Here is a 72,089-nt window from a genome sequence, read left to right on the forward strand (position 1 = left end):
TATTTCATCCTAAGTATAGGTATAAACAAGCAACTTGATGTATGTTCGCATGCAAGCTCCACGTCTTTAAGGGTGTAAGAACGTTTTGTATTTAACACAGTTAGAAATCTGTAGCAGGACGATCAATAAAGCAATTTACTTTACTTATTATAATCACTTTATCATTTACTTTTAGCTTAAATAAATACTGTTTTACTAAGTTTGACTTGGTATAGTACAGTGCATTACTATAGTCAGTTAGTGTACTTGGTTGCATTTAGTAGGTTGACCAAAACATTTTATTTGTTTAACTTAATGTGCAGTGTGAAGCTAATCAGCAAATCTTACTTTGAAGAAGTAAACTTAATTTTCAAGCGAGCGATGAATAACGATAATGTGGACTGATATTGCCATCTATTGACAAAACCAAAGTATTGCATCTCTGTAAGATTACATTTGACCGTCCCGGGGCTTTTATGCAGAAACTATAAAAAAAAAAAAAAACTGTAGCATTAGTTTAACTGTATGTTGTGCTTGTTTACCTGTCTGTCTAACAGAACAATTTATAATATAATATAAACATATACATTTTAGATAAATATATGAAATAAATATTTATGTACAGACAGTTTCATACAGATAAACGTCTTTACAGATATCTTTTTGTGACAAAAATGCATACAAGATGCAAGATCTCTTTCTATCTCTATTTTCCGTTTAAATATGTTTGGTTTAAACTTATTAAATAGAATTATTTTAATAAACTTATTTTAGTAAAATGGATATAATATCCATAAAAAAGTCCAAACTATTTTAAGTGTCTGCAATAATAAAAAGTGTCAAATAAAAAGTGTGCTACAACTTAAGACGTTCCACGTCCAATATGCTCTGTCACTGCAATTACAAGCAATCAAACAAACAAACAAATAAAAAAGTGGGTAAGATATTAATTATTATTAGCCGGAAAATAACTAAATCGTAAGATATACTTAGGAAAAGGTGACATTTCTCAAAAATACATCAACATACTGTTCAAATGGTGTGGGTCCGCTAAAGCGTGGGCCTACTTACTTAATCATAGATGGAAGCCTAGGTTACACAAATGCCTGTGTAAAACGTACACGTGCGAAAAAAGGCTAATACATATACGTGGTTTAGGTGTGTAATATTTGACAAGCCTAACGATACAGTGACGATGCCGGTTGGTTTTTGATTTTGTAGTATGATTTTGTAGTATTCTTAGTAAACCTTAGAAATGCTATTTTAGTTTTTAGTTTTATTTAACAATTTATATTTAAAGATTAATTTAACAGAAAATATGTAAAAAGTTTTTATATACAAAGTCACATAAAATGTGAACATAAGTCGATTAATTTGTATACAGTTTTAATTGTATGCATCAAAATAGTAGGTCAGTAATGCTTAAACGAAAATGTGGTCTATGGTTTTCCGAATGACTAAATCTCTTAGTAACATATTACTCAAGGTCAACCTAGTTATTTGCATGTCACGTGGAGAGTATTAACCAATCATGTTTCAGGTTGTCAGTGTCCTGTAATTAGTCGGGAAAAATATAAAAAGCCTTGCTGTCAATTGACTTATTTTTAATGCTTTGCCATACTTTACAAGACTCAACTGGATTAACACACGAGAATGGTTTTAATTACTGTCAGGTTAATTGTGCTGATTGTCATATAAATATGGACCGACAAGATCTAGGCGGGGAGAAAGCCAGTAGAAGTTTTTACACGTCTGCCTTCGGAGCCCACTCGAGTCGATCTTCGTCTTATTTGCTGTCGGATACGCCGAGCTCTGTAAGCCCCGAGCCTCTCTCTTACGTATCTTTTCCCAACGCAGCGTCTTGTACAAGCTCGCAAGTTACTTTTGGGTGCCACTTCGCTAATAGTTTCTACAGTTCCAAAGCTCCTACAAGTGCAGTGTTTCAGCAACGAGTCATGAACCACCACAGTCTTAGTGGGAAAGTATATGGACACATGGCTGATAATCAAGGTGTGGTGGATTTCGGCAGAGGCGCAATACACTGCAATGAAGGTCCGACCCGGGTTCGGGACGTTGGTGTGTATCAGGGTTATGCAGGACCATATAGGATCCCTGGATATATTGATGTCCCTGTAGTTCAGTGCGCCAGAACCAGAGACCACAAACATGAAAGCCCTTTTGTAATGGAGGACTACGAGCCTTGGAACTGGTCGACCAGTTGGAGCAACCAAATTTATTGTCCGAAAGAGCAAACGTCCAGCCCGCATATCTGGAAATCGTCACTAACAGGTAAATGTATACTGTAGTAATATTTTCGAAGACTTCCAATCTTTACATTTGCGTTTCCAGTTACACATAGCGATTATAAATATCTCTATTGTACGTGTATAACTATACATTAAACATGTATGCATTATACTAGCCATAATAATGTTATATAGATCTTTACTCACTCACTCACTCACTCATCGTCTATACCGCTTTACCCTGTTTATAGATTTTTACATAATAAAATGTGTTTAAATTATTGTTATGTCATTAGTAGTAGGCTACTATATTGTTTTAGTATTTCTTTGCAGAAGACGCAGCGCCTGACACCGGGTCTTTTCTTCGTCGTGGGAGGAAGAAACGGGTTCCATACACCAAATTGCAGCTGAAGGAACTCGAGCACGAATACACCATTACTAAGTTTATTACCAAAGAGAGGCGACGACGGGTAGCTTCCTCCACTAACCTGTCAGAAAGACAAGTCACTATATGGTTTCAGAATCGCCGTGTCAAGGACAAGAAAATAATTTCAAAAATATGTAAAGACTATGAATCGTTTTAACGAATTACATCATAAACCTATTATTCAACGCCGTTCATTGTCTAAAACTCCTTATTTATAAAACTGCCCTTATTTGTTGTAAGTTTTATACTTTGTATTCATTTAACTGCTTTAAATACTTTATTGAGTTTTTTATTATTCTAAAACACACACGTTGTATTTCAGGCACATTATTTTAAGGGTTTGGGCTACTGGGAACGCATTATGTTATACACTATATAGTAGTCCTGATAATAGTTATTGTTCTATAATAAGGCCAGTCCGGTTACGTTATATGCACTTTGGTTTTGTTTATAAAAATGCTGACAATTATTTGTTTCAATGTTTTCCTAATAATCGTCTTTGCATCAATCGTGAATAATTGTGATTGTATTTGGGATATAAACAAGAAGAAACGCATTTGAAGATCGTAAAGAAATCCCTTAAGGCATATTATACGGAAATATAATGTTATTTATTCAAGAAATAAACGTATATTTCAATAGCATATAATATACGCCCTATATACAACAGTGTATTCAAATGAAGTGTTTTGTATCTGTCTTTGTATTGTATAAACAAAAATCAATAATTTACATATCAGCATATTATTTGGAAATTCACTGTGCAATACACAGCGTTCTAAGGTAATTGTTTAACATACTTTCAGGTTTCATTGATCCGGGCACACAAGGTCTAAGTAACGGAGGGCTTGACTACGACTAATGAGTTGTAGCAAGTGTGTTCTGAGTAGGGAACAAAAATTAAGCCACCAAAGGTGGAGGAATTTTTTTTAAATTTTCTCTTAACCTTACACATGCATGTAATCTATCGTAGTTTTAAATTTGCTGCTGTCTTAGGAAAGACAAAAGAACTGCTTCGAAGGATTTTTTTTTAAACATTTTCCACGCAAATAACGAGTCTTGTGTTTACCTTTGACCTTGACACGCATTCTCAGCGGCGACCTTGACTGAAATGTCTGAGTGCAATAACCACCTATAACTCCTCAATTTGTGGATGTTTGTTTCCATCTACTGGCTATGTAATGTAACTACAGCTTAGCGGTGGTTCAACAAAAATGCCTTTTAAAAGATTAATTAAATAAATTGGCCAACGGGTGATGTATTAATGAAATAAGAGGCACTGCTTACTTTAAAAAAATGTCAATGACTGTATTTGCATAAAAATTAAATTTAATAACGGCCTTGGTAAACTTTTTAAATTTATATTACAAATTATTGCCTAAAATTTCACGTCTTCACTAATAAACACCGGGATTGTCAGCAAAAGCAACAAATCTTAGTCCCTTGTGTAATTATTTTATTTCCTATTAAGTAACTTGGACTGTAGCTACAAAACAGCATTGCTATAAAATGCACTTGGACTTAGCTAAATATATATTTGTACTTTGACCTTAAACTAAGTTTTTTCATTGAATCTGACTAGTTTTCCATTAAATAATTGCGATAATGTGTGCGACCCTTTGGAATGAATATAATTTTAAATTATTTTTTATGTAGGTGCTGGACTCGTAAAGTCTGGGAGGCTAACCGTCTCATCTTTTTTGCCGACGCGTTTAGATTCATTCATTCATTCTGCTGTTGATAGATAGTAATTTGTAGCGATTAAAAAAATACCAGATGTAAGGTAAAATCTTTTTAAATATTTTATTCCCATCCTTACAATTAAGCATGATTAATAGCCAGTTTAACGCTTAATGACAATCTACGCTGTACAAGTAATAATCTCACGCGGCCTTTCACATTTTGGTATTTGAAATAATAGAACTCGAAATTGTTATTTTGTGATGTTTTTGTCACCATAATAGCCTAAATAAGCTTCCTTGTGTCAAATACTTAAAAAAATAAATTAGGCAGTTGTCTATCGTGACTTTGGAAAACAAAATTTTTACACCGTGTAGCCATGAAAATAATTTTGTCGTAGTAGGATCATTATTGTATTACCTTTTGTAAGTAATTCCAATATTAGACATTCGTTGTAATTGGATTTTAGATTCAATAATGTTATTGAATATTTAGTTATAGTTTTTAAATATTTACTAATATTTACAAAAAAACGTATTTGACAGCCTACCGCATGAATATTGTAGCAATATTTTGAAAAGAAATCTGTGTTTAAAAAACTGCTAACTGAAACCTGTTTTACTAATACTTAAAGGATATAATGAGGGAAATAATGATAGTGCCAGAAATGCAAAGTTATCAATGTGAATGAAAAGACAATAATAATAATAATAATAATAATAATAATAAAGATACTAATGATAATGATGATGAAAATGAAGAAAAAGAAAACGAAGAACATTTTGTGAAGTATTATTTTATTTGGTTTCTTGTCAGTTCAACTTTAATAATTTTCTGGAACGTAAACTGAACATTAAAATGTGATACCATGATGCAGAATTACAAAACAAAAACGTATTATAAGTTTTTGCAGATTTCCTATGCATTATGACAAGTGTAAAACAAATTCTCGTTGTAATTTTATAGTAATATTAAACTTAATGTTAGGAAATTTAACAAATGGTTGCAAGAAGACTGCTATCAATTATGTTGTGTTGTATTATCGTTTGCAACAAATAACTTTGTTAATGACGAGTTGTAACTAAACCTTTTTATATCGTTAGACCTTACTAGAATTTAGGTACTAAGCTTCAATTTAGGTACGATAAAGAGAATGTATATAGACAAGAAACGGCTGTAATTTTTTTTTCTATATAAAAAGACATAGCTTGGGTATTATTTTGTGTAGCGAGCTGGGGCAAGGGCGGGGTCGGACGCTGTCGGTTTGCATATCACGTGACTGAGAATTAACAAATCAACAATTACTGACTTTTATTATTTTAGGGGTAAAATAAAATCGCTTGTAAGATTTGAGTGTGTGAGCTCCTCAGAAATGTGCGAGCACAATTTTCTTGGTTCTGGCTATGTTAGTCCAATGTTTAATTATCCAACTGCGGATTCGTTGCCTTTCTCCAACTGGCCCAATGGCGCCCATCCGTCCGGACTCGCGCAGATCTACGGCAGAAGAGAGGTGTGTTCACTCCCGTGGACATCACCAAGTTCGTGTACAAACCCGCCACAGATTCTTGCCTTTAGTGGCTATTCTAAGCCGCTTATTACTAATTCTGTAGCGGTGAATGTCCACAACAAAGGAGACGCATGTAAATACTACGGTGAAGATTCAACTCCCAAAGCAGAATTGCCGGACAAACACACTACAGCATTTACCGGTGAGCATGGGATATCAGCAACTGCCAGTTTTAGCAAATGTGACTTTTCAGACTTGGACAAACGGTTGCAGAACACCGTAGCACAGACTGGGTTGAATTCCAACAGCCATGGGATAATCGATAGCACTGAACAGCTTGAACCTTCCACTGTCCCGGTACAGTCCACATCGAGTTCTCAGAACACCAGTGCAGCTTTTACGGACGGTACGCAACTACTTGTTTAACTGTAATGGAAAATACGGTTTGTCTTTATCCAATTGTTTATTTACTTGTATGGCACATGCACCAATATGCCTGTTCAACAGACCCTTTTGTTCTAAATATGACATTTAATTACTTTTTTATAACATTGTTTTATTGTTATATTTAACATCTGACATTAAATATTTGCACAACAGTTGATTGCATATATAAACATTTTACTGAAATAAAATTATTGTAACTTATTTAGGATTACATTTGTTAATTAACAGTAAAACAGTTTATAATATATGATAACACAAAAAATAGTGATGTCTTTTTTTTCTAGGACTCCCATGGTGTCCTGCTCAAATGAGAGCCAGAAAGAAGAGGAAACCTTACACAAAGCCACAGCTGGCTGAACTTGAGAATGAATTTATGATCAGCGAATTCATAAACCGTCAAAAACGAAAAGAGCTGTCTGATAGACTGGACTTAAGTGATCAACAAGTAAAAATCTGGTTTCAAAATCGAAGAATGAAAAAGAAACGTTTATTAATGCGCGAGCATGCTTTCTCCGTGCAATGAAGATAAATCAGTGTTTCTCTTTTTTGGTACAAATTACCAAATGATTTAGGGAATTTAATACAACTGTATTTTTATGACAACATTCTAAGTATATGAACGAATCGACAGAATTAGCAATATTTATTTCCGCGAATAATGGTCTAGCTGATGTAAAAATGTATTTTTTTTCCAATGTAACGCTTTTTGTAACATAAGAGGCAATTATACACCAGTTATTAAATGAAAATGCAACATTGGCTGTTGTGTAATGTAAACTTGTTTGTGTGTGTGTGTTTTTTCTGTATCCAAATAATGGTTATTTAAAATTGCAATGTGTGTGTGTGTGTGTGTGTGTGTGTGTGTGTGTGTGTGTGTGTGTGCGTGTGTGTGAGAGAGATAAACTTTTGTTTACTAATGAAATCCCTGAATTGGACAGAGATTGGCGAGTTAAAAACTTTTTTGCAAGCAAGAAGTCAGATGAATTTGATGTCTGGCCAACGCAGTCTTACCTTTGACTTGAAGACTAGAAATAAACTGCACATGCATGTGTGTGTGTGTGTGTGTGTGCGTGTGTGTGTGCGTGTGTGTGTGTGTGTGTGTGTGTGTGTGTGTGTGTGTGGGTAGGTATTATGTTATATGAGGATATTTGTATATATATTTGTAGTTAGAATATACCAAATAAACGTTCGTTATGTTAGAATTGGCCATATAAACGTTTGGTTATATTTTAGCTAATCTACTCTCATTTTATTCTATACATAATATACATAACCCACTACAATGGACCATCACTTTAAGAATATAGTGCGAAAATGTTCTATTTTCACCTTAATATTAATATTAATACTTGTCTTATATAAATATCATACATAAACAAAAGTATTAAAGAGAATCTTGGGTAAGACAAAAAGTTTTAAAGATACAACTGGAATATAATTTGTATTCCTTAAGATAGAGAAGCGAGTTAACTTTGCTGACGGCTGCCAAATATGGAGACGCCATAACAAAGTTAAGGTCAAGTTAGTCTTCAGCATTGGGCCAAAAACACACAAATATGTTATTTAATTTAATTGTTTTAAAATAATAGGCTACATTTAAGCGGATTAGTTTAAAATTGTATTTCATACATTCCTATTTGTATATTATTATTATTATTATTATTATTATTGTTGTTGTTGTTGTTCTTCTTCTTATTATTAGTTTTCAGTAGTAGTAGTAGTCGTAGTAGTGCTACATTCATTTAAAGATCACCTATGTGACTGTGATGTGAATTTTATTATTGACTTAGTTTACCTATTATTTATATGGTTTTTTTGTATTTATTTGTAAAAACACTTACATTATGTTAACATTTGGTTCTTTATAGCAAATATGTGATTCATTTAATTTGACGTATTTTTATATAATTTGCGTCAATCTGTGTGTGTCAATTCTCATGCTAATGACTTATTTTGATTCTTTGGTAGCCGCATCTTACTCGCAATCTCCCTCTTTTTTCACACTTTTTCAAATGCTAAATTAGGATTATATATGCAATATATTTGCTTTTGTTAGGAGCGTATTTTGGTTAGCTTGGAAATACCAAGCAGGCTAAATCAGAAATAAAGCTGGTCAGTTTTAGACCATTTCGACCTGAGGTCAATTAAATAACACGTCTACAATTTAATAGCCTATGTTGGTTTCAGTAAAACCTACCAAAAATATTTTTTTGCAATTAAACACTTTCACTTAATATCTGTACTTTAATATTAGCAATTGTTTTGCTTTCTTGGCTCTAATATAGTATACAAATTCTTCCACGCAACTCACAAGAAATACAGGGCTCATCCTTTTGTCTGAGCAATAAAATGATTTAAGTGCTGACGGTTATTGTAGATTGTCGGCTGCCTTTCAGGCCTCAGACGTTCAAAGCCAGGAGAGTTGTTTTGGACTTGGCAGTGTGAATCCAGGACAGATTCTGTTTCAGTATTTTTTTTTTCTTTTGTTGAATTGTAGCAGTGTTTAACTGCGATTCAACATTCGGCAAAATAATTCAACAGACGGAGCTTGGGTTTGCTACTGAACTGTAAAGTAAGTGTAACTCAGATGCCGTATTTCAATAACCACATTTCCCTATTATATTAGTAGTAGTAGTAGTAGTGTGGTTTCAATAACCACATTTCTCTATTATATTAGTAGTAGTAGTAGTAGTAGTAGTAGTAGTACTAATAGTAGTTGTTGTGGTAGTAGTTGTTGTGGTGGTGATGGGGTATGGGAAATTCTTTAGCGATGCAGACTATATGTACTAATTATTATTATTATTATTATTATTATTATTATTATTATTATTTGTGTATTTATTTTGCTAATTGGTGGGATAAGCCTATTTTGTCGTGTGAGTAAAATGCATCTGTTATCGCATTAGGGGCTTTAAAAAACATACATTTAATAGCGATTAACATTTAAGCAAATATTTTTGCTGTTGGGTCTTAAAAATTTGAAGAGCTTCCTTAAAACTGTTCCCTAAAGCCAAAGTGATAAAATAATGTTTATGGACTTCTGTTTAAGCCAATGCCCGATGCGAAAAAGAGATGAAGGACAATATACATAGATTACTTTTATAATTGAGAAAGGAAGAAATAATTACACTTTGATGAAACATTTTGATCAAATCGAACGTAAGTCTGTATGTTGATTCGAATACACGTGGAATTCAACATATTATCCTGTTTCTAAAAGTTTCTCGTCAAGTGTAAGGCGTGGATGCCTGGGAAAAATAAAGCTAGATATTTATAAAATCCACATAACTGAGCTTTATTGAATTTCGTCGAACACAATAAGTTGACTGAATGTTATAAACGATACGTGTTTTTTATTTTTTTGTAAATTGTAATGCTTATTTCTGAATCAAAATGTCGCTGGTATCCTAGCACTTCGGCGGTTGTTTAGCTTACTAATGCCTTGTTTGTTCACATGGGGAGTTTCAGAAGATGCAGGCAACCAATAATTTGCCTTGTGCTTTGCCTATGAGCTGCTCGAGACAGTTCCTAATGACTGATATTGATATATGGTAATTTCTTTACCGGATCACATGACACAATTACCTCAAGAATCGATCAAGATGAATTGCACGTCAGCCTACGTTTCCGATTTTTTTCTCCCTCACGACTCCTGTCCACACGCCTATGGTGCAATAGATGTACAAAGTTTAACACAGTCGAGTTGCCTGTTCGTGCTCTCTAACGCCAAGCCGAGATATGACGGACTACGATGATCGCGGTAACTGCGCGTCCAATATGTATTTACCGAACTGCACATACTATGTGTCGGCGCCTGATTTCTCGACCGTGTCGTCGTTTTTACCGCAGTCCACGTCGTGTCAAGTTAATTTTCCATACTCTTCCAATATATCTCAAGTCCAACCTGTTCGAGAAGTGGCTTTCAGAGACTATGGACTGGATCACCCGAGCAAATGGCATTACAGGGGCAATTACGCTTCCTACTATTCAACGGACGAGATAATGCACCGAGATCTACTTCAGTCATCAAACAGAGCGGAAATGATATTTAAAAATGAGTCTGTGTACAGTCACCACGGCGCCACGAACTCCGCTTGCAATTTTTTCACCAACGTCGGCCGTAACGGAGTACTTCCTCAAGGCTTTGACCAGTTTTTCGAAACTGTTAACGCTGGAAAGCCCAACCCTGAGTCCTCAAGACAAAAGACTGAGACTACTGTCCCCGGAGATGCCGCATGTAATAAAGTGTCCTCAGATAGCGCTGATCAGTCGAAAAGAGACGCTGAAACCACAGAGGAAGAATCTCCATCGGCATACGAACAAGAGGGGAAGAACAACGGCTCAAGTAGGTACATACATAGATGGTACTTAAAGCTGCTAGACCCCTTTGTCGATTCGGTTTTATGTGCAGCTTTATAAGCATGCAAAGATTTTTACATAGCAAATACGACTGCCTTGCGCTTGTAAAACAATTTTTATGATGGGAAAGAAATCCTAAAAGCATATGGCAATGGTGAGGGTGAGCTGTAGATTTCTAAAATTAATTACATACTGATATTCATATATAAATAAAAAAAGTTACTTAGTTACTTGTCTTGTACCCTATCGGACCACTGAAGTGAATTACAGTTTTTACTAAACCTATGGCCATTTCTAGACTTCCGTGTTTCACGAGTTTAAGACTAAGGTAATGTGGTATAATAGAATGCTGGACTATTTTAACAGATTTTTTGCCCTATAGACATAGCTTGTTGAGACTCTTTCGTGTGCTTCCTGAGTTTTCATTTGTGTATCGGTTTCTAAGGTTGTTACCTTACTGTGTGCGTGTGTGCCAATCTGGACTGACGATAAAGGGGGAAAACGTGTATGTTTATATAGAAGAGTTTTTGAGTTCTCTGAGAAATTTGCAGAAAACATTAAGTTTATGTTATTTTAATTAAATGAATGTCAGTCATTTAAGTTGTTAGGAACATTTAATTGTATTGTTAACTAACATACAATTTCTTGTTGTAGGTACAAAGTCCAGAAAAAAGAGATGCCCATATTCAAAATATCAGATCCGAGAACTTGAACGAGAATTCTTTTTCAATGTGTACATAAATAAAGAGAAGCGCCTCCAGTTGTCAAGAATGCTAAACCTTACAGACCGACAAGTGAAGATCTGGTTCCAGAACAGAAGGATGAAAGAAAAAAAGCTCAACCGAGATCGTCTCCAGTACTTCACTGGAAACCCTTTATTCTAAAATCCTGTTTTGTTTTGTTTTTTTAACATAACACGTAAGGCTTTTTACCGAGTCATGATTATATATGTTATTAGGCCATTATGCATTCAACCGAAACAGATACGCAAAATAAACTGTAAGGTCTGATGTATACTTTTAACTATGCAAATTTTTTGGTAGTCTATTAAAACAATGAACTCTGACCTCTGTAAAAAATATATCCACAATAAGCAAACGTTCTATAAATGGTACCGAACGGTCGACAATCTTTTTATTTTCTGTTGTTTAATTGTGATCGCTGCAAAAATGTATTCGTGTTGTATCTTTTTATTTATTTATGAAAAATTCATGGTACAAGGCTACATAAGGCACTACAATTGCAGTAAGCAAAACAGTTTTTGATTACAATAATCAACGCATTTCCATCAGTGTAGAATTGTATATGCATTTCTTTCAGTAGCATGCAGTGTGTATTGGTGTAGTAAATAAATATAAATATTCCAGAATTCTTTGAATTTCTTTTAAGTAACCGCTTGTATTTTGTGTAAGAGAATGTGCTTGCTGTTATTTTTTTATTAAATATATTTTCTTTTAAAACGTTTCAGACATATTAAATGTGCATGTACATTACTAAATACATTCTTAAATAAACTTCTTTACACTCCTTCGTTCGTTTTAATGGTATGCCAGTTTAGTTCGTGGACGCTTTAAGGGTGCAGAAACAAAATGATCACGCAAACGAAACGAGTAAAACCTAAATAGGCCTAACTAAAAATAAACGAAAAAGAAAAGCTTTGAGTTTTTGTTCCTTTACACTAAGGGTGTTTACCAAACCTTGAACCGCGTCTAGACAGTTCAATAAAGTCGAGCTGTAAAGGTTTAAATTGGGGGCTATATTGTACCCTTCGGCCAGTCCAAACGCGACGTTGGCCCTAAACCCTGCACATTGTACGGATGTTCTTTTTAAGAATTTGATGGATGCACACAAGACCTAAAGATTTTGACAGAAGATAGCATTGTTAAAATGAATCTGTAACGCAGATGAAAACTGCAAATTCATTTTGGTAACATTTATAACACACCACCGTTACAGTAGTGATACTGTGTCAAAGGTAAGACTTAAATACTGACATCACTGGCTTCTTGTATGTTTTTTTATGGATAAATATGGAAAACGTGATTACAAATAAGAAAATCGGGTTTGAACTTCCGTAATGTCAAGGTCGCCACCCTTAACCCGTTTGTAAAATATAGGCGCCTTTTCGTTGTTCTCGTTGAGAAACTACGCCCTCCGAGAAATAAAAGACTGCAGCATGAGCAAACATGGCCGCGACGCACTACGTTTCCTTCCATTCATGAGCAGCATTCCGCAGCTTGCTAGAAATTAGAGCAAGTGTAAAATTGTAGTTTATTTGAAAACATAATTTTACCATGAAAATAAAACTACATATTAAGACCAATTCTTTACACTTTAATTAGATAAAATATCAGTAAAAAAAATAAATAAAGTAAAATTAAGTAAAATATCAGTTGTTTCGAAGACATGCTTACACTGAAAACGTAAAACAAACAAAAAAAAAAACTTAAAATTCATCGTTAGGCTAACAAACACACAGAATTTATAAATACATATAAATATATAATATATACATATTTTATTTTATATGGACTGTTCAAGACGTGACATAGAAAGATATTATAGTGATCACTACAATGGTTACACGTGCAAACTATGCTCACAAATCATCTTGAAATATAGACAAACTGCGTAGCTTTTAATATTCTGTGGATTTCTTATTTAAGCCAAATTTGTAAAAATATATTTTATTGTCTCTTACAGTCAGTGACCACATGGGGGCACACTTACAACAGTTTTAGAGCAGATATTGAACATTTCAATTGTTCAGTATGTAACAATGACTGTGATCTTGAGAGAGTCATTTATGTCTGAAGTATCTAAGTATCTGAAATTTCGTACAATGTGCTTTTCAAAATAGCGTTACCATACTTCGGGTGTTTTGGGGAAAGTAATGTATAGTTATACTGCATAACGTACAAATCATCATGGGTAGTTTAATTTAGGACGTATTAGTTCATCGTTCCTATAAAAACGGTTGTGTAATTTTAATTTCTATTGTCTCGTCGGTAAATATATTACGTATTTAATCAAATAACAAGGTAACAAGTAATTGAAGTTGTTTGTGCTGATGTTTCAGGGGTGTCTGTATATATATATTGTGTGCACTATTTGAAGTACAGTTTGATTAAAGTTTAATACAAAAAAAATCTGACAGTAAATTCACAATACATACTAAAATTCTGGCGTAATATAATATAATATAATATAATATAATATAATATAATATAATATAATATTGCTCAGAAGATCATTAAAAATGAGAGTAGCACACTTATGTTTAATAGACATTTAGTCAAAATAATTCTTATGATTATGATGATTATTATTATAAAGTCTAATATTCTGATAAATTTACAGATACAAACACATAAGTGCGCGATGTCGAAATTTTTTTTTGTATGTGCAAGTAAATATATATATTTTAAAAATAGAGGTCATAATTAAGAAAACAGTGGGATCGAACCTTTCCGATTTTTTTTGCCAAAAAACAAAAGATAGAGAAGTGATTATAGTGTGTGTGTGTGTGTGTACTTACGCTGTTGTATTAATACTGATATATAATCATATGCAAACACGGTACAAAAGGCCGTTTTTTAAATATTTTTTTTAATAGGACACCTGTAAAATGTTATTTTTACTCCACACCATTTCAACTGGTAACTGTTAAATAAACACATTACAGCGATACATAAATAACACCAACGCATTTGTCGTTCGTGTGCTTAAAAACTGTTATAATGTAAAGCGACACTGTAAATAAAATATGCCGGACAAATAACCATCATGCAATCGTATATATATATATATATATATATATATATATATATCTTACAAGAGCATCGTTTGATTTTGTATATATATATATTACCACTATCTCTCTCTCTCTCTCTCTCTCTCTCTCTTACAAGAGCATCGTTTGATTTTTTTGCCGCTTCTGTGGTTGTTCTTCTTGTTTTGTTGTTTTCGAAGTGATAAGGATGCTGATTGCGCTATGAAATTAGTAAGTGGTTTAGTTGTGGAAAGGAGTCATTTATCAAGTCATATAGTTCCACATAAGACGTCCAAAAGAAAGACATGGGTGTTAGCGGTTGCGTGTGGATTTTTTACAAATGTATACAACTGAAGAACGCAATACAATGTAACAAAATTTAATATACATAAACAAGTACAATATTTGCTTATTTTATTAATGAAGACAGTGTATGTTACAGTTATTTAAATATTGCAATAATAATAATAATAATAATAATAATAATAATAATAAATAATATAATAAATAAATAAAAGTATTGATTAACAAAATATTTCACATCCATTCTCTAAAACGTACATAAAGGTATAGTCAACCAGCAAATTGTATGTTTTTAATTTGTACAAATTCCAAACAAAATGTTTACGATCCAATTCCACTTAGTACAACTTACTACAAATGCGAATCGGCACACCAAGTTTTTGCGTTTTCTTTATTATACATAAAAAAAAACAAATAGAATTTATTAAAACAGCCTTCGTCTTTGTCCGTTTTGAAACCAATTTCAAGTCCGTGTTCTAGGTGTCGCTGTTGACCACGTCTGAAGCTCCAAATCATGTGTCGGCGCGCACACGTGACAGAGAAGAGCCTGCGTCTCAAGGCCATTTTCAAATTTCATTGGTGAGATTGTCATGTGGTTGCAGAGAGACCCTCCGGGTTACGCGGGATTGTTTTGCTAGATATGTCAGCTTACAAAGGACATCTCCCTCTTCTTTAAAATCTCTCCAAAATGTCCTATCCCAACAGCTCTCCCACTGCTAATACGTTTTTGGTAGATTCTTTAATTGGGGCCTGTAGAACAGACAATTTCTATTCCAGCAGCAACATGTATATGCCATCTAGTGCAGAATTGGGGAGTTATGGAATGCAAACCTGTGGACTCTTGCCGTCTCTTGGCAAACGAGGGGAAGTAAACCACCAAAATATAGGCATGAACGTGCACTCGTACATACCTCAGCTTGAAAACTGGGTAGATCCGAGCAGACCTTGTCGAATAGAGCAAGCGTCTAATCAGATGCCCACTTGCACATTTTCCCAGAATATAAAAGAAGAAAGCAACTGCTGCATGTACTCCGACAAGAGAGCAAAGGTCAGTTCGTCCGAGATGCCTGCGTACTCCAATCTGATCTCCGAGGCGTGTACGGTGGACGGTCCAGAAATTCCAGTCCCCGGTTATTTCAGGCTGAGCCAAACGTACACGACGCCTAAAAGTCAGGACTATAGCCACGAGACTGGCCCTCCGAACTCGTTGATGCAGCTGAACCGGCTGACTCCTAAGCAGCACTCCGCGTCTTTTGCCGAAGCGGAAAAAAAAGTGCCGGAGACTGAGGAAGAGGAGCCGCGCTGTCCGAGTCCGGACAACACAGCGAGCTCTCAGGACGAGAAGAGTAACACTGCGGAGGCGCCTGTCTCCAGCCCGGAATTGCCACACAAGGAAGCGAAAGGTGGGTACAATAAAAAGATTTAATCGCGTCGCGCTGTAATACGAACGCTCCAGCATCATAAAACCCAATATAAAACACAAACAACCCCGAAAGTCGTAATGTTTAATGAGAGGCTTACTCGGGTTGCAGTAAAAGACTTTACAGGAAACGGTGCCGCGCACTAACATTAAATAGCATACCTTTTGTTGCGGTCCCTTTAAAGGTTTTCTTTCTTTCTGTCTTTCTTTCTTTTCTCTGCAATTGTCGCCATATTTTTTTTGCTAATATACACACTAATATATATATATATATATATATATATATATATATATATATATATATATATATATATATATATATGTGTGTGTATGTGTGTGTGTGTGTGTGTGTGTGTGAATTTTAAGATGTACATTTTTCAGGCTTTACAAATAACTGCCAACATGAAACTTAATTTTCATGTTTTCAGGTCGTGATTTAAAGTTTACCTTAATTTAATAAAACAACTTTCTATATTTAAATAAATACCACATAAAAAAGAATGTCTTTTTGATATTTATAGGCTAATCTTCGCAAAAATCCACATACAGAATAGAATATTTTGTACACTTACTCGTTATGCAAACGACTAGCTGATTAGACGAAATAAAGGGTATTTCCTTTGTATTTGTTCTAAATTTCTTTAGATGATAATACCCACAGGTAATGCATAATGCTTATTTACTGATGATATTGGAAAATATTTGGAGGCATTTGCAATGAGAAAGAGGTCGCAAATATTGACTGCTTATTTATTTATTTTCTTTATTTGTTTTCTAGAATGCAAAACGGATACACCGACAAGCAACTGGCTAACTGCAAAAAGTGGTAGGAAAAAGAGATGTCCATATACAAAGCATCAAACCTTGGAATTAGAAAAAGAGTTTTTATTCAACATGTACCTGACTCGAGAGCGCCGTCTAGAGATCAGTAAAAGCGTAAACCTCACCGACAGACAAGTGAAGATTTGGTTCCAAAACCGCAGGATGAAGCTGAAGAAGATGAGCAGAGAAAATCGAATCCGGGAACTCAATTCAAATCTTACCTTTTCGTGAACATGCAAACCGGTGCATGCCCTAAAACAAATGCCCTGTCTGCCTCCCTATATCTATTCATGATGGGTTATGCTACGACATGAAGCTGTTGGACATTGGACGTTTTTACTTTCTTTTCTCGTTCAGATACTGTGATTGTTGCTATACGTAAAAATAGTTTTTTTATTGTAGTAACTTGATGGTATTCAAGTATTATTATAAAAAAGTATGGATTGTGTATAGCTATTATGTTTCACAGGGTATGAAGTGGTCTTAAATTATGATACGTGCCAAACGCAAATTCGTTGTGTTTTTTTTTTTCTTTGGAGATAATATAGTGTGGCACAGGATGGCACTGAAACTCCTTGAAAACATGATTTTGGACCTTAAAGCACAGTTATCCTTTTTAAGCAAAGAGTAGGCTCCCCATCCTCTTCGAAAAAAACTTGTACATTTATGTGAAATCTTATCATTCAAATTGTTCTGTATAGTAAATGTGATATGTAATATTAAAATCTGTACATCTAGTGCATGTTTGTGGCATGTAAAATGTAATAAATTGTTTGTCAATGTAACAGTCTGTGTGCAAAAAGTGTTTCATGAACCGCACTATAGTAAACAAAACACAACAAAACACAACAAAAACACTTAATAACCTAAAACACCCTCTCAAAAATCCATGCATGCGATGAAAATATGCAACGAATATATTGTCTTCTTACTTTTTTGTCTATGTAAATTCATAGGAATATATATTTTCTATTAATGTTATAATTACATTTAAAATATGATACAGATGCCAGTATCAAAAATGACGACTATTATTAAAAATTATATAGGCCTACTTCAAAAATCAGTAGATTTTTTAATGGATTAGAATAGTACGATAAGCTCAACACAAAAAATAAAATGAAATGTCCGCTAAAGTCAAAACAATAGCACAAATTTATATGTGGTTATATAATAGTAGCCGGTATAATAAAGTAATAAACATTTTTTAACTGATTACGTAAGAAGTAGTATTAAATTAAAACAGCGCTGTAAAAAAAAAACATTTACCATCTTAAACTATAACATGTAGTGTACCATCTTAAACTATAACATGTGTAAAAAAAAAAAACTGTCACTCTATCTCTCGTTCCCCCTCTCTCAATCTTCCCCATGTCTTAGCTCCGTCTACTTATTATCTTTAAATAAGACGATTGCAACAGTTATTTAAAGTCACAAATCACATTTATGTTTTGATATTTGTGTTATTATCTGTATTGGCTTAACTTCTTTCTAATGTGGAAATCTCTTCAGAAAATATCAGATATGCCTACTTAATATATTACAAAACAATAAAAACTACAATAATAAAAGTCATTATTGGCAAATAAAGTGTTGACAGATTAATTATCAGTGAACCAACAGGATAAACCTCACCCCCACCTTATCTTGCGAAAATTTTGAATAGTAATCAAAACGCATAACATAAGCGAGTTGATGATATTCCAAAGTTTTATTATTCGACTTCCATTCAATACAGTCAAAGACACATATTTTACTTTGTAATGCGAAGCGTCCGTTTTATTAAAGGCACATTAATGCATATCCAAATGCACCTCATAAAGATTTTTATTGATAGACATAAACACATTATGACTTTCTTCTTAATAAATATAATCGACATATACAGATACTAGGTTCTGTGTGGAACGGTTTTTAGAAATATAAGTTTTTAACTTAAAAGAAACATAGTAAGTAAAATATGAGAATCTGGCAGGAAACGTCCGATGTTGTTTTACAGCATGTTATTGCATTTATTTTACGAGGGCTTAAAACTCAGTACACTATTAAATAACCTGCTTTACAAGACTGGAGTACAGGATATATCTCATGACGAGATCTTGTAAGATTTTACACTCAGCTGGTGTAATTTGGCATGCAGGCATAAACGCTGGGAAGAGATCGTGAATTTAATGTGCTTTTTCATCTGGCTAGGTTAAAAAAATAGTCCGGGGCCTCCTCCATTTTAGCAATGCATCAAAGCAATAAAGATATTGTACAACAAAATGCACAACTTTATCAATTATGAGGGAAATCTACATGTAGGCTATAGGTCTTTTTTATGTTTATTCAAAGGACAAAATTAACCATACCGTTATCAGCGGATTGATTTACTCTCTGTATTGGTAAATATGATCACGTGATTCATGTAACCAATCACTGAAGATGAAGCCAGCAAAAATACTATGATTGTTCGGAGGCAAGGTTTCCGTAACAGTGTAACCTTTTATATGACTACGAGGGGATCCAAAAATGTCGACCGGTTCAACTCTGAGCAACTATTATGTGGACTCTATAATGGGACACGAGACAGAAGATGTGTACGGAGCGCGTTATGTCCAGAGTTCGCACTCGGCGGCTGCTAGGCCGTCAGGTGTAGGGGAAAATGCGGATTTTTCCTCCTGTAGCTTTGCTCCCAAGTCAGCCGTTTTCCCCACGTCCTGGTCCTCGGTTCATCCTCCGTCCACAGGTACGGTGTCCGGAATTTACCATCCGTATGTGCACCAGTCCCACATTGCATGTGCAGATAACAGATACGTGCGTTCATGGGTAGATCCGATCTCGAACCACATCTCCTTTTCCGGCTTCCATTCGAGCAGTCGTCAGTGCGGGGCAAAGGCGGAAACTATACCGCCTAAAAGGACCGAAAGCTCGTCGTTCGGCCCTGACACTCCGGCGGCCCCAGACTACAGCTGTGGCGCCCTGGCAGAATGTGTACAGAAAGCCAGCAAAGATACCGCTGACAACGATAATTCCAACCAAAACGAGTCAAAAGACGAAAAACATCATCAACAACAACTTGACCCAAGTAAGTAAAAGAAATTGCCCCGTGATTTACAACTGTCAGAACTGTACGAGCAGGGTGTGTAAAGCTGGAGGTTTTACTAACCAATAAAAGTGTCTGAACTCTTACCGCAGGTCCAAAGTAATGCTCGCAGCCGTAAACCTAGTATTTAAAACAGAATTTACTAATAATAGTTTCGCCGCCATTAATTATTGCTATAGTAAATTCATTATTAATATCAAGGACATTTTATTTCATAGAGTATCTATTTTTGTTTATGTAGTTTGTCCAGTTTTTATTGCTTTTGTAACCCTGGATTTTTTTGGGGTTATGCGTTCTTTTACAGGCAACCCAGCAGCAAACTGGATTCATGCACGTTCAACGAGGAAGAAACGCTGTCCATATACAAAATACCAAACACTGGAACTGGAAAAGGAATTTCTTTATAACATGTATTTGACGAGAGATCGCCGTTACGAAGTTGCACGGATTCTGAATTTGACCGAGAGGCAGGTGAAGATCTGGTTCCAGAACAGAAGAATGAAAATGAAGAAGATAAACAGAGAAAGGGGTAGTCAGGAGCCTCAGTGAACATTACTGAGTCGCAAAGTGTCCTCTATGTATATGAGTAATATGTTACGTTTAGATCGAGGTTGTTGGAGCCTCATGTTGGAGCCTCATTGGTTTATTTTGTTTATGTTGTTATGCTTTGTGGTCAAATTATTTTATAGACAAAAACACACGCTTACATTCTGATTGTTTTGAATTGAATATATAGAGTCTTAAAATAATTAGGATTTGTTCATTACTGAAGCAAATTACTGAACAATTACAAAGTTGCAAAAAAAATTATTGAACAAATGTTAAAACAGTTGTGCCCGCTGGTAATATGCAAACACTATGTTCAATTAAATTTTAATTGTGTTTATTCGTGTACACTTAACTGAATCTTAATAGTGTACAGCACATTGACTGAGGAATAGTATTCATGGAGCAGGTAAAGCCCACGCTACTCTCCCTATTACAAATATAATTAACATGCAGTATTCGTTATGCAGCAATGTTTGGGTCTAAATCTAAATATGAAGAAAATTTTAGAGACTTTACACTTTCTTTCAGGATTCATTTTGTATAAAAAATGTTAAGCATTAGGTTGAGATTCTGAATGTATTCCTTGTTCTAGTGTCTAAAATGCATAAATATTTGTCAATATAATGACATTTTAAAAGTCTAAATTAAAAAAATATTTAATAAAAATGGTCTACATTTAAGGGCCCATGCATAGGGTATCATATAGAGTCTGATTAACAAATTCTGGGTTCAAGGATCGCTTTTCGTGGCTCCGTGGAGTGGTGTCCGAGATTCTAAAATTTAAGTCCTCGTAATTTTTACCTGTGTTGGCACGTGAAGGCTGTGGTGCACCAATAAAAGATGTTTCATTAAAGGCATAGCATCAGATTTGTTAAAGCGAGTTCCTCGTCAGTGGGAGAAACAACTCCATGTGTTTGTGTACAAAGAACAATTATGTGGAATATGATTTGTAAAAAACTAAATTACAATTTGCAAAACAAGGTAAATTTCCCCTATGTATGGAGACTTTGTATGGACACCCTGTATATTAGCAATGTGGAACAGCGTGAAAACCTAAAGTTTTTTTTTTTTTTTTACATTTTACTTAGGTTGAGAAAATTTGCCACAAGAAATAAACACGGTGCTTGGACAGCACACTTTCCATGTTGCTCTTGTGCTTAAAAGTTCAGTGCTAGAGAATATCGGTAGGCCTAATAAACCTTGTTGTAGATAACCCCAATTTATTTTCAAACCTTACTTTACAATTGCTTTAGAGCAGGAAGAGACTGGGTCCAATAAAGCGATAGAAGACTAGACGTCTGGTCTAAATGACTTTATGGTCGAAGACAGTAATTGCACTTTGCTTTGAAATCGTTCTAGTTGGGTGTTTGCGTCTGTTGCTGACAACGAAAAATGCAGACACTTTTCTACGGGGTGTCTGGTCGATAAATTGTCTGTCGGTGAGACTGAAAGAAATCGACCCAAACACATGGACAGTCATGTTTATTTACTAAATGCATTTCCACTTATGGGCTGCAACACTTAACGTTGACTGTTGCCTAAAAATCAAGTTTTAATTAATCAATTTACGCATTATTCTATTAGTTAAGGCGTCGGTTTTGTGAACGTTTACTCAGTGCTAAAAAGAAATACAAATGCTGTAAAATATTTATTAACAGGACTATTGCATTGTTGGCTTAGTTTATTTAATATTTAACTGATACGCATATTATTAATATTGTATTCAAAAGGCAAAAACGTCAGCAAGAATAGTTAATATTTACAGAGAATCTTTGAGGCTTAATGTTTCTCGATGTCCGGTGTAAAAATCTTAATGACTGCCGCTAGAGGGCAATATAGTTCTTTGAAACATTGCGTGCAAGGATGCTGATTTAAAACGTTATTTTGGTAGAGGCATGCGCAGACAAATACAAAACACGTGCTTATTTTTTATTTAAAAAAAATACGTCAGAAAAAAAAGGCTGCTACGCAAAATAAAACACAAACCGACAATGTATTTACGAGGAAATTTCTCGTCGATTCGAAGTTATGATTCAAAGAAATCATCACACCAGTGTTTCACGACGATTCCAGAACAAACCATAAAAGAACTAATATTTATATGGACATAGACAGTTGTGCTTTTATGTTTTTTCTTCATTGAATTAATAGATTAGTATTAATAGTAATTACTGAAGAGTTAAATTAAATTATATAAAACATAACGACTTTATTGGTTACATATTATAAAAGCTGTTTTGGAATTTAAACATTTCTTTAATAAATAAATAACTCACTTCGTATTTTATCCGATTATTTAAAATCTTAAGGGCTAATATACAGATAGACACGCATGTTGGAGAATGCGTCATGAATTATATCCAACACCCTTTAGATCTCACCCATTAAAAGTACGCAAGACGTATAATTGTTCATACTGTCATAAATGTTCTAATTTACCAGAAAGAGCACAAGCTCATGATAAAACTAATCGGAAAAAAATAGACACTACAGCAGCAAAACCTATGCCGCCATGGCCGTATTTTGAGGTGTTCATGAGCATTATTAGTTGCCTGAATTGCTCTGAATAGCGGCCTAGATCGCGCAAATAAGCCCTTTCTTTTGTCATATTTAACTCCCCTGACAATTTATAAATAACAATGATATTGTGCGATAGAGTAAACTTTGCCAGATGCTTCCCGCATATACTGAACCAGATAAGACATTTTCTCTTTTTGTACAAGGTATAGTTATAGTCGTTTTTGTTGGCCGATAGAATGTGGAGAGCTGCAAGTTATCATTCAAAATCTGGTGAAATTATATTTCATGGCCAACTATCTAAATTTTACTTTTTACTGATTTCACGGAGACTATGAAAGACAGGATATTCTTTTCGACACCGCGAGAGGCCGGGTTGCTACGACAGTCCAACAGTGATAAGGCGGCTAGCGCGCTCACACGTTTTCTTGCTTAAAAACCTCAACTTTGGCTGTCATTAAACCCCTTCCCAAACACTTTAGGCATCCAATTATCCAAATATATAATATATTTCTTCCTGCTTCAAAAAAAATTAAATAATAATAAATAAATGAATATACAGTGGTGTGAAAAACTATTTGCCCCCTTCCTGATTTCTTATTCTTTTGCATGTTTGTCACACTTAAATGTTTCTGCTCATCAAAAACCGTTAACTATTAGTCAAAGATAACATAATTGAACACAAAATGCAGTTTTTAAATGAAGATTATGTTATTAAGGGAGAAAAAAAACTCCAAATCTACATGGCCCTGTGTGAAAAAGTAATTGCCCCCCCTTGTTAAAAAATAACTTAACTGTGGTTTATCACAGTTAAAAGTTCAATTTCTGTAGTCACCCCCAGGCCTGATTACTGCCACACCTGTTTCAATCAAAAAATCACTTAAATAGGAGCTACCTGACACAGAGAAGTAGACCAAAAGCACCTCAAAAGCTAGACATTATGCCAAGATCCAAAGAAATTCAGAAAAAAATTAGAACAAAAGTAATTGAGATCTATCAGGCTGGTAAAGGTTATAAAGCCATTTCCAAAGCCTTGGGACTCCAGCGAACCACAGTGAGAGCCATCATCCACAAATGGCAAAAACATGGAACAGTGGTGAACCTTCCCAGGAGTGGCCAGCCGACCAAAATTACCCCAAGAGCGCAGAGACAACTCATCCGAGAGGCCACAAAAGACCCCAGGACAACAACTAAAGAACTGCAGGCCTCACTTGCCTCAATTAAGGTCAGTGTTCACGACTCCACCAAAAGAAAGAGACTGGGCAAAAACGGCCTGCATGGCAGATTTCCAAGGCGCAAACCACTTAAGCAAAAAGAACATCAAGGCTCGTCTCAATTTTGCTAAAAAACATCTCAATGATTGCCAAGACTTTTGGGAAAATACCTTGTGTACCGACGAGACAAAAGTTTAACTTTTTGGAAGGTGCGTGTCCCTTTACATCTGGCGTAAAAGTAACACAGCATTTCAGAAAAAGAACACCATACCAACAGTAAAATATGGGGGTGGTAGTGTGATGGTCTGGGGTTGTTTTGCTGCTTCAGGATCTGGATGGCTTGCTGTGATAGATGGAACCATGAATTCTACTGTCTACCAAAAAATCCTGAAGGAGAATGTCCAGCCATCTGTTCGTCAACTCAAGCTGAAGCGATCTTGGGTGCTGCAGCAGGACATTGACCCAAAACACACCAGCAAATCCACCTCTGAATGGCTGAAGAAAAACAAAATGAAGACTTTGGAGTGGCCCAGTCAAAGTCCTGACCTGAATCCTATTGAGATGTTGTGGCAAGGCGGTTCATGCTAGAAAACTCTCAAATAAAGCTGAATTACAACAATTCTGCAAAGATGAGTGGGCCAAAATTCCTCCAGAGCTCTGTAAAAGACTCGTTGCAAGTTATCGCAAACGCTTGATTGCAGTTATTGCTGCTAAGGGTGGCCCAATCAGTTATTAGGTTCAGGGGGCAATTACTTTTTCACACAGGGCCATGTAAGTTTGGATTTTTTTTCACCCTAAATAATAAAAACCATCATTTAAAAACTGCATTTTGTGTTTACTTGTGTTATCTTTGACTAATAGTTAAATGTGTTTGATGATCAGAAACATTTAAGTGTGACAAACATGCAAAAGAATAAGAAATCAGGAAGGGGGCAAATAGTTTTTCACACCACTGTATATATATTGCACTAGCAGCAGTTCAGTGAGTAAAATAGAAAGAACAATCGATAGGATTACTACCAAAACCTAATCATATAATATACGTATTTTATCATATTCTGCAACCACTGCAACGTTGAATAGTAATATCTATCTATCTATCTATCTATCTATCTATCTATCTATCTATCTATCTATCTATCTATCTCTCTCTCTCTCTCTCTCTCTATAACAACATATACATATATAACATATACATATACTATTAACATATACATTTGATACATAAATTGCATGCAAATAATCATACAACCCTCACCTGACTACGTTCAATTATATCATCATTAATACATATATAAAACATGCTGAATATAATATTTCAATAGCTCTCTCGTTCTGTGTGTTTGTGTAAGAGTGAATGAGAGAGAGAGAGAGAGAGAGAGAGAGAGAGAGAGAGAATCATTTTAATATATAAATTTATAGTGTTTATTTGGACAAATGTGATTCAGTTTTAACATAAAATATATAATTTGCAGAAGTAGTGTTATTTCGCCCATATGCACAAAACCGCGGGGATTTGCGCCAACCCCGAATTCCTTTTTTGTTCGAAGACAATTTACAGCTTGGCAATAGAAATTTTTATGGGCCTGTATCGCCTGTCATTGGATGCCACTGGTCATGTGCAGGAGGCAAGCGTCTTCATGGCCCCCTTTCCTGATTTTTCAAGAGAATTTTTAACGCATACAGCAGCTAAAGCGTTGTAAACCTAAGCTATTTTCAGTCCCCGCGTGTTTGTTGTGCATATTTTATTTGTAAATTTTTCAGAAAGCCTGAATAAGATAAACTTACAGTTAATGATAGGTTCTGTAGATTTATATCTGTCACTTTGTGCTGTCTGACGTTAAAGCTCGTATACAAACTGCGTTTGTCAGGACAAAACACAAAAATGCATCGAAATATCGGCAAACGACAGAGAACAGAAGAAATGGATTATACGGACTCATTTGGTAAGTTTTTTTTATCACAATATTCTGATTTTAATAACGTTTCCATATCCAAGTTTACCCCGAGGCAAGAAATATAAATTATTTAGGCAGCATAAAATAATTATGTCACAAACTCCTTACAGTTTTCCGTTTTTGGTATAACAGAAAGTAAAACAGAACCAACACCACACTTTTCTAAAACAGAGAATATAATTATTACTACCCATTATAACATTGCGTAAAGACTAATTGAAGAATTTTTAAGTCATCTTGTGTTTATATGACGTTTCCTTTTTATTCTATGTAGTTATTGTCACTTTGTGTTTGGGTAATAAAAAACATAAAAAAATAACTATGAAATAAAATTATTTTTCTTATTTTTATAATTATATAATGTAATAATAATAACTGTACATGTGCAAATTGTATTCCTAGATATTCAGTCAGTATTACTAACCATAGATGCGTTATATACTTATATTTATATACTTAAAATGTAAAATTATAACCGGTCACATTGACACTTATCAGGTGATCGCAGTCTTATTCGGCTGAAATGAGGATGCAAAGATGATAAGAAAGATTTACTCGCCTATATACCATGAACATTTGATTTTGAATACTGAAATGCAGCCTAAACTATTGTATACATATACTTTGCTGCAGTTGTGTTCGTTAATGTATTTCATTCCAAACGAGACTGTTGACTGTGGTTCTGTGGCCAGTTGGGTGCTGTGGAACAAAGACAGTATTTCACCAATGGCTGACAGACAGCTGCAAAACTATTTACAGCCTTACTGCAATGCGGCAAGAAAAGGAGGGAAAGGCGCAGAATCAGAAGCCTACCAAAAAGAACACCAATAAAAGATTTGAATAAAAACATAGATTATATATATATATATATATATATATATATATATATATATATATATATATATATATATATATATTATATTATATGTGTGTGTGTGTGTGTTTGAGGAATTTAAGATAGAGATATATATTTTGCATACATTACACTGATTTAGCAAGTAGCATATTACCAAGTTATAACAAATGCATATAAAACAATTTTCATTTAGACTAAGTATTTATAACTGTATGAATAGATAAATAGGCTTTGTACGTCAGAGTGTTTTAACATTGGTCTTACGTCATGAACAAAGACTAAAAAAATGTGCCACTAGCACAAAGATAAAACAATACTAGTATTAACCAACAGGCGGCACTGTTGCCCCACACTTTGACACTTGCAAATGTCTTTCTACGTAGTTTGCATTCGTGTCACAGTGTCTAGTTGTGGTTGGTTAATAAAAGCATGTGACCTCATTGTGGAACATTTTCCCAAACGTGTAAAAGGAAACACAGTGACTGTGTATGTGTATAAACCAAGATGTAAAAGCAATTTGTAGTGATAGCCAAAAAATACACAGGTGTTAAATAGTAGACGAATAGTTTCAGAACGCGTTCTGTAGGCCCGAATTAGGCTGTATTACATAGGACCCAGTCAAAACTTAGGATAAGATTTTAACTTTACGTATGTTATTGAATCAGTCAATAAAATGTATACAACACCTATACAAATATATATTAGGTAAAATCTACCCCACAAATCAAATAAATAGATAGATCATAGATTAATTAGATGTTTTATATATATATATATATATAAAACATCTAATCTATAAAACATCTAATATATATATATATATATATATAACATCTAATTATCCCTTAGATGACTTTAGGACTCTTTGTAAAATTTATTGTAAAAACAACATATATTACTAAATTGATTGTAGCTTTTAATTAAGGCAAAAAGTCACCATATGGAGAGACAACGTTTTACAGTTCAAAGGTTCTCACGTTGGCTGTAGTGCGGCTCGCACCAGGGATACGTTTTTATTGTTTTATTGCTTGTATTTACAGTGTGAAAACTCTGACAAATGTTCGCACGTCAGGCTTTTAAAATAAACATTATTTCTTCTGGATTGTATAACGAATAAAATGAAGGAAATCGCTATTTTAGAATCTAATTGCATAGCCTACTACAATTGTAAATAATACATAGATTACATTAATGTAAATAACGTTTTTTCCTGACAGGATTTAAATGTTTTTCCGTCTAAGAAACGCGAATGCTTTTATTTCCTCTTCACATCAGTGTAATCTCCATTATTGAATAAGTGCAACTTTCAGGGTTATTTATGGCACCCGCGCGCTGTCATGAATGGCTGTGGGGAAGCACGTGATACCATTAAACTTTGTTTTATGGCCCGGGAGTTGACAAGCCAAAATATAATTCACATTGTGTATTAGAAAGGCCTTGCAGACGTTTAGAAAAGATCACAGCGTCGGTACGGGCGCCAGAGTAAGTGCTGATTTAGTTTTAAACATGGATATCGACGCTTCTCGGTGCGCCTTACATGATCAGAGGGTCCATCGAGGTAAGCGCGATTACAGTAGTTGTAATGGAACTTGTGTAGGGTTCGTTAGCGCTTTATTTTAAATTCCACATGGTCTTTCTTGTGCTGCTTGTTTGTTTGAAAGCCTTTACTGTGCAAATTAACTGTAGCGGGTTCTCATAGAGTAGGAGTTGTAATAAAGATGACGGCATGATTGTGATTCAGTTGTCCAGATGTAGCGTTGCGTTATCAAGAAAAGTAGTGAGGCCTCGAGGACAATGAGTGCATTTTCAAATGTGAAAGAAATAAGTGAGGAATAAAATAGCGAGGAAAATATATCCAATTTGTATTTAATTTCACTATCGATAGCAAGCGCATGGTTTAAACAAAAAAACTTATTTGAATAGTGTTATTTGCTTCCATAAAAAAATGAGCACATTCTTAATTCTTCATAGATTATTTATCACTGTGTTACACACATTAAATCAATGTTTTTTTTATCACAAGTTTAATAGAACCCTGACACACATCTACAAATTGTCTCGCACTGGCATCCAAGTTGGGGATGATTCGAAAACAGAAACGAAAAATTCATATTTGTCACATTTTGCATGCTTGAAACTTTAAACATGATTAAATTCATTTATCTTTAAAAATTAAATATGTCCTCTAGCGCCCCCACCGCGAAATTCAACAGAGGTAATCTAGTAGGTTATTATTATTATTATTATTAATAATAATAACATTATTATTATTTTGTATTTATTTGATATGAACATCAATATATTTTAGTTCGACCGAATTATTTTGAGCGGGTGATTCATTTAGAGAGATCTCCAGGTGTTTGGGTTTGGGGTATTAGAACGAGACATATTCTGAGATAGTGAAATCATTTTAATTATTAAACATTTTAATTATTCAGTGTAGCCGATAATTCCGTTTTTATATTAAGAAATCAGTGTTTGGATGAAAACATGCCTGCTTTTGAAGTGTAATATTAAACGACTTACTACATACTAAACAAAATTAGTGATTATAGAACGAGATGACATCGATAGAAAAAAACACTGAAAGAGCAAGAGAGTGCGTATTCAGGATTTGCAATAGAAATTAAATTTGCAAGAACTATTTTAAAAAGTGTTTTAATTTAACCTAAGTTCGGAAATAATGTAAAAATAATTTTGGATCCTGGAAAACATTAAGACAGAGGTCATGACAAAAGTTGACTTCTCTGTCCTTTTGTTCATCAGTAACTCGGCTTTGACCCGCACTAGTCTCAGGGCAAGGTGAATCGCAGGTCAAGCTGTCTAACACATTAAATGTATAACATTTAAACATAAAAGATCTTTCATACACAGATCCAAATGTACCTCCTTAGACCAATTGCTGTATTGAACTACATATAAACAAAAATGCTATTATACGTTTAATCACTAATGAACACTTACACACACGCACACACACACACGCTCGCACCCACGCACGCACACGGAGTTTCCAGATAATTGAAAAAGTGTACGCAAACATTTTCAACAGTAAAAATTTTACAGCACCACAACACCTATACAATTTTAAATTTAGGAGTAAAGTGATGGCTCTGTTTAGGGAAAGTCACATGGAGTCTGTGAAAAACAAAAATCTGTGTGATGTGCTTTGTAAATGATTTTGACTGACCTCTTGTCAACTGTTTTATTTATTTATTTTACGTTTTTTACTTACGTTACTTACCCTTTTGCCATCCGGTTTCCGAGGATTAGTGAGACCGCCTGATTTACTTTGGTATACCCGCATGTACTTACTTACTGGTGGTACTGGCATGTATCATCTGTGAACAAATCTTTTAATATCGTTTTACAAATTATTATTAAAGCATAATTTTACTTGGAAATACATTGACTTAAAAATGTAGATTGGTGTGTTTAGTAGTTGCCATCCGAAAATATGTGCATAACACAATATTGTCTGTCTAAAATGGAGCTAATTTTTATATCCATGGTAGTTTTTATGTTTATTAGACAAAAAATATTTTATTTATTTAATAAATATGTATTCGTAAAATTTTATTTATAAGCTATCCATGAAGGTGGATTTTGTTTTTGGTAGATTTGATACTATTGATTGCTCTCTTCGTTAATTATTGGTCACAGGCAGAAATTAAACGTGTATATCCCGTCGTCTATATATACCCTGTAGAACCGAATTTGTGTGAAAAAATCACGGTCACAGATTCGATTCTAGGGGAGTATATGGTCGATGCAAAAACGTCGAATAAAGTCAACTTTTCACTTAGTGTTTCATAAAGGCCACCACGCGTTTTGGTGTATTATAGCTTGCATGCCTTAAAGTTATGCATACAGTTGATAAGCGATTCAGGCGAACGATTTTCCAGGGTAAAGTCCATATTGATTAAACAAACTCATTTGCTTTTGATTAAGTAGGAAGTAATTGAAATAACACTTTAAACACTCTAGACAATCTAGACATAAACAATATTTAGATTTTTATAGACTTGGAAACACAATTATAGACTAGTCAATAAGTTGCACAAATGTTTAATATAGGATATTGTATTTTATCCTGTGTTTATGGAAGTTTTAACTTCTCATATTTGCGTAACCATAGTCTCTTCAAATTCCAGTTGTGCTATTTGGTATTTGATTATTGATTGGCATGGTGTATTGATGGCCATCCACAGTGCTCCTTAAAAGCGCCTGAAAGAGTGTGTGGGCCAGTGGGGCGATGAGACTCCTGTAACTTCTAAATGACCTCTTCATCACAAAGACGGCCTCAGTCAATTGTCTATGGTCTTTATTCGTCTCTTTTTGTGGCAGAGGTCGCATTGTATCTTTTATATGTTTACCGGTTAGAATCTCTGGATGAAGCTTGATTTGTATAGTTGGATATTAATCATAGACAGAATATCAAATGTTTGTTTTAATGTGTGCATCCATGCTTTATTTTTAATTATATGTAATCATGAATTTTTGTATGCTAAAAACGCTTACTGACCTTTGTTTATGAGGAAAATGTAGACTGTTAATTTTCAAGTAAGTGTTCAACCTTTGTGTGAATTAGACATGCTACTATTAAAATGTATGTTCAATCAATTCCAACTAATGACATTATGCAAAGTTTGTTAAATTAGGTGCTAGGTGTGTATGGCTTCTTACCCGCTAATAGATTCGCTTCACCTCGATTGGCTAAATCCGGTCACATGGGTGGCTAACTTTATTCAGTTGACAGCAAGTAGGAGGGCTTTATGGAGGGAGGAAAAAAGACAACTCGAGAAAAATTAGTATTTTCTACCTTCAGAAATTAATGGCCATGAGTTCGTACATGGTAAACTCCAAGTATGTGGATCCCAAATTTCCTCCATGCGAGGAGTATTCGCAAAACAGTTATATACCTGAGCAGGGCTCTGGATACTACAACCCATCGCAGGAAACTGATTTCCAGCATCCAGGGATCTACTCACGGTCAAACTACTCGGAGCAACCCTACAGTTGTAACACTGTGCAGGGCTCAACACTACAGCCGCGGGGTCATGTGCAGGAGCAAGGCAGCCATCCCGGATCTTTTCCCACGCAAAGCGAGCAGTGCTCTCCGATCCAAATATCCGGCCCGAGGACTTGTGACCAACAACAAAACACAAAGAATCAGAACGGAACACAGACCAAGCAACCTGCAATAGTTTATCCCTGGATGAAGAAAGTGCATGTTAGTACGGGTAAGATTCTGTCCTTTTTACAGTTTTTTTTTTTTACAGGACTGATTGAATTCCGCTAGGCCCATATGAGACACGCAAAATTATTTGGTGAAATATTTATGGGTTCTTCTGAAGGGGCCGCCAATTACACTAGTCATAAATTTTTATTGCTTAGGAAATAGGCCGCTGGCTGTATTGGCTGCCTCAGCGATAGCGAGACGCCCAAGTGGACTTATATATTTTTTTAACGGAAAAACTGGGTAATATAGAAAATTAATTTAGTTATTTTACATTCATGTGCATTTTATTGAAATAAATGTAGCATCCTGAAGTAGGACTGCTCTCTTTATTGGGTTTATTTGCTCATCCAAGTGTGTCCTTGTCTTTTCCAGTGAACCCAGATTTCACAGGAGCGGAACCCAAGCGGTCGCGGACAGCCTACACGAGACAGCAGGTTTTAGAACTAGAAAAGGAATTTCATTTTAACAGGTATCTAACCAGACGGCGTCGCATCGAAATAGCGCATACTCTTTGTCTCTCTGAGCGACAGATCAAAATCTGGTTTCAGAACCGAAGAATGAAATGGAAAAAAGATCACAAACTACCCAACACAAAGGGAAGGTCGGCATCGGCTGTAAAACATGTTCAGAAGGACAACCAGACTGATATTACAACTTTATAAAAGAAATAGAAACATCTTGCCCCAGAAGTACAGATGAACTGACAATGCTTCGTTTATATTTGCATGGTTTTAAATCCTGACATTCCGAACTTAAAACTGTTTAATATGAAGAAGGAGCACACACCATTACCAAACGCAGTATGTATGGACACGATGAAAGGAGCCTAAATACAAATTTGAAATACTGTATGTATGAAGTGGCAGACTGAGGGCATCACAACTAGATTAACGGGCTGCCATCAGGTATATATTAAATGTAAAAATAAAAAAAGGTTGCAATAGCTATATGAAAGCAAGTGAGCTCTAGAAATTACATGAACTTTATTACTACTATTATTTTTTTCTGTGGAAATGCATTATGCCCTGTGATAAATTTGATCAATTATTTGTCAAGGATGCAGTAGCCTATGACTTTAGCTAATAATTTATAAAACTATTACACCGAACCCTCATTAAATCATTAATACATGGCATTTAAAATATTCCGATTTAATTACGGACATGGATTACGCAAATATCAGCTTTGAAAAATCCTAAAATAATTTAGTTACACATATGACAATTTCTTTTTCTTTATTGAAGTATGTAACTAATACAAAAACGTCGAAACATTAAATATTGCATTTATAGTAATATAAGATGAACAGAATAAACCGTTCATCGAAATTACTTTAAAACAGGAAGCGCAACATTTGAAATCTATTTTACTTTGTTGACCATCGTATTGGATACCTTGACTGCTATAAATCTCACTTGACAGTTTTGTAAACAATGTACAATTAAAGCAGCTGTATATCTGTCTTCCAGATGTCATCAGAAATTCCTAAATAATAGCTCATTTATTGTTCCACGTACTTCTGGGTTTTAACTCAACATTTTTTTTACTCATTTCTTTATTTATTAAATGCCAGAATCAGTATGCTGAGAGTTTTTGTTTTTAATTTCTGTGTCAATTCAAATGGTCGTTCCTTAAATATATTATGTTCAGTTGAAAAAAAAATCATTATTTTTTATTCTATATATTTCTGCATTTTATGCATATTTTCTACGAGCATATTTTCTAGTAAATGAACTATAGAGCTCATAAAGAAAGGGTTTATCCTCAGACCATGAATACCCTGTTGCAATAAGAAACAATGTGTATAGTTCGCTTAAAGAAAATCTGTCTGCTGTTTTGGTTTCATTAAATTTTTATTTTGAGCAACAGAGATTGTCTTAACTTTGAAAATGTGAGTGAAGGTATTCACGTCGTGATTAAAGATTGACTGTTCTACTGTTATTGTGATGGCTTTGTCTTCTTGAACAAAACCGTGAGGCGCTCACACATTGCGAAGACGTCTTCTGCCTCAAGTCTTCACGTTGAGAAGTCTGAAAAGGTATTTTACACAGAAGTTCGACAAAAGCCTCGCGGGCAGGTTCATCTAGAGGACACCGTTTCTGTTGCCTTTCGACGCTTTTGAGCCGTAAGCGCTGACCTCTAAACCCCTGACCCACGAGACAGGCCTTTCTTGCCCAGACACTTCTTTAGACCCTGCGTACCAAAAAGGTCTATATTAGTTATTAAATTTTTCATATATTAATGGTCGGTATTTAAAATAAATCTATAAATAAACAAAGAACACAATAAGCATTTTAAACAAAATAGTGTGAGAAATGCTAATTGATCCAAAAATCATTTTCTTTATTGTAGATTTCAGGCCCTGTTCAGATTTTTTTATAAATCATCCATACTTGTTACACACACACACACGCACACACACACACACACACACACACACACACACACACACACACAAATCTCTCTCTCTCTCTCTCTCTCTCTCTCTCTCTCTCTATATATATATATATTATATATATATATATATATATATATATATATATATATATACATACACACGTGTGTGTGTAAAGGAATAGGCCTATGGATATTTATATGTTTATGTGTGTGCATATAAAGATTTGTGTATGTGTATGTGTGTTTGTACGTGTGTGTGTGTGTGTGTGTGTGTGTGTGTGTGTGTGTGTGTGGTTAGGAGAGAGTTATACATACACAGAGAGAGAAAGAGAGAGAAAGAGAGATTGTATGTATGGGTGTAAGTCATGCAAATCATTCACGCTAAATAGGAAACGCTTTCGCTAAAAAGTCAGGCAAGTAGGATTTTTTTTATTGCTTTAATCCTAGCAATAATAATAATAATTCGCGCAGTAGAATATTGTGTACTGCAATGTCCGTGCCGAATATCCGCTGTAAATTCATTGCAAATTTTTATACATTAACACATTACAAACGGTTATTATTTTTTTAAAGGAGTGTTTTGTACCCAAATGTAGCCCTGAGCCTTATCCAAAGCAATGTGAAGATATTCTGTTCTAAAGCTTTTTTTCCCCTATAAGACTGCAAGTTTTAGTTCAAATTACTAACTTCCAACGAATACAAATCCGAGTTGCGCCTTGCCTTTAATTAAATTCGCGTGGCGTTTAAACACCGATCTATATGTCTTAATGCAATAAATGAAAGCCATAGGCAGTACCATTTGCAGTGGTACGACCCTGACTAGCCGCGCCGCTCCCACAATGGTGCTCAAACGGCCATATTTGATTTCCAGCTGTTCACAGAAAATGTCTTCGCCAAACTAGACAACCCTTTAAGATATATTAAACTGCGCTGTCGACATCCGAAGATAGAACTCGGTGACTATGAGGTTTCGTTCTATATCTCCCCCCCTTGCTCGATCACGTGACTGTCTAAATAATTAATGCAGCTCGTCCCCTTAGAAACACGGCGTCGTCATTAATCGCAAGGACTCTATCAGACTTGAAAACTGAAGAGATCCAAGAAAATAATATCCAAACGGTTCGGTACCCTCGGCAACCATAACCGGCACTTTGTACAGCATTTCAACCAATGGAAGCTTGGCAGGTAAACATTTAATGTTTTTTTATTACTAAGAAGGTAAGGTGAACATATCTGTCAGAATTATAATAAATAGCGCCCACTGATAAATGCACTTCTGCAGATTCCTTGAGAACAGACAGGAGTCCGAATTAAGCATGGCAATTCCTTTTTGTGTAGAAATCGCTGTGATCACCAACTGATTTAAAAATACATTGCAGACCACGACAGATGTCCAATCGCAATTTTGGTTTATCATATAATGGTTTTGTAGACCAAAACCGGTTATTGCAGATCATGACAAATTTCAGTTACATTTATTGATGAGAAATTTCGGCACATGTAAAGGCGTCATGAAAAGGCCACTTCGTGATTTATAATCCATCGGAAATGCAGTTCTCAGGTTTACTGTGGCTATTTGTTGAGATGTATTATGTGTTTACAATTGTAAATAGGCTATAATACAAGGAAAAAGACACCACTCAAGAATTTGGCCTTTACGTGTTTATTTTTAGAAAATAGGGAAGCCTATAAACATTTATAGTATTAAATTAGCCAAATATAAGATTAAAAAAATCAAAAACACAAAATGTATCTTTACACTTACACACACACACACACACACACACACACACACAGAGAGAGAGAGAGAGAGACACACACACACACTAGCGATCACAAAGACAATTTAAATTTTGTCTTTGTTATTTATAAAAAAGGAAAATCATTGTAAATTATTTTTTAAAATATGTCGATGATTAGAAAGGGATGACCGATATGTGCATTGCTGTAAATCACGGTCAGTAATTCCTGAAAGGGTGAGAGGCTGTTGGGGGCCGGCCGGGGACCGTAAATCTTTCACTTTTATTGCGCCGTGAACATATGCTGCAAACGGAGACCGCTCGCATTCTCTCCTCAGGACAAGCGTGTTCGGCCACGTTCCCAAGTCGCTTCAACTTCATCTTCGTTTTGACTAACCCATTCTAAAAAAAATAATATATATATATAATAAAAGCATACAGCGTAAAAACATTAATAAACTACCATACTTAAAACAGAATTTACTCTTGCAGCTTATTGTACTTGACTTCTTCTTGCAGTCTATTTTTACTATCGAAAAACAGGTTAAAGAATGTAAATGTTTTACACCAGCATAGCAACAATGTAAAAACATGAAAAGAAATATGACAACACTACTACTACTAGAACTACTACTACTACTACTACTACTACTATTATTATTATTATTATTATTATTATTATTATTAAATGAGCGTCATATTGTACATAATGGTGGTCTAAGGAAAAGAGAACAGGGCTTGTAATGATTTTGATGAATCTCCCTGGCTGACGGGGTCATACATTGCTGTCAATGCTCGTGCCATAATCGTCAAACAATATTTCGAGGCTTCCGCATAAACTATTATAAACACATCTTTTAAAAGACAAATATATAAGACAGTTATCTCAAAATGTACGACTTATATGATACGTTTATCGCCAAATAACATATGCTTATCTTTTTCAAATATCAGTTTTGGATATTAGGATTATAAATAAATAAGCAAGATATAATTTTTAAACTCTCAAAGGTTGGTCGATTAGTATATTTTTATTATGAATTTGTCATATTTAAACCAATAGGTATTCATCAGAAGTGCCTGTAATATAAGAACGGAGTTAGTACATAGACTGAATTTTTAGAATACATTTTGGAAGCACCTTTCATGAAAGTGGGGTGAAACTGCATCGAGGGGTTACACGAATCAGTAGCAACCCTGCTTTTAAAATGGGCTTGTAAGGTAGAGCTCGGTTGGAGCAGCACCCTCAATCAGGGCAATCTACTATCCAGATCACGTGAACAAATATGCTCGTATTTTAAGGCAGCGCCTTTATTTGTCATGATAAAGCTTTCTGAAACGCCAATATCGCAATGTTGACTCGAACGATGACCCAGCTTCTGTAAACGTTTATTTTTCCAGAGGGAGGTTGACCGCCAGCAATATTTCGTTTTTGGAATAAGGATACCTGCTTGGCTTTTATTGGTAGTTGAGTGAGTGGCTTCCATCCTTTCGGGAATACCGTCTGCATTGGTATATGGAAATGTTTGGAAAAGCACGAGATCGTGTTTAGGACTGTATCGTGCACAGACAAAGGGAGAAGGATATATCCGAGCTGCTACAGGGATAGGTATTGAAACTGAAAAGCGAGACTTTATGATGAATTGATTCCCAGGTAAGGAATTGCATGGCAAAACGCAACCTTTAACCATGGACTTTACCAGGCAAAATATGATTTATTCCATTCAGAGCAGATGATGTATACCAACGTCTCTGGGTCTTTAACTAAGCAACGATATGTATGGACATCTAGTTCATAGTTTTGAGCATCTCTGAGCACTTTCAAAAGGTTAGCTTGGATGGTTGTCTCATTCATACAGTTAAAGGTGAATTTTATAGCTGATTTTGCGATCTGACAAATACAAACTAAACAAAGAGGGGAAACCTCTCCTTCTGGCTCATAGCTTGTAAGATCGTAAATCACTGTAATTTGTTGTCTTATACTCACAGTAATGTTAGACGTGATATATTTGGTTTAAATTATATGCATTGTTAAGCAGTAACGTTATCATATTCAAATCAATTGAACTGCTATATTTCGGATTCTGTTTTTTGCTGAGATTTCGATATTATGATAGTATAGATTTCGGAGCACATCAAAAAATAAGAATAAATGAAATCTATTTTTTTATTCAAATGGAACAAATCAAGCATAATAAAGCGCCTCATACTAGTTAGTTTATATATAATACAAGCATACATACGCTTATTACGATTATTAAGTGGCTGCATTTTTTGGCCTGATATTTTATCACTTACGTAAGTAGAAGTTAGTAGTATTACATATTATCGTGGTACATACATACATACATACATACATACATACATAAATACATACATACATACATAAACTTACACATACAGACAGACGAGCAGGCATTTGAGTTCCTGGAACCAACAAAGACGGTGTGTTAAGTGGCTAAAACAAAAGCAAAAAAAAAAAAGAATAATTTAATCTAGCTAAATTGAAACTATTATGACATCAAAACCTATACTAAATACGGATACTTTTTAAAAATAAAAATGCGATATTAATTCATTTTCTGTTTGGCAAAAGTAACAATTAAACCACAATCCTAATTTTAGAAAGAGTATTTAAGAAGGCACGAAGAACATGACGTTTACCTCAATCACCAACACAGAATCGTAGACATATTTAAGCTCGAGTTCATAGTTCATTGTTTTAACAAGCCATTGTGCCATTATTTCTACCAACTTACCGTAACATTGCGTGGGCGAAAACATAGCAGTCTGATAAAGGCAAACCATGTTAAGCAACAGAGACAGCAGAATTTATTCCATTAAGCAAAACTTTAAATATGAAGCTCCAAGAAAAAAAAGTTTACTATATTTTAATTCTGTTGTTCATATTTGGAAATTTTGCAGCTCCATACTAATCGAATTGGTAGGACTTCCTTATTTTTCTTGTTTACACCAGTCTTTACTAATGCGCCAAAGAGCGGCGAATCTAGCCTGGAGACAGTGATCTGGAGAAGTGTTTAAATATCTCATCGTCACGGGCTCTTTTAGTTTAAAAACAGAGGAAGAAAAAACTTGTGCGGTGTAGATTTCATTGTGACTTACTTGAGCACCTTCCGCCCGTTGTTCATTAATCAGTGAGTTATGGCTGAAGAAGCCAAAGGTCATCCAAAAGGCTTATGAGTGCTAAATATTTTGGCCAGCTACTCTTTGTGTAGAATCGCTTGTGTCAGTTTTTTTTTTCAACCTGCGTTTTAACATACATTGCTATTGTTTACTTCGTAAAAAAGGAACGTTTGATAAACAAACACACAAATAAATAAATTAATTAATAGGCTTTATATATTCTTGTTACATACACGTGAGTTCTTGAACAAACACATACATCACATAGAGTCTGGTATACACACAAATTATTTACATAGATCAAACATTAGGGGGTTGTGAGATATATAGAAACAGTAACAATACATAGGCCTCTTTTTTAACTACGTGATCACAATTAAAAAAAAATCAGTTAGCACAAATTAATAAATTACTTTCATCCTCTAGGTCGTGGACCAAATAATGAGAAGCGCTTGAGGGAAAAAAGAAAACAGTGCAATAAAGGCTACGGTAAGTAACCGATTTCTTTAATAAAAATAAACGAAATTAATATTTAATTAATGGAGACTCAATTTTGGTCTAAAATAATGATCACGCAACAATATTACATTTATAAAACGAAGTGGATACAAAGTCACATCAGAATTTATTCTTGCTACATATTCTATCCTACAGCACGGAGAGTATTTTTTTAATTTGCCACTCTGGTCACACCGAAGACAATTCTTCAATATATATGCATTATACGCAAAACAAAAATATTATCAAAAATCTCAACATTGTACATCCGAATATATAGTATTATCCCAATAGTATACCCGTCTCCGCGCAATCTTCAAAACTTTCAATGCATGTTTTCCTTCTTTCAGTCCTGTATCCTTTTCGTCACACTGGACGATGATGCCGTATAAGTTTATTTTAGGACTACAATCGTACATTGCGTGGAGTAGACTGAAGTAGCTGTATTTATACTGACTGCCTATTTGAGTGTACTAGCAGAGTAAGGCATTCTTTAACCCGGGCATCCTCCTACGCTTGGGTTTTACACTGCAGATTGGTTTTTAGCTTAGCTCTCCTGTTAGACGTACGTTATTTAGTTGACCGGCCATACATTTTGTGGTGTCCTCCAGTGACAGGTGCATTAAAATGCATGTTGGAGCTCCAGGCCGACTAATACTGGATTAAGCTGTTCTGACAAGTTATGAGCTATCCATTTTTAACGGATCAAATAAGGAAGAGTAGGAAATTCTAGTGTGACTGACTAGAAGCCTCGCAGCTCTTGAGCATTTCAAAGAGCTAAAGTGATCAGATTGCACTCATACATTTACCGCAAATTTGTGATGTGTGATGTGATTAACGTAGCATGGTTGCCCTCCCACCCATCATTTAAAAATTTCCCCCCAAAATCTTTATATATATATATATATATATCGTGGACCAAATAATGAGAATATATATGGGGTAGGAGGTTCTGGGTGTGCATTCATTCGTACATTATTTTCTCCTAAACACTGATAATTTAGATGTCCATCGCTCAGAACGAGCGATGAAGTGCTAAAGAAAAGAGAAAGGGATATTGTTCTGGCGAAAAGTGCTGATTTGCCTTCTGTCGTCTTTACGTTTCACTCAGTGGGGAACTTTCAGAACAAGTTAAAGTTTAACTCTTGTTGCATTCTTACCAAGGTTTCTGAAAATGAAAGGATTGAAATGTTGCCGAGGAAAGAGAACCGTTGACCAGTGACCATCTCTGTTTCACATATATACGTGTGTGTGTGTGTGTGTGTGTGCGTGCGTGCTTGCTTGCGTGCGTGTGTGTGTGTGCGTGTGTGAGACAAGTGGCCTGGATGGATAAATTGATGAATGCTTGAATTATTGAATGATTGAATAAATGACTTTGCGCTAGACTATTAAGTTAGTATTTGATGCAAATTGCACTGATCTAAGTTTCTGATATAATCCAAATCAATATAATTGATACTAGTAGGCCTCAATTTTCGTTTCAAAGTTTCTTGGTATTTGGGTTTAATAAATAAGGTAAATTAAGTTTTGCTAATTGAATCCGGGGCGCAGTAACAAATGGAAGCTTGACAACAAACATACATTTTAAGGGAATGCGTTTTTACATTATGTTTAAAAAAATTAAAAGACAACCAAATTAAAAAATAGCATTTTAATTTTACAATAACTAGAAAAGATTGCTTAACCCTATTAATCTGATTGTAAATTTGCTTTTTTCTTGCAGATCATAGTTTAAAGAACCTGTGGGAAGTCCCAATTACATAACACAGGAGCTGATGCCATTGGATACAAAGTAGTATAAAAATCTTCAAAATGCAGAAAGCCACTTATTATGATAACTCTGGACTTTTTGGAGGCTACTCGTACTCAAAGTCAGACTCGTATGCGTATGGGGCTACCCATCAGTCCTACCCCACCTCCAGCATAGAAGATGACTATCAGGGTCCCATCTGTTCTGTACAATCTACAACGGTCAGGCCGCCGGTGCATAAAAACAGCGACATCAGTGGCAGCTGTATGCGACCAAATGGCAGCCAAGGCAACCAACCAGAGAGTGTTAGTGACCAACAACAAGCGCCTCCTTTAGCACCCACCTCACCCAATTCAAGCAGCACCACGCAGAAAAAGAAATCTCCCAACAACAATGGCTCCAACACTGCCACCTCGGTCATCACCAAGCAAATATTCCCATGGATGAAGGAGACGCGTCAAAACTCAAAGCAGAAAAGTACCAACTGCACAACTCCAGGTATAGCTATGTAAACATGTATTAGTCCACGTGTGTGCATAGTTTGATGGTGTTTGTTTCAGTAAGGATGGGCCTGGTCTAGTGAATTAATGACAGCTTCTGCGGTGTCTGTGCAGGTGATAGCATTTATTTACTTGCAGAACAAGTAACCAAAATTGTTCAATTGATTACACACCTCAATACGCAAAGTTTTTAATCACCTAACATGCTCCACAGGGCTAATTATAATGTCAACAAAGTTTGTTTAAAGAGTTTCCACTCTTTATATTTTAAAAATAAAATTTATTTAAATAAACTATTCCTTTCAGGAGAGACCTGCGATGACAAAAGTCCACCGGGTCCGGCCTCCAAGCGGGTGCGCACTGCTTATACTAGTGCCCAGCTCGTGGAGCTCGAGAAAGAATTCCATTTTAATCGCTATTTATGCCGACCACGAAGAGTCGAGATGGCCAATCTACTCAATCTCACCGAGCGCCAAATAAAGATCTGGTTTCAAAACAGGAGAATGAAGTACAAGAAAGATCAGAAATCCAAGGGAATAATGCACTCTCCCTTAGGACACTCTCCGGACAGAAGCCCGCCGCTAAGTGGGCCCAATCACGTTGGATATTCTGGGCAGCTTCCAAATGTAAACAGCCTGAACTATGATGCGCCGTCTCCTCCGTCCTTCGCTAAACCTCAGCAGAATATGTACGGCCTGGCTGCGTACACGGCGCCATTGGGCGGCTGTATACCGCAACAAAAAAGGTACCCGGGTGCAGAGTATGAGCATCACGGGATGCAAGGGAACGGAGGCTTTGCCAATGCTAATTTGCAGGGCAGTCCTGTATATGTTGGGGGAAATTTTGTTGATTCCATGCCAGCTTCGGGCCCTATGTTCAACCTCGGTCACCTTCCTCATCCTTCATCTGCCAGTGTGGACTACAGTTGCGCCGCTCAGATTCCGGGCAACCACCATCATGGACCGTGTGACCCTCATCCCACATACACAGACCTCAGCTCTCACCACGCTTCTCAGGGAAGGCTGCAGGAAGCGCCGAAACTTACTCATTTGTAAGGATCTCACGTACGTGTGCCCAAGCGAAGTGTCGCTTTTTATTACCTCATGAGTTCAAAGTAATTTATATAACTACACTTCGAGAGAGACACAACGTATTACTCCTGTATTATTATTGATAGTACTATTACTGCTATGACTGTAACAATTTTTAAGCTGTGGTCCATATTTCTTGACTGTTGAAGATGCGACAGATTGTTTGTTGTCAGTCGTTCCGATCTTGAAAGAGCAGTGCGTAAAATGAAGGAAATTTCATATCTTATTACTTGAAGGTAAGTTCTGTAGATTTTACAATACTAGGCTCCCATCTTTATAGGGATGGAATTTGTAGGGGAAAATCATTTCCGTTGTTAAGTCGTCTGTTAGCCATTGGTAATTACAAATCAGTTCACAATAAAAATTTCATTATTTATTATTTTCATCAGAGATTGTATGACAGACATTTATTACTATTGTATATTTATTATTTATAACGTTTGTAACATATTATTATTTATCTTTTCATGTGGACTATTTAAAATAATTATAGTAAAATTTATGCACCCTAATTGGGAAGTCTGCGTGCGGCATTACGAACACGAACAACATGATAGCATGGTGCATTTCTTTCTTTCTTTCTTTGATGTTGTTGTGTTTTTTTTTTTTTTCAAAAGAGAATATGGCATATTTTCAGTTTCACATTTGCCCTAATCACCCATAACACATTTTATTTTGTGAGTGAACAGTTCACACAAGTTGACGAAATGGTAACGATATGGAAATGTTATATTTTATTGTGTTATAGATTTTGTAAATAAAGTGCATAAACTGAATGTGTGAAATTTATAATTTTATTTGTGTATAATAAGCTGGATATACAACCAGAAAGTCGAATAGACCTAATGTGTTATTACATCATTCCCACCCAATATATCTCGTACCAAGACGCCATTTTGAAAATATATCGACAGTAAACAAAGAAGACAGGACCATGCGCATCCTTGGTTACACTTGGTTACACAGTAATAATAACAGCTTAAAGAGGACAATACACAAAAGCATTTATGACAATAGCTTACTATTTTACGACTAGATCAATTTTAACATTAACACGCTTAAATTACGCAATAAATAAATACCAAATACATTCAGTGACTAGTGTAAGCCCAACATTAACAAAAAACGAATAAACAAACAACAAACAAACAAACAAAAAAACAATAATTTGTTAAGAACAATGTTGCAGTTTATATATAAAATAAACTATATATATAAAATAGCAAAATCTGTGTCTTTCATTGATTCTCGCCATATTTACACAACAATTACAGAATACAGCTTCTGTAAACGCGTCTTACATACATAATAACATATAACCTGAGACGATATAATGTTTCTCAGCTATATATTACATCTCTTAAATAGCATCCAACACGTATTTCTATATCGTATTTATTTAAATGTACTATATAATCAAACATTAAATAGCACTGAAAATAGAAGCATTTCTACACTTTGCTAGTTTTATAGGCATGGCAATCCTTCTCTGACTGAATGGCTCTCTCACCCGCCTCCCCCTAGCGAGGTATTTCAAAGCTCATTAATCAAAAACTCGCCGCTTTCAGCCTCGCCGCTGATTCCACCTCCTTATGAACAAAGCTTTTGCATTCCCAACTCTAGAAACACATTTCAAACTGCGAGAGGCCAAACTTTGTCCCAAGAAAAGGAGTGTGACAGCATGCTTGCGGTGCAATCAGAGCACGGATAAGAGAAGGCTGAAGATGTAAAAGCTGCATAGTGGGGAAGAGACGCTCACTGCTTTACGCTGCAGAGGGGTAGGTAGACCCTATTTAAATCTCATGAAGACTTTTTTAGAATACAAATATAAGCACGTTTTGTACACAAAATAGCTTGACAATGGTTTGCTCAATACCCTAGTCTACAGCACAGAATCGCTTCAGTAGAAATTACGAATTTCAAATAGAATGCTACACAAATTTTTTTAGACTGAATTTAGGCATTTCTCACAATTTTTCTTTTCCCACGGCCTTAAGTTTTGGTCAATGCACAATAATGGCGGCTGTTTTGCTTCATAATTATAATGAATTGGTGTTTCAAATTGCCTTATACAGATAGTGTGAGCGAAGAAAATTACCCTGCTAGACTTTTGACATCGGAATTGACCACAATGAGTTGTGACAAGCAGAGAGACCCAGGCGACAGAGCTCTCTCATATAGTCAGAGAAAAATAATGTAAAAGTCATGTGTAAAATGTGCACAGGTTCGGGCTGCTTAACAGTTAGGACAGACAACCTATCTAAAATGCGATTTTTAATTGTGCGATAACCTCTGTAATGTTCCAAGGTTTCATCTGAAACGCTATTTAGTGAGCCGTGGATTAGCTGAAATAAACATACAGAAATTCAAAAATGCTGTTAAACCAAAAGTTGGATAAAAGTAGTTCACTACATGCCAACTAATACTTTTCTTTTTTATTTATTTCACCTTGAGTGTATGTCCATTACATTACCAATAATTATAATCCTAAAATAAAATAAACACATCAGGGTAGTTGTGATTTTGACAAGGTGTCGTCATTTTTTAAGCTGCAGTAGTTCATGAAAATGCAAACACAGGGCCTATTTTTCTAATATTCTTTGGAAACTATATAAAACGAGGTGACATTAAATAGGTCTGTTGGGCAATTACTGAAGAAATTACTTATTATAAATGCACACTCCTGCAACTAATAATGCTAAGGCACGTAGCATAACAGGTTCCCTAAATAAAGACACTTTTAGCTCTTACAATTTCAAAGCTATGGTTCCTGAATAAAATAGCTTCCAGTTCTAGCTATTAAGGTGCGTTATTATCATGCACGATAAGCTACAATTATGCATGTTATCGTGCTCTATACAATGAATTGCTAATGTGATAAAATGGTAATGTTAAAAAATATTAAAAGAAGCATATTGAAGAATAAATGAGCAAATCGAGCTATTTTGTCCATCACATAATCACAGATCAATAATCTAAAGTATTAATTACAATTTAAATATAACTCTACACTATATGAAACTTGCAACGAGCATGCACTTTATCCCCTCGTATTGAAACTATACTCGGGCGGCTTTTTTATTTGAAGTTGGACAAAGTTAAATAGAATCGACATAGACATAACGTTATTCGCAAAAAAAATATATTTATATAGCATTGTTTGCATCCAATTTCCATTATTCGCAGTCGACACTAATTAGCTATATTAACTCATGTCTTTTCACTTTGTTGATCCTTTGTAACACTTGACAAAATTTAAACGTAAAATTGCTGCAATATACTGTATGTAATACTGTAACGTTAATTAAAGAGTTTATACGAAAACAGTACGACCCCCAATTGCTTACCAGTGCTATGTCGCTAAACACCAATCGCAGATGCAATTATTATACGTGGATTAAGCCAAGTAAAAAAATGCATTAGTCTGTTCAATGTGGCCTACACTGGCAGGTTGGAAGTGACTGAGCAAAACACCTCCCGTCACAATTTAAGGAATACATTAACCCATATATGAATAGCTTATGCGTTTGTGTGGGAACGGTGAAGGCTAGTTTAATCTCACTAGCCTGATTAATGAGCTGTTTAAACGTACAGAGCACCAGGGATGAATGTCTATGAGGAAGCTGCAGTGAGTAATAAAGAAGATGCAAAGATCAGAAATAAGTAACGTTTCTTTTTAAGGTTTAATTAAACCTTGCGTGTGGCATACATTTAGCATGTGATTTTAATTAGGCTATATTAGTCTATTTCAAATGTTTGAAAAAAGAAAGCGCAATATACATAAATTAATAGTAACCAGCTATGACACTTTATTTACAATGACACCTTGTTATTATATGTACAGTTACGTATTCAGGCTCTGGGGGTTGTAGATCAACAGGATAACTGCTACAGTTTAGAAACACTGCAGAAGGCTGAAAACAGATCTGTGATTCGATTGGCTATAAGGGCGAGACCACGCCCCACTTTGTTGTGGACATTATTTACAAAAGTTGAGCCTCACAACAGAGTAAGACATAAGGACAAGCGACAGTGGCTATCATGCATCACTTACCAACTACGAATTGTAATGTCCTTATATTTAGTTTTAGGCAGAGGCATGTGTCTTAGATCTAAATTGTGTCAGGTGGAGCAGCAGGGAGCGTCCCAGGGGAGAGTAGCGACAGGTATTATGGACCAAGTTACTTACATACCAGCAGTGGATGTGCAACATAGTTCTAGTGGTTTTGAGATGCCTCGTCCAAGTGCCTTATTTAGTCATGATAGATCTTGTGGAACCGACGCTAAAGCTGAGGACTGCCTTATAAACGCTTTATCTGTATACTCAGGAAGTGCCTCGTTCTTCCTTAAGGATTCTTGCCTTTATAGTACATACGAAGAACAACCTTGCAAAACAAAAAGAAACAATTCTAAAAGTAAGTTTAGACATGATACCAGATGGGCGTGGTTAATTCTGTCAGAACATAATGTTTAAAATAGTTGCAGCTATGTCCAATCAATAGGTTGTTTACTGTGTAATATGTTTACAGGATGTTTCCTTGCTCGCGGCTTGGCTATTGTAACAGCTCGCACCAGCTTCACTACCAGGCAGGTGACTGAACTGGAGAAAGAGTTTTATCTTAATAAGTACTTCAGCAGGAACAGAAGAGCCGAGATAACGGGCGCGTCGCGTCTGTGCGAATCGCAAGAGAATGTCTGGTTCCAGAACAGAAGACTGAAGCAGAAGAAGCGTGAGAAGGAGGAGGGCCCTGTCCTGATACCGCGTTCTACAGAACTGCACCCTTCCTCCACAGGCTCCCAGCCTGCTCACTTTCCCTGCTATTTTTGCACTTATAAAAGTGCATCTACGCAAAAACTCACATATGCTATCAGTGTCAAATGTTTAAATGTGTTCAGCTGATTATTTGCGCTTATAAACTAATTAACACTAATTATCTTATACATTTTGTATCTTACATTTTATCTTATACTAATTTGCCAATGTTAAATGAATATTCCTATGCCTTTACAGTATTATACTTTCTAATATAAACATTTTAAGGGATATAAGTGTATTATTAAATAATTATGGATAAATGGGAGGGTTGCGTCAGGAAGGGCATCCGGCGTAAAACCTGTGCCAAGTTGTTGTGCGGACTGGATATTCCGCTGTGGCGACCCCTTGCCGGGAGAAGCCGAAAGACCAACAACAATGCTCAGTTCTTACTATGACAATAAATGATACAATACATTACACTGAAAAAAGGTGTGAAAAATAGTTTAGATTATTAATATGCATTGGATATTTGAACTAACACTTTTGTTATAATAAATATATGCTGTACTGCATAACACATCATGGTTTCATAGTTCTTATTTAATCTGATGTCCAGATATGCAAACACGCTTATGTGAAACATAGCAAATGAAAAATCTCCCATAATTTACAGACAAAGTAGCTGCTTGTCAACTTGCTTCAACTGAAGAAGCGCAACAACTTCAAAACACACATATATAAAAATTTACTCAATTTGGTCTTTGTTTGGGCTATTTGGATTTGTGTTAATCTAATCTTCCTTTACCCCAAGCATCCCAACAGTCATCAAAGTTTATCTTTGGGTAATTTATCTTTGGTTAATATTTGGTTGATTTATAATCTCAAAGCTTACAATGATAAAATACTGTGTTCATACCCTTCATTCTTTTATCTTATGTTATATCTGGTAATTGGTATTAAACAAAAGAAAAACATAAAATGCCCATGTTGATGCATGCATACGTCATTGTAGCATACTATTCCAATGCTGATGTCATAGAGATTTTTTTTTTATTACACCGTATTTATCAATATATACTCTAATTATAAATAGGTATCATAGCCATAAAATTTAATCAGCCTTTCAGATTAAAGTGCAAAATACTGGTTTAGGTGTAACCTAATGGTTGTGGGGCCAGTTATGGTATCATTGATCCATGGAAAGAGAAGGAAGGAGTCAGATTAACCTTGCAGGAACAAGAAATACACTACAGTTGTTTTACATTCTTTGAGCTGACAGATTAGGACAGAGAATCCTCCAGCCATTGAAATCTGACAACAAACAGACTGAAGGAATTTAAGTTCACTGACCTTTATTTTACATTTCTGTTTCAGTCAGTTTTGTTAGTTATTTTCTCTTTGTTATTACACCGTATTTTACATTTCTATTATTTTGTTTCAAAATACACAACACCTTTGGAATGTATTCAGCTCAGCAGTAGTTGATGATTTATACTTATCATTAGAAGATTTAACCTAGCAAATGTTATGTGGTTGCTCAATTCTTTTTCTATGGCGCTTACCGCATCCCTCTCTTTCCACCTCCTTCAAACTGACAGACAAACTGATCACTCAGGAAAGCTGCCATCAATTACTGCAGCAATGTCTATACCACTCCACACACACAAATACCTCACACATATCCCTTTTTCACTCATATCCATGTGGACACCCTTTAGAGCATTTTCCCAGAGAAATTATGACGGAATAAAACACATCTTCATTCATCTTCACCATGGAATAAGAGACATGTAGTCTCTTTGGGTTTTACAGAACATCATCATATAAACCCACCTCCATACTGAGAAATAGATTATTCTGGAAAATGAACTTGGCTTTACTATAAATTACAACTATCCTGAGAAGTAGGTTATTTCATTTAAAATATAGTCTGTAATACAATTAAGCTTCTAATTTATGTAAAACCAAAAGTGTGCCTAACAGTAACAGGGGTTTGGAATTTAATCTGTCCACAGGATAAAGAATGATTCCTTGTGATTTTCATTTGTAATCCCAGACACATTATTCCAGTAAAGTAGCCTATGACCATTAAATATGAAAAATGGCTAGCTGACAACTCAGCCCATGAGTTTGGGTTTAAAAGTTAACAGTCTCCTTATAAGCATGAGCTTAAAATGAGTAATTAAGCAACTTATCATGAGCCAATGACATCTTAAGCACATGAGAGAAGTACCTTATAAATGCTCACCTGAGAATATCTTTATCACAGACATCACCTTGGCAAAATAACTGAAAGCTCAATAAACCTGCATAACCTTCAATCACTTACACTGCCCAACACACCAACAATTACAGAAAACAATCACCTTACATTTAGGATTACACTTGATATTGGTTATACTGTATCAACACATATCAATACATTATGTATTTGACTTGCTTTAAACATGTTTTTAGTCTGTTCTGGGAAACATAAGTTAGAAATATTAAGATCCACAACCAGCTTTTTTTTTTTTTACCTTGTGTGTGTGAGTTTGTGTGTGTGTGTGTGTGTGTGTGTGTGTGTGTGTGTGAGAGAGAGAGAGAGAGAGAGAGAGAGAGAGAGAGAGAGAGAGGTGCTAACTCTCCAAAGAGCATATTAACCTAGTGGCAATCCAAATCCCCACTTAAAGTGACAGTTTTTTGTAAACACCACAGATGGGCCTATTATACAGTATATGCCTCCGAATTCCCATTAAAAATTTCTTGTCCTTCCCAGGTCATATGAGATCATAAAACACACAAAGACTCTATGTTGGGATAAGTGTGTGTGTGAGAGGAAGAGAGAGAGAGAGAGAGAGAGAGAGAGAGAGAGAGAGATGGGCTTTTGGGGTGGGGTGAGTCCATTATGATCCTTGGTAGGGTCTTACAAAAATGGCAACGGTAATTTAAATCTCAGTGGTCTCAAACATTAATGTATACATACATGCATCGTAAGAGTGCAGTATTCTCTTTTAATACTTAAATACTGTAATGTGTATGACATTTTGTGTGGCCAGTAGAATGTTATATAAAATCAATATTTCTAGAAAAGTATTTATTTTGGTCTGAACATACTGTCTATAAGATCTTTTTTTGTTCTCGGAAGAATGTCTATCCAGACAGCCACACAAAGATTTTTTAAAGCAGGGACAATATATAATTATAAATAGGTATTCATAAAATTTAATCAGCCTTTCAGATTAAAGTGCAAAATACTGGTTTAGGTGTAACGTAATGGTAGTGGGGCCAGTTATAGTATCATTGATCCATGGGAAGAGAAGGAAGGAGTCAGATTACCCTTGCAGGAACAAGAAATTCACTATAGTTGTTTTACATTCTTTGAGCTGACAGATTAGGAGTGAGAATCCTCCTGTCACTGAACAACAAACAGACAAAAGGAATTTAAGTTCACTGACCTTTATTTTACGTTTCTGTTTCAGTCAGTTTTGTTAGTCATTTTCTCTTTATTTTTAACATATGTATCATAAAAATACTGGCCAAACTTTATTGTTTTTGCATTTTGGAGTGTAATGCCTTGAGTTATACATATATGTGCAGCACACATTCATGCACGCAAAAAACTAATATTCTCCCGCACAGAACTTTATCCTGAACTTCGTGCCCTACATCAGTGACAATTTCTCATATCACATCTACACTAGAACTGGGTACGCCCACTTTTGCTATTAAAACTGTCTGAAGTTTTACATACATTTAATAACCCACAGAATGTATATTGTAGTGATAAATTTACATTGTACTATAATGATGAATTCACACAGTTACAGTAGGTTGTATTTTAATCACAATGCAAACACCCCCCCAACACACACACACGCACGCGCGCGAACAAACCACAGACAAAGTCTTTTGCAGGGTTAAATTATTCCCCTCAGTAGCAGCAGCCATTTGATTTCATTTGTAGTGTGTCTAGTGGGCAGCAGAGGTGAGAGCACCTTTGGCTGCAGAGGGACTGGAGCAGCACACATATCTAGTAACTGGAGACACAGAATTGACAATGCATTTATCTTTAAATAATGTAAATGTCGGGAGAATGCAGTGGCTGTGGAGAAGTGAGATGGTGTGGGACATGGTGGGGTGGGGTAGGGGTGCATAGAGGCCCAGATCTCCTCCTTCTCATCTATGCCCCTGTCATCCATAGCACTTCTCTTATGCGGTTCTTTTGCTCATCCAAGGCCCACTATATCTTTTCAGAGCTGAATCATTTCTGAAATAGGGCAACAAGGAATTTATACACAGCACACTGTCAAAAAAAAAACTACTATCCACTTGCAATTTTTTTAGCAGCATCTTCTTCCATAGACTGTATTCTAGCTTGCCTCCTCTTTAATGAGAAAACATGGATTGCAAATTGCTAAATCTACCTTATAACAACAAAATATTATACACATAAACAATTGTGGTATGCTGTTTTTTCCCTGTGGATATTCATTTTTGAAGTTATGTTATCAGTTATTATACTGTACGTACATGTAAATGTTGACAGTTGTCATTGAGCACAGCCTGACTGCAGCCTTCTGAACCTCCTTAAGCTAAAGATTATGCCTCTGCACTTTATTTGTAAGTAGCAAAGAGATTATCTTGTCACAGATCCAACCAGACAAAGTTACTATCTGTCATAAAACACTTAAATTCACTGTTTTCTCAGTCAATCACCCTTCTCTATACCACTTGTGCTGCACATGGTCATGCCCCTGTCATCCATGACCAAAAGTGTACATGGTCATGCAAGGCCTAGGGCCTATCACAGGGGACTCAGGGCACAAGAAAGATGCACATTGGATGGGGTGCCAGTCTGTTGCAGGACACAAGCATGGTAAATTGAAAAAAATAGTTAACCTAATCTGCTTGTGTTTGGGCTTTGGGAGAAAACCTGAGCACAAAGGGGACACCCACCAAGCACTGGGAGAAGAAACAAACTCCATGCACAGAACACCTGAAGGCGGGACTCAAACTAAAGACCCTGAAGGTGTAAGGCAATAGTGCCAAACATTATGCCACCAAACCATCTACTGAAAAATATATATTGACAAAAATAAGAACTGCTTATCTGCTTATCTGTCACAGTTACAAAAAACACCTCATCTCTTACTCACTCATTGTCTATAATGCTTTATCTGTATACAGGATCATGGGGGGCCTGGGGTACTCCCTGGACAGAGTGCCAATCCATTGCAGGATACACACACACACCTACACACACACACACACACACACACACACACACAGACACAGTTCATACACTATGGACAATTTGGGAATGCCATCTGCATGTCTTTGGACTGTGGGAGAAAACCAGAGTCCCAGGAGGAAACCTGCCAAGCACACAGGGAGAACATGCAAACTCCATGCACACATAGACCCTGGAGGTCCAAGTCATACTGTGTAAGATAAATAAGTCCTCATAATCATAATACTAAACCTGTGCAGTTGCAGTAAAAAATTCCTGATCTTCAAGGGAGTTACAATGACATTTAGATGTAAATGTAAGACTTAAAAGTTTAAATGTAAGATTTAGCTCTGCATTGTGCGTGTTGAGCCTGCAACGTGTTGTCTAAATTGTATGAGTATTTGGTTATGTGTATTTGAAACTGCAAGAATAGCAAAATGGATGGCTACTGGCAGGCAGGAGAGCTGCTCATTGAGGCAAAGTGCCAGTAAATTGTTTGTTCTCTGCTGTGCAAACTTATAATTCTTATGAGGGCAGATGACAGTGTGCTTGCCAAACAGAATAATAATAAATGGGCCATAATCAAACAGGGAAATTTTGAAAATCATTCTGAGAGGCAGTCATGGTGTAGATGCAATTTTGTTTCTATTTTAAAGGCATGCAATCTTACTTTGAACACACTTCCTGAGGATGTAAACATCAGTGCAAACATTTAAATTCCATATATGTGCCATTAACCAGGATTCAGAACAATATGTATTGTTTTCAGGCAGATACAGTACAACTACTGAATACACTGTATTCTGTTTACCCCTCTTTCTTATAGCAGGAGATTGCTGCCTGTATGTGAGTTCTCATTTTTCAGGGTCCTCTGTCTGAGTGTGTGTGAGCAAGGCCATCTGTTTGTCATGGCAATGCGATTCCACCTTGCTGCTGAAAAGAAAGGTTTGTGTGTTGCTTGGCTAGCAGAGGTCTATTGTTAGCCTGAGCAGGATTGATTACACAGTGTGGTAAATTCCAAATTTTATTTATGGAAAAAATATGAAAAGATTGTGGAACTTAAACTAGGCATTACAGAGATTTGAACTGTTTCATCAGGTGCTGTGTGTACTCAAAAACATTGATTAAGTGAGCTGTGTCCAGCGAGTTCAGAAGATGCCTTGGGCACTATACAGACTAGCATAACACAATCCACTGAATACAGAACTTTAAGCACATAACCACAGATTGTGGATCTTACCTAATACACACCAAGACTAACTAGTAAAAAAAAAAAAAAGTTATAAAAGTGAAAGACACTGAACAACAGAAACACTAACATATTTGAGTTTACAGTAAGTTATATACCCTGAAAAACTGAAATTAAATACATACAAAATACATTAACAGTTTTTAAATCATTATGTAACTCTTCTTTAAAAGAGTAAAGGAATTATTGTCGCTGGACTCTAAATAATGGTATACCTGACAAAGTAATAAGGAAAAATAAGCTTTTCATATACTACTTAAGTATTGGTGCAGTCTTGAAGATAAAATGAAATATAACAGGAAATCACTGATGTTTTAAAACTTCTATGGCGGATTTCTCAGACTTACAACTGTACATTGTGTATACTCTGTGTGTTCTTGCAGTAGTTGTGATGTAAGACATATTTTGCATTTTCAAGGAGCAGTTTTTCAAACGTGGTTAAAAACTTAATCAGCTATTTCATATGGCCCCTCTGTCACAATGCACATTTGTTTGTGAGCTACACCTGCCAGAGCTGATTACACAATACTAGACAAATTGTGTGTGCATGCATGTATGTATGTATGCATTGTTATTATTGGTCTTTTGTAAGTGATTTAGCTGAAGGCAAAGACAAGCTCTCATGAGTAAGATGTCAATAAACACATCAAAATTACTTTATTATTATTTTTCAAAAATAGATTACTAACATTGGATTAACTGTATAATGCTGAAGACAGCAGAAATGATAATACCATTTCTCATCTGTTTCAAATCTGACTTGGGTATTGTTTTCCCCAGAGATCTATGTGCAACAAGCTAATACTGTAAACTGACATTTCTGTTATAATGGGTTTGCACACATTAAATATAAATGTTACCAGTTACACTACATATTTTGTAATGCTTATCGTTGCCTAGTTAAAAATACAGATTGTAACATGTCTAAAGACATCTGCCATAGGTATGCAACATGGTAACTAAATAGAAAGATTTATTAAAACAAACTAATAAACATTTCCTCAACTAATGAATTGGCAGCCCAAATAAAGAATAAACACTGACATTTAGTACTATATCACTATTTGACACTGAATTAAATGTAATGCAACAAATAATAATAATAATAATAATAAGCAACATTGTGAATGAAAAGAGTCATGGTCATAATAATCACCATGCTATTTCGATTATTCATAAGTTAACCGAAAGAAAGTATGACAAATTTTATGGCTTTTTCTAATTTGTCTTAAACATACATATGCATGAAGAGTGTATGTGTTTCTTTGCAATACTTAGTAATAACTGTATGGACTTATTAAATTTAGATATACTGTATTTTCTAGAAGTCATATAGGGAACTCTGTCTAAAGTTAAATGGAAGTCTTATAGATTTTTGGAGACAAAGAGGAATGTGCAGTCTTATGTCTCAGTGCAAACAAAGAAAGGGCTGTGTGTCTGGAGCAGAGCTGGAAGCCAGTGGCAATATTGTCTCAGACCTTGTGCTGCTATATAAAAAGTCCTTGGACACAATTTAATTTCTGTCAGGACTGAGGCACTACCACCACAATGGATTTCTTTTATACCATAGCTTTAGCATCTGAGGTGCTTTTTACAGTAGGACTGGGTCACCCCAAACCCCCTTATCCCCCCCCACACACACACAAATATGGTACCTTATACTTTCTCCCCTTTCTCATATCAAATCAGTAAATTTACCTGTACAAAAACACCTATGTATTTCAGTAAGTTGTAGCAGTAGTGATAGTTTAATTAGATAAACATTTTCAACCTAAACAGGGGTGATGTAAACTGCATGTAACATTGGAGTGTTGTCACGTTTACCTTTCTCACTCTTGCTATCCACATTGTAAGATAGCAGTCATACATTTAAGGACTGCTGTAGTTAGCTATGTACAGTAGTTTAATGTACTGTGGAGACTGTGTGGGCTTCAGAGCTGTTTGTGAGTAGCCTCGGCACTTCATCAATCACTCCTGGCATTGTGCACCACAAATCGATCCCACAATTTGTGTCCAAAGCTGTATAATAACAGCCCACATCCCTCCCCTGAAGTATTGCATGTATTGGAGACCCCAAATATGCTGTAGTGCAGAAAATAAAAAGACTATAGCTAAAACATTGATAGGAATACCATGATTTTCTTAAAAATTTTAAATGGCACTTTAATTTAGTGGTTGATTGGACAGAAGCAAAATTTCAGTTATTATCAGTGCAGACCATTTCAGTTCCATTGTATTAAAAGCTGCACTGTAGCCCACACAACAGCCATTGATATCGATCTTATTACAGCCTGATTAAGTAGAGTTTTACTCAGGGGTATTTCTCTGCTTACAGTAAGGTCAGTCTGTCTCTCCCTCTCCCTCTCTAACGCCCCCCCCCCCCCCCCCCACCCAACACACACTCTCTCTCTTTCACACACACACACACGCACGCACACAGACACACACACACACACACACACAATCCCTGTCTCTATGAGGGTATCCTTTAATTCGACTGGTTTCCTTCAACCTCCAAAAATATCCCAGTAGATGCCAGCCTATGCTTACATTGCCCCTAGGTTTAAATGTGGGTGTCCAGGGTGCCCTAAGACTGCAATTGACTGGTATTACATCCAGGGTGTATTTTCAGGAATATGCTCTAGATTTGCCAAAACCGTGACCAAGATTAAATAGAAAATGAACAAATGAACAAACAATTAAGACCTTTTATAATCGTAATTAAAGTATCATGGAGCTAAGAACATCCATCAAAGACAAAAAAATATACTCAGGGCAGAATTATTTTTAAGATAAAATTATAACACAAATGCTTTCTGCTTTTTTGTAGCACAATGAAGATATGGTTTGTGGTTTCACCACAAGGGGCATTTAAAACTGCAGCAAACTATATCTAAGCAATAAAATAATGGTTTTAAATGACATATTGTTACAACCCTGGATATAAGCTAGTTTGTGGTTGTGTGGTTTTCTTTTCACTTCTTCCCCCTTACTATTTAATGTGTGGTTAAGATAATTCAGAAGAAAGTCAGACTTAATGTAGTGACTGACAGTTGGACATCAAGTCAATAAACAAATGCTGTCTGCAACAAAAAAGGCAACACTTCTGGCACACCAGATATAGCATCTGGCACCAGTGGTATAACTAGGATCTTATGGGCCTCCCAGTGCAATCCTCCCAATGGGTCCCATACAAAAAGTTTATTTTTAATATATAACAAATGACAATGTAATTTTCTTTCTATTGTTATGTCTCATTAAAGTCGATGTTTTTAAGGCATGCCATTCCACAGTCTCTCGAGCCATGTAAAGCTACAGACTATGGGGAAGAACAGCTAAACCATTAGCTATGGTCCCATGCTGCTTCTCAGGTGCAAAAAGAAAATTCTGAAGGCCATTTTAAGTGCTGTTCTATTACTCTGTCTGCACATCTGCTTCAGTGAAGTTTGTGGACAAGAGGACACACAGAAGTGGGCGCAGGGTGACTGGTAATAGAAAGAACTTTCCATATATTACTACATTACGGTAGAATTTCACTTCTGTTGTTTATAAATAGAAACCTTAGGAAGAAAACAATAAATATATTGAGAAGGGAATTTTTGTTAGAACTTGTAGGATTACCTGTTTGTATCACAATAATTTACATGTAAATATAAAATTTGCATATTTGTAGGCACTATTATAGATGTTCAGTCATGTACATAAAATTGGGAAATACTAAATACAACCGTACTGCTTACACAGGATTTTAGAGGGAAAGCGAGTTACTCCTAATCATCATCCCTTGATTAAATGATCATCAGCAGTTGTGCAGACCTTTATAAAAGTAGACGTATGGGCTGTTTGCTGGTCTGGAGCATTCGGGTGTGTGTTAACACAATGCCAATATGGAAAGACATAAGTAATAGTCTTAGAGAAACCAATGTTGGTGCGCACAAATCTGGAATCGGTTATAAAACCATTTCCAAACAATTTGGAGTTCAATATTCTATATTGAGAATATATGCTAGATTATGTATGTACAGAATGTATGTATTATGTATGATTAGGGTTGTTAAAGCATGCTGTTAAATTATCAGATATATGTGGATCTGCGTAAGTATGACAAATATGTTAAACAATGTTTTTAGAAAAAAATTCTAAGCAAATTGTTTCACCAGCTGTTCTGGTCGGACATGATATTTCTGATTCTGTAAAGAATGTGCTCTTTAACCCAACACATACAGTGCGCACACACACACACATACACACACACACACACACACACACACACACACATACACACACACACACACACACACACACAGCATTCTTATCTTACATTTTAACAGTGAACTCTGCGAGGTCAGGATCATTCTCTTATTGCATCCTATCTACCCCTTTCCTGCATTATTCCTTTTTTTCTCTGATTCTACATTTAAGTGTCTCTCCATTTGTGTGTGTGTGTGTGTGTGTGTGTGTGTGTGTGTGTGTGTGTGTGTGTGTGTGTGTGTGTGTGTGTGTGTGTATGCGTGTTTGTATGTGTGTGTAAGAGTGTGTTATGTCTAAACAAGTGTGTCCATTGTTTGTATCAGTGATGCAGATGCAGCTGGAGGTGAGTGTTGTCCCTGCATTTGTCTTAATTAATCTTTAATGAACCCTCTTTCTCTCTCTCTTTTCTCTCTCATAGCGAGTGTGGCCACATAAATGAAACATGAAGCTCAGCAGTATTAGTCTCAGTGTGTTCATTTGGGGTGAACAGCACATATATCCTCCACCTCAGCCTGTCACACTCTCTTAGTGCCCTTTTTATTGCTCTGCCACACACTCCTATTTAATATTTCATAATGTGCCTATTCTCCCAGCACTCCTAATCAAACACATTCAATACGACATGTATATTTCCAGAGTGTACTCTGTCATATGCATGTAAAACAACCAGATGTATTTTAGGAAGCATAATGCAAGAAAAGTTTTAAATATTAAACTGTTGTTTTGCACAGTACTGTTAAAGATAAAGTTTGAGAGTTGCAAAGTGTTCTGTCGCCACTGAGAGCAGGTCACCTCCATGTCTAAAAAGACCTAATAAAACTATGTTTCTATGCAGGCAAAAAGTCTCCCAGAGCGTGTCTAGCTTCTGGTGACCTAAGAGAACATTGCTCAGTGTGCAAGCTCAGGCTCAGCAGAGGCAAAGAGCCTCCAGCACTGCAAAAGTAGCTGAGACACAGCCAAATTCCTTGCAATGTACCACATGTTCCCCTGTGCCACTTCCACACAGGTGTTCTTCTGCTCTCTTTTGCTCCCACTCGTTTTCCTCACACACACACACACACACACACACACACACACACACACACACACACACACACAGAGCTCCTACATTTCACTCTTGGAGGATGCAAGTTTTTTTTTGTTCTTGTTTTCTTCCTCCCACTCACTTTCTTACTTTCCCTTTTTCTTTTCTTGTTTTAAGAATGAGAACATAAGCCAATTCTGGCAAGCAGTTCCTGTCACTGTGCCAGGCTCACATCTTGTTTGATTCATGGCAACATGCAGATCCAAATCAATCACACACAGTAGTGTATGGGAGAAGAACCAGTCAGCCCACTACGAGACACATGATCAAAAACCACAATTACATCACTACAACAGATTAAATGTATCATTCATTTTGGTCTATCACCCTGATACAACATTTTAATTCTATATTGTCAGCTATGCTAATGTAGGGTATGCTGAAAATCACAGAAAGAAGCAAACAATGAAATACTTTACACAACCACTGAAATATTTAATTTAAAATGTTTTTTGTCTGTTAAGGTTTAGATGTTATTTAAGGATGCAACAATACAGAAACTGTTGGTCCAAGTCTGAGCTGAATTTGATGAAACTTGTACATACTAACAGACAATATTATGACATACTGTTTGACGTAAACCTAGTGTGACAGGTCTGGGTGTATTTCAAGATTAGTTATGGCAATCAAAGCAAAGGATACTGTTAACTGTGCCCCCTGAAAACCACAATTTGAGGTACTACAGCATCTTCTTTATCGATACAAATAGACCAAAAGAAAAAACTTTAAACATAAAATTTAGCATGAATGGTTCATGCTATCAGACCATGGCTCTGTATAATGCTAAAGCAAATGCTAGCTAGGTGTAAAAGCAGATGATAATAACCTTGCATACCCAGTGTATTGTTCTTAATCATCAACTGGTTTAGGTTCATTAATCTTTTCATTTTTCTTTTTTTTCAGAAATTAGTCAACCATATTGTTCATTGTCCAAAAATATTATATTGTTCACTCTTAAAATAAAACATATTACATCTTTTTTAACATCTGCTAGTTAGCAAAAGCTACTTAAATAGGTAAAAACAGCAATCAAATCAGCATATAGTTTTCAAGGAAGTTAAAAAAGATTAAGATTCACCTCAAACTCGAATGCTGGTACAGTAAGTGATTAAGATATTTTTGTTAAATATATTTTATGTAATTTAGATGGAGAACATACAAAAATGCTTATCAAAAGTTTTCTTAACAATGTGATTCCCTGTATCCTTTTCATGTAACACTGTAGCATCCAAGCTTGGAATGATATAACCAGTATTATTTCCCATGAATAATCATCATACAGTAATGTCTTATAAAAAGCTATCATCATTTCAACTAATCTTAGCTAGCTATGACACTATCACAATATTTTACCTATGACAAATTCTAAAAAGGAAGCTGATACATGTGCTACTGTTTTGTTATGCTGCATTTTTAGATCTGAACAGCATCCCTTGCTGTTTGGTGCTTGCAGCATTTTTGCTTATGTTCCATGAAGATAACCTGGTGCCTATAATGATATAACGTGTTAATGAAAGAATGCTAATTGTTCTTACATTTTGTGGTATTCATTTATGGAGATATAAGTACAGTAAAATACTTGGTTTTAAATAATACAGTTTGATATATAAAATTTCTATTACCCTTAATTTAAAGATCTACAGATAATTTTACTTTAAATGATGCATACAAAATCAAATCATAATCATCTAATTTTAAAGACCTTTTGAAAATTGTGGTTTTCACTTTTTTTTGTTTCATCAGTGTTTACTTAAAGTCTGAATGCTTTACATAGCTTCTGCTGTCTGTAACAAACAATGATTGAACATTAAGGCATGTGAAAATGGTGTCACCATACAGTTACAATCTTTTACAACTTGAGAGTTGTCAGTAGTAAGCTGGATTAAATCCCAAATGGCATTAATTTAAAAGCTAGTAGGGCAAACAATCCCTTGTCCCACACAACCAAGTAGTGCCCTTGATCATGAGTTAGAGAGGGATTTAGGACTCAGTCATATGTTAAAAGCTAGTTAGCTTTGTAGGCATATATAAAACAACATAGGGGCAATTACTAAGAAGACATAATTTTGTTTAAGATAACTTTATCAGATGTGTCAGATGTGCTTTCTTTATCAGATGTGCTTTTTTTGTCAGGTAGCTTATCTTCCTTTAATGCCACTTGTGCCGTTACCTCTCGACCAGTCAGAATGCTTGGGTGAACTAACTCTTGTACAATAATACAGTTAAACTGTGCATTTTTAATTTTTTTTTAATCCTTTAAACTAATAGTAAATTTTTAATTTATGAATTTAAAATTAATTTGTAGTTAGTAAGATGATCATATTTTACACTATTTATATTCATGCTGATCGATAACACCTAAATTGAGTGGGGCCTTTTCCAGATAAGATCAACAGCCATGTCTGTGCACCTCCCTAAATTGCATTAAGGATTACATTTTTAGGCATACTATTGCAAAATGGCTTTTGAGTTTGTACAATACAATTATATTAATCGGCTGAGCAAGCAGTTTAAAAGTCATTTAGTTTTGGCTATGTTGGTTCAATCTCTGTTTCTTATCTATTTAATTTTTGTAAGGTAGTTTATGATCTAGTAGCAGAATATGGTAATGAAAAGTTAAACAAATAAACACAATCGTAATCAGCTAATTCAGTTTTATTAAACTGACAAAAAAGGTTTTTGCAACATGGACCCATGCAATATTCCAAAACAAAACAAAAACCCTACTTGTTCCAAGGTAAATGATTTATCTAGCTAATGCATTCAACGTGGGTAAGAATAACAGGCCTAGTGATGACGTGTGCACATTATTTGACCATAAGATAAACTGAAGAGATGTGCTGTTCTATGATGTCTGTATGACTGTTATAGGTAGAGTATCAAGGTACTAGGTATCGGTATCAACAAACATTACAAGTGGTCGTTTTTGTATTTGGTCTAAAAAAAGATAATGATGCATCCATAGATTTAATAGATCAATATAATGTTTAATGTTGGTAAAAGCTAATGTCGAGATATTCTAATAGTTTTAGATAGAACCAGGCAGTACACGATTAGCTATTGATGATTTATAGTACTCACTCTAGAATATATTCTGTCCTTCAGTTTTTTGTCAGTGTCCTGTATCGTTAATGATGCAGGTTTAGATGTGTGGTATGGGGAATAGAGAGAAGGAAACAGAAGCCCTTCGCATCTGAAACATTCTTGGGTTAGAGTGGGTCAGCTGTTGAAGTCAGAGGCCCTACAGTAGGTGAAGCAGAGAAAACATCTCCAGTCCTCTGTGGTCTTTGATAGCCCTGTCAGGGACTGTTCTATGTATTTGGGCTGTGACACAAAAGCAGTGGCAGGGGAAAGAGGCTCTATTTCACTCTGAAAGAGCTGCAGGCAAGAAAAAAAGGGAGGACAAAAAAGACAGATAGTGAGTGATAAAAGAGGAGAAATTGAGAGTTTGATTTATATTTATTTTAAGAGGGATTGTTTGAAGAGTTTAATTTTGTTATGACAAATTGACTGTAAGGAGGTCATTAGTTAAAATTATTATTTTTTTTAAAACAAAAGGAAATAAGAAAAATAAGATAATTCATGTGCAGTATTATTAGAGAGCTAAGTAAGAAGAAGCAGCTTTGGAGAAATAACAAATACTGTACATGGAACTGTTTGCTCAGGGGTCTAACTTTGTTTACACTGTGTTAAAAAAATCTAAGAGGAAGCTAAACATTTACTGTTTTAATGTATATGCATTATTATATTTAAATTACAAATCAATTTTAGGCATTATTAGCACTAAGGTATTTTGTTGGACAAACCTTGATTCAAACATTTTAATTGTGCCAGCAACCTGCACACATACCGACGTTTGTTCATGCTGTGTATATGCTCCCTTCTAGTTGCAGTGCACACACAGGGGAAAATTATAATTAATCTGTTAATGACAGTTGAATCTGTCATTAGCTGGGGGAGTGTATAATAAATTGCGGTAATAAAAATTAAGATTGCATGCATCATTGAGGCCTTCCGAGGGTTTGTTTAATGTAGTTACAAAAATGCCAGTAGCTGATGTGGCCTCCACCACTGCACCCTGAGAACTCTCCAGTATGCTTTATATGTCACTACTTACACTGTGCAGAACTACCTTCCACCGCACCTTGTTTTGCTATTGTTTTATAATACTTTAGCTGCATCAATGGCTAAACTCATGTTCTTACCGCAGGAAAAAAATGTTACAGACACAACTAGGCTTAAAAGCAATGTTGAATAAATTATAGACTTATTATGGTAAAATGTACAGACTCAAATCTACCAGCCTGTCCTCAATTGTATTTTCTCCCAGTAATAATAGTGTTCTGTAGTGCGTTAGGATAGCTCTAGAAACCCTAGAATTTGTGAATGATACTTTATATGATGATGGAGAGTGAAACACTCAAGTGAAATCCTCGTGTTCCACTCTCCAGAAGCCATGTGAGGGTCAGCCATTACTATAACCAACAGGCCTGGAGCGCTGACTGATTGGATACCATCATCCAAAAGTGCTTCAACACAGACAAATGAGTATGAACTGAGCTGGGGTTAAAGGAGCACAGGCTACATTGTCTCCTTTTCCGCCTTCAGATTAGCAGAGGGGCCTAGCTATGCTCGGGCAATGCAATGGTGAAGTCTATGAACTTCCTTTGCTTTGATGTAGTACAAAGAGTCTTGTGTGGGATACACTATGAGAAAAACACACAGGCACACTTTAGAAATTCAGCCTTACACTCCAGACCCTCAACTATACCATGCATTACAACCTTGCTTGGTTTAATGGTGGACTTTGCTAGTGTGTCATATAACAAGCTCATTTTTACATACATTTTTTTTTTTATTGGCACAACTTTGTCATTGTAGCTGGAGGAACATTAGCATGTGAGCCTCTGTTACTAGTGATCAAGGCTCCTTATCTCCATCTCTGGGAGGGTATTTGGGACACAGAGCTCTGAGTTCAGAGTTTGGAGTTCAGGTCTAGCCTACAGGCAAGGCTTCTGCACATGTATCCTGACACTACTTAACCCTGGAGGCTCCAGCAGGTCATGCTGCCACAACATTGCCCTCCATGTGACACCGGCCAGAGCTGCCCACAGGACAAAGCCTGGCCTGTAGGTCTCGGAAAGCCTACTCACACACTTGGCTCAATTACCAATCACTCATATTTACCCATAAGCTGTGAAGTCATTACAGGGTCTGACTGACCACAGTCTCAACCCTGCAGAGGTCACTCCCTGGGCCAGACAAAGGGGTCAGAGCAAAACCCAACTATGACTGACCACAATGGCTCCCATCAGTCATCAGTCTGATAGCCTCAGCCAATCTAAACAGGATAGAGGCAATTGATGAAGAAAGATTGTGATGAATTTGAACAAGGTGAAGTGTGTGTTTATGTAATAGTCCATAACAGCTCGCATAATATTAGGGAAAAGATAAAACAAAACCCAACACCATATACACACATAGTGTTAAAAACAACCAAATTAAATACTCAGAGCAAAACAAACCATTACAGATACTGTAGCCAAGAACACTAATTTATGATTACTATAAATATGCTGTATATAAAAAGTGCTTGGTTGTGCTATAACTCTGTCTCTTTATATATGTGTGAAGGTTTAAATGGCCAATAAAAGATAACAAAGGGCTATGTGAGTGTAGTGGTGTGTAATGAACTCTCAGAGGACACACACAGACAAAAACATGAGGCAAGGACCAAGACGTTGAGATGCTCCAGTCAGGTTTCAGGCTCTTTTCCTGCTCACTCCATCTTTCTTTTAGGTTCAGCTTTCATGGTGTCCAACAATTATCTCCCACTTGTCAGCCGCCAGTTGTGTTGCTCGATTCAAGTTTGTTTGCTATTGCATGCTCACTTTATTAATCATATGAGGGACAAGTATTTATCACCTACCAGTCCCAAGGTGATCAAACACAAAAAATAAATATTACATCATAACATACATGCACATGCACACACACACACACACACACACCATTTTCCTAATTCAGGTGTGAATGGCAGGCATTGTATTAATTAATTGATATTGTTTTAAATCTATGTAATAGTTTTTGTAATTTGTATGTAATTTTTTTTCCCAAAATTTTCTTTATTCTTAAAAAACAACCAAAGAAATAGACCGTAATTTAAGCCTAACCAAGGGGCCACCAGAGTGAATCCTCCTTTTTTTTTACCTTTTCACATTTAGATTAAAAAAAAAAACATAATCATTCTTTTTAATTAGAGCTTCCAGCCACTCTATTAAAATTTTAATTTTCTGCCTGTGCTTCGATTGATCTGTTGAGGCTGTTTTTTTTTAATATTGCGGGTACTTTGTGTGTGTGTGTGTGTGTGTGTGCATGCACTGTGGTGCATGGCTCTCGCAGTGTGGTTGTGGTGTGTGGTTTTGTGGTTTGCAGTGTGGAGCAGGCTCTGGAACTGATGAGGTGAGGAGCATGGTTCCCCAGCACCGCTCCAGTAATCACACCACTGTAGAAGCTCATACATCACGCAGATGCACTTATAGCAGTGCCACTCACACACACCACAACCTCACACTCCGTACCGGACAAATGACGGCCAGACGCTTGCCTGTCTACACCCAGATGGCTGTGCATCTTTATGCAGAAAAAGCTGACTGCGCCACTTTCACACTCTTTCTCCCTCTCTTCTGCCACCCCCACCCCCCATTATTTTTTTTCTTTCTTTCCCTTTTACCATCAGTCTTCTCTTCAGGCTGCTTGTCTTGCCCTTCTCCTGTATAGTATGTGGAATAATGCAGGTGTTCATAACAGGGCAAGCGAAAATGACTGAAGTTGTTTTTTGGTGGGTTGACAAATGTGGAGCTTTGTCCTTGCAATAATCATCAGCCCACTGCTGGCTTTAACAGCAGAAGCTGCCATAGCCACTTTGCATCTCAGCAAAGAAAAAGAGAGATAGCTCTATTGCAGTTAATTCTGTACATAAGCACATATGATATATATATATATATATATATAAATATATATAAATATATTTACATAAACCAATGACCTTGTTCTCAGCTTTTCAAGAGCATATTTACTACATTTGGTAGAAACTGCCTGTATACCTGATGTCAGTTGTAAGTGGCATGGTTTCTGAACAATGCTAAAGTAAGACAAATTGCCAGCTCCTAAATACACACACCATGGTGCAATGATAGCATGAGTGACACAACTATTCAAGGTATTGTAAATAAGCCTGTACACTAACTTAAAACTAGTAAAAAATTGACTGTTACTGGCATGAAAATTATTCTAGCAATGGAGACAAAGCCTATACAGTATATAACTGTTTACAAACAATAATAGCAAAACCTCATATGTTCTTTACATGATTTTTATAATGTTCAATTGGTTCTTATTTGAGTCTGACAGGTCATTCCTGAAAAACTCTCAAACAAGAAATATTCCTAACACTGGGTCCCTGTCAGTCAACAAACATGAACAAACACACACACACACACACACACACACACACAATTGACAGCCTTGCCTCTGGCATCACATTAACAACCCACTCAAGCTGTCAACGCAAAGATATACAGTCTACATATTCATTCAAACTATCACAAAGCATTATTCATATAATAAACTTAAACATTTTATTCAGCTGAACGCTATAGTGGCACCATGAAACAGAACAGCAATATCCCACATCAACCAATAAGAATGGCAGTTCACTCACATGCTTGGCTAAAATTTCCAAATCAGTAATTTGATTAATTAGGGTACATTTCATAACCCCTCCGGTGTTGCGTTCCATTTGATCACATTTCCCAGTTCAAAACAATTTCAGTGACACACGAGCTCATATCATGCTAAGTGGTTAAAAAAAGAGCAACATACAAATCCAATTTGTAGGCGTTTGGATATTATAACAGATATCCAAAAAAGATCCCCATGCACAATTCTAATAATAAAAAAATAACACACACAAATGTGATCAATTCCTGATATGGTCGTTACACCTAAAAGAACTGACTGTGTGCTTAGCTCTGTTTACCCTTGTGGAGGTTCACTGCTGCCACCACAGGTGAAGCTTATTTCAGCTGGTCAGCTGTCCATGTAATCATACAGTGATGATTTTCTAATTAGACAGTTTAATAATATGAGGTACGGGGGTTGACTGCGCATTTAAAATACCAGAGGCTGACATGAATATACATAAAGCATAGAATCAGAATAGGTCTGGTTTAGGAGAAGACAGTCATAGGCATTGACTATGCTACAGAACATATAGTAATCAATATGCAGTGATTAAAAACAGTAAAGTTTTTTTAAGGTGAAATGGGATATACTGTATGTACAGTGCTTTTTTGATATATCTAAAATTAACATTTACATTTAGGAATTTTGCAAACAGATATAGACAGGCATTTCGAATAGACAGGTAAAAAGTTTAGAGACTACTTTTTAATTTTATGTTAAATTATAAAAAAGTAAGTATAGGGATAATGAACCAGATTTCAGATTGTAGAAGTTCAGCTGGTGTTAGTATAAATAATTATTATAAATAAATAAGGTTTGCCCTAGTAGGAAGTGTGGCACACGACAGGCAGAATGCATGAAAGGAAACTGAGCAGCATGTATGGCTCAGATAAACATTATCGATGACAACGGAAGCACTGTGTCCAGATACTGAGAGATATTGTCATGCAGGCAGGCAAGTGGTAACAATGCATGCAGGCACCATGTTCCCAGATACTCCATAATTCCTACACTACAGAGAAAGAGGCGCTCCATATTTCAAACCTTCACTACCGCCCTAGTTCCAAAAATCACTTTCACACCCCACTGTTCTTTTCACATCATGTACGTATTAATCACATTATCTCAGCATTTACATACATGGCTCTTAGCTCTTTAATATAATACTCTCTCTCTCTCCCTCTTTCTTTCTCTCTCTCTCTCTCTCTCTTGCCACACGCGAACACACACACACACACACACACACACACACACACACACACACAGTGTCTTTAGGCCTGGCTGGATTAAAGTATGTGAACTGGTGAGTTAAGAAAGCCCCTCAGAGTAGAGGAAGTGAAGGGCAGTAAGTTAAAGCATGGCAGGCCAGTTCCTTCGAGCACCATAATTAATGTATGCCTCCCAACCATGTCGCAACACACACCTCTCTTCAGCTGAGAAACAAGCCCCTTTGTGACTTCTGTAGCAGTGGTTCTCTAACTTGGGCTTATTTTTAGGTCATACACATTTGAGCTTAGGCAGAGTTTAGAGATATGTAGATTAGTAAATAGGGGTTTGACTGAATATAACTATATTCTTTCTCCTTTTTTGTGTGTTTATTAGTTGACTGCACAATGCACTCTTCTCTACCCATCCTTTAAACCCATCCCTCAGACTGGCAGGAGCAGGAGAAGCAGAAACTTTCTTGACTGCTTTGAAGATTGATCACAACCATTTATTTAGAGCAACGTTACTATATGCATTTTTTTATGTGCCCTCCAAAGCTTTCTTTGGAGTTTTCCTCATGAATCAGCAGAAGAAAAAGTGCCATGGCAATCTTGGGCGGCAGAATGACATAAATCATGTAATTATGGTGTCAGTGTGGTGTTTATCCTCCTCCATGTTAGTGCTTGATGAGAGATAAAAACCCCTTTTCATCTTTGTACTTAGCTCAGAGTGTTTATACAGGGAGATTCTTCACATAGATGCATATACACACCTGTCCATCAGCATAACACTCCTTGCTACAATACTATATTTTGGGGGTAGTGAATCACTTTGCTGTGATTTTCACATTCAATATGAACACAAACTCATTTTGAAGTATAACAATTTTGAGTCTATTAAACTGACTTTTGTGCAAGAGTCCATGAATTTAAGTAGATTGTGTTTGGGTTTTGTTTGATTTTATACAAATAAAGCCAGAAAAGCTAAAAAATGATAAAATAATATTATATTATAAACTCACTTATTATAGAATGAAAGTTGCTGAGGTAGTAAATACACATATACCACATTTTTTCATTCATCTTCTGTAACTGCTTCATCTTGGTCAAGGTCATAATGGTTTAGGATTGTATTCTAGAAACAATTGCCGCAAGGAATACACCTTGGATTGAACACTAATCCATTGAAGGGCACAATGCATACACTCATTCAAACTCAGGGGCAATTTAGAGTAACTATTCCACCTACTGGCATGTTTATGTGACCTGGGATAAAACCAGAGAACCCAAAGGAAACCCACAGAGACATTGGGGAAACGTTAGAAACCCGTCAGAGATAGTGCAAAATATTTTTGTTTTCATGGAATTACCAGTCAGCTATTAGAAATAATTTTTTAAACTCTGTATAAATTAGTTATGTGCAGTGGATAGATATTAGCCTGTATTTTCCTTTTGACCTATTTAATATGCATTGTTATGAAAAGAGTCTATGCATTTATCAGCCTCCTGTTCATGAATAATGGGATTTAAATGCATGTGTCTATATCGTATGTAAGCCTCTTTGTCTCTGGACTAAATGTATCAGTGTGTGTGAGACAATCAGAGATACAGAACCTCTAAGTGGCAGCAACAATACAGTCAAGTCAATAATAGACCCCTTTAAATTCCAGTATGCAATGTATCCCATCTCCTATACGCACCACAGGATACACACCCAGTGTCATGCGAACTATCAAATACAGCAAACACACCTGTACTGGGGTTAAGGTATTTTCTGGTTTAAGGTCTCTTTAAAATACTAAAGAATTACAGTAATAAAAGATTAGTGTGAAAGATCTTGAGAAGAAGAAGACCTCATAGAGACACTCTACATGTCGAGGTCTCAAACTTCTTAATACCAACATTTTGACACCATTTAAATAATAAAACTGTAAGACCATCTTGATATAGTTTTAAGCTATCTATTGGAACCATCACATTTTTTTTCCTGAATGTTTTATGGACAGATTATATTATATGGCCAAAAGTTTAGGATAAAGATATCTGACTTTCACACCCATATGGTTGCTTTCCCCAAACTGGTGCCACTAATTTGGAAGCAATCAAATGTAGTATATAGGATGTCCTTGTATGACTATAACCTTACAATTTCTTTTTACTGGAACTAAGAAGCCAAAACTTTGTCGAGCATGACAAAGCCCCTGTGCACACAGGAAGTATTGGACAAATCCTCAAAACAATACTCCAAAAATTTGAGGAAATTTCCCTACCAGAAGATTAGAGAATATTAAGACATAAACTGGGGTATTAAACATAATTTGGGATGTAAAAAAAAAAGCACAAAAAGGTTTGCTGTTCAGGTGTCCGCAAACTTGTGGCCTTTATGGTGTACATTAGTTCCAAGTTGCCATTATTTTAGGACTCTTTGCTTTTGATATATTGAGGTGTGGATTCAATTCCATTCACTTCAATAAAACAACCCAAAGAATGATGCTACCACCACCAGGCTTAACAGTCCATACAGCGTATTTGGATGCCTTACCTACATTTTACAACCACTTTGGAAAAGTGAATATACATCAATAACTTTTACTTATGTAAAATTGGTACAATTGTTTGACCTGATCTAAGAATCATCTGTTGTTCAGAAAATGGCTGATTTGTCAAAAGAGATTCCTGACTAAATCTACCATCCTCTTTCTGTGTGTGTGTGTGTGTGTGTGTGTGTGTGTGTGTGTGTGTGTGTGTGTGTGTGTGTGTGTGTGTTTATTTTCAACCCTGTTGGTATAAATTGGACACTATGTTGATATCAGAAATCACAAAATAAATTAAACTGTGCACTCCATATTGATGGTGTGTGCATCTATTAAATATGTATGTTGTAATAATTCTTCCCCAGAAGTAGACCCAGTATTGCCATGCTGTTTATGTTTATGATGGGTGTATGTAAATTTTTGGCCACAACCATATTTCCTGCCATTGGTTATGCTTCACAGGCCCCCAAGAGTCCTTGGAACCCACTTTGAAACTCATTGCTTAATTGACAGTCAAAACACTTCACAGTAAAATACACATATTAGTGGT

The 72,089-nt window shown here is 35.8% G+C and overlaps 8 protein-coding genes across 9 annotated transcripts; all 8 read left to right on the plus strand.

Annotated features, from left to right (window-relative positions):
• The first annotated feature begins 1,560 nt into the window (after window positions 1-1,560).
• Window positions 1,561-4,057, plus strand: hoxd13a (homeobox D13a). The gene is made up of 2 exons (XM_053497114.1): window positions 1,561-2,268; window positions 2,559-4,057. The coding sequence occupies exons 1-2, from the start codon at window positions 1,587-1,589 to the stop codon at window positions 2,807-2,809; spliced, it is 933 nt and encodes a 310-aa protein (XP_053353089.1). The 5' UTR covers window positions 1,561-1,586; the 3' UTR covers window positions 2,810-4,057.
• Window positions 4,058-5,704: 1,647 nt separating this feature from the next.
• hoxd12a (homeobox D12a) lies at window positions 5,705-7,046 on the plus strand. The gene is made up of 2 exons (XM_053497131.1): window positions 5,705-6,245; window positions 6,571-7,046. The coding sequence occupies exons 1-2, from the start codon at window positions 5,705-5,707 to the stop codon at window positions 6,807-6,809; spliced, it is 780 nt and encodes a 259-aa protein (XP_053353106.1). The 3' UTR covers window positions 6,810-7,046.
• A 2,929-nt stretch (window positions 7,047-9,975) lies between these two features.
• On the plus strand, window positions 9,976-12,104 carry hoxd11a (homeobox D11a). Its single transcript, XM_053495742.1, has 2 exons — window positions 9,976-10,631; window positions 11,300-12,104. Exons 1-2 carry the CDS (start codon window positions 10,025-10,027, stop codon window positions 11,527-11,529), a joined length of 837 nt encoding a protein of 278 aa, XP_053351717.1. The 5' UTR covers window positions 9,976-10,024; the 3' UTR covers window positions 11,530-12,104.
• A 2,862-nt stretch (window positions 12,105-14,966) lies between these two features.
• hoxd10a (homeobox D10a) lies at window positions 14,967-17,706 on the plus strand. The gene is made up of 2 exons (XM_053495741.1): window positions 14,967-16,123; window positions 16,919-17,706. Exons 1-2 carry the CDS (start codon window positions 15,409-15,411, stop codon window positions 17,191-17,193), a joined length of 990 nt encoding a protein of 329 aa, XP_053351716.1. The 5' UTR covers window positions 14,967-15,408; the 3' UTR covers window positions 17,194-17,706.
• Window positions 17,707-18,802: 1,096 nt separating this feature from the next.
• hoxd9a (homeobox D9a) lies at window positions 18,803-21,765 on the plus strand. Its single transcript, XM_053496623.1, has 2 exons — window positions 18,803-20,029; window positions 20,352-21,765. Exons 1-2 carry the CDS (start codon window positions 19,474-19,476, stop codon window positions 20,594-20,596), a joined length of 801 nt encoding a protein of 266 aa, XP_053352598.1. The 5' UTR covers window positions 18,803-19,473; the 3' UTR covers window positions 20,597-21,765.
• A 4,290-nt stretch (window positions 21,766-26,055) lies between these two features.
• Window positions 26,056-44,278, plus strand: hoxd3a (homeobox D3a). The gene is made up of 4 exons (XM_053496444.1): window positions 26,056-26,273; window positions 40,090-40,152; window positions 41,885-42,409; window positions 42,718-44,278. The coding sequence occupies exons 3-4, from the start codon at window positions 41,974-41,976 to the stop codon at window positions 43,464-43,466; spliced, it is 1,185 nt and encodes a 394-aa protein (XP_053352419.1). The 5' UTR covers window positions 26,056-26,273; window positions 40,090-40,152; window positions 41,885-41,973; the 3' UTR covers window positions 43,467-44,278.
• hoxd4a (homeobox D4a) lies at window positions 30,919-34,245 on the plus strand. Its single transcript, XM_053496446.1, has 2 exons — window positions 30,919-32,384; window positions 32,756-34,245. The coding sequence occupies exons 1-2, from the start codon at window positions 31,976-31,978 to the stop codon at window positions 33,043-33,045; spliced, it is 699 nt and encodes a 232-aa protein (XP_053352421.1). The 5' UTR covers window positions 30,919-31,975; the 3' UTR covers window positions 33,046-34,245.
• Window positions 44,279-45,112: 834 nt separating the features above from the next.
• Window positions 45,113-48,835, plus strand: LOC128524109 (homeobox protein Hox-A1a-like). Of its 2 annotated transcripts, none has more exons than XR_008360492.1 (2): window positions 45,113-45,280; window positions 48,032-48,151. XR_008360492.1 is itself a non-coding variant. In XM_053496445.1 (2 exons), exons 1-2 carry the CDS (start codon window positions 47,572-47,574, stop codon window positions 48,400-48,402), a joined length of 717 nt encoding a protein of 238 aa, XP_053352420.1. In that variant the 5' UTR covers window positions 47,536-47,571; the 3' UTR covers window positions 48,403-48,835. The 2 variants fall into 2 exon arrangements, 1 of the variants encoding a protein (XP_053352420.1); XM_053496445.1 differs by lacking the exon at window positions 45,113-45,280 and adding an exon at window positions 47,536-47,917 and having other exon boundaries at window positions 48,032-48,835.
• The last annotated feature ends 23,254 nt before the right edge of the window (window positions 48,836-72,089 follow it).

Source organism: Clarias gariepinus, chromosome 5 (genome assembly GCF_024256425.1).
Source record: "Clarias gariepinus isolate MV-2021 ecotype Netherlands chromosome 5, CGAR_prim_01v2, whole genome shotgun sequence".
NCBI classification, from domain to species: Eukaryota; Metazoa; Chordata; class Actinopteri; order Siluriformes; family Clariidae; genus Clarias; species Clarias gariepinus.

Coding starts and splice junctions, on each gene's coding strand:
- hoxd10a (XM_053495741.1), top strand. CDS start 15,409: ATGTCCTATCCCAACAGCTCTCCCACTGCTAATACGTTTTTGGTAGAT. Junction 16,124..16,918: donor GCCACACAAGGAAGCGAAAG/GTGGGTACAATA, acceptor TTTGTTTTCTAG/AATGCAAAACGGATACACCG.
- hoxd11a (XM_053495742.1), top strand. CDS start 10,025: ATGACGGACTACGATGATCGCGGTAACTGCGCGTCCAATATGTATTTA. Junction 10,632..11,299: donor GGGGAAGAACAACGGCTCAA/GTAGGTACATAC, acceptor TTCTTGTTGTAG/GTACAAAGTCCAGAAAAAAG.
- hoxd3a (XM_053496444.1), top strand. CDS start 41,974: ATGCAGAAAGCCACTTATTATGATAACTCTGGACTTTTTGGAGGCTAC. Junction 42,410..42,717: donor TACCAACTGCACAACTCCAG/GTATAGCTATGT, acceptor TATTCCTTTCAG/GAGAGACCTGCGATGACAAA.
- LOC128524109 (XM_053496445.1), top strand. CDS start 47,572: ATGTCCTTATATTTAGTTTTAGGCAGAGGCATGTGTCTTAGATCTAAA. Junction 47,918..48,031: donor AAAAAGAAACAATTCTAAAA/GTAAGTTTAGAC, acceptor ATATGTTTACAG/GATGTTTCCTTGCTCGCGGC.
- hoxd4a (XM_053496446.1), top strand. CDS start 31,976: ATGGCCATGAGTTCGTACATGGTAAACTCCAAGTATGTGGATCCCAAA. Junction 32,385..32,755: donor GAAAGTGCATGTTAGTACGG/GTAAGATTCTGT, acceptor TGTCTTTTCCAG/TGAACCCAGATTTCACAGGA.
- hoxd12a (XM_053497131.1), top strand. CDS start 5,705: ATGTGCGAGCACAATTTTCTTGGTTCTGGCTATGTTAGTCCAATGTTT. Junction 6,246..6,570: donor CAGTGCAGCTTTTACGGACG/GTACGCAACTAC, acceptor TTTTTTTTCTAG/GACTCCCATGGTGTCCTGCT.
- hoxd13a (XM_053497114.1), top strand. CDS start 1,587: ATGCTTTGCCATACTTTACAAGACTCAACTGGATTAACACACGAGAAT. Junction 2,269..2,558: donor CTGGAAATCGTCACTAACAG/GTAAATGTATAC, acceptor ATTTCTTTGCAG/AAGACGCAGCGCCTGACACC.
- hoxd9a (XM_053496623.1), top strand. CDS start 19,474: ATGTCGACCGGTTCAACTCTGAGCAACTATTATGTGGACTCTATAATG. Junction 20,030..20,351: donor TCAACAACAACTTGACCCAA/GTAAGTAAAAGA, acceptor GTTCTTTTACAG/GCAACCCAGCAGCAAACTGG.